The sequence below is a fragment of the Mustela nigripes genome, chromosome 4 (assembly GCF_022355385.1).
Source record: "Mustela nigripes isolate SB6536 chromosome 4, MUSNIG.SB6536, whole genome shotgun sequence".
In the NCBI taxonomy this organism is placed as follows: Eukaryota; Metazoa; Chordata; class Mammalia; order Carnivora; family Mustelidae; genus Mustela; species Mustela nigripes.
In genome coordinates, this window is record NC_081560.1 from 90,369,900 (window position 1) to 90,430,847 (window position 60,948).

The 60,948-nt window shown below is 38.0% G+C and overlaps 1 protein-coding gene across 2 annotated transcripts; it reads right to left on the reverse strand.

Annotated features, from left to right (window-relative positions):
* Positions 1 to 19,508: 19,508 nt before the first annotated feature.
* PNPLA8 (patatin like phospholipase domain containing 8) lies at positions 19,509 to 59,407 on the reverse strand. Of its 2 annotated transcripts, none has more exons than XM_059397072.1 (10): positions 59,143 to 59,407; positions 50,770 to 51,909; positions 50,469 to 50,618; positions 44,323 to 44,474; positions 40,814 to 40,908; positions 39,111 to 39,282; positions 37,599 to 37,656; positions 35,318 to 35,512; positions 28,710 to 28,905; positions 19,509 to 21,322 (listed from the first exon to the last, which is right to left on the reverse strand). In XM_059397072.1, exons 2-10 carry the CDS (start codon positions 51,817 to 51,819, stop codon positions 21,048 to 21,050), a joined length of 2,343 nt encoding a protein of 780 aa, XP_059253055.1. In that variant the 5' UTR covers positions 51,820 to 51,909; positions 59,143 to 59,407; the 3' UTR covers positions 19,509 to 21,047. The 2 variants fall into 2 exon arrangements, with proteins under 2 accessions (XP_059253055.1, XP_059253056.1); XM_059397073.1 differs by having other exon boundaries at positions 50,770 to 51,772; positions 59,143 to 59,361.
* Between the last annotated feature and the right edge of the window lie 1,541 nt (positions 59,408 to 60,948).

Below are 60,948 nucleotides of genomic sequence, written 5' to 3' on the forward strand. Positions count from 1 at the left end.
TGCGTCACCGCTGGAAAGTAATAGAATTTTCCATTTGCCTGAAACTACTGTAAGCACTTTACATGTATTAACTCACTTAATCCCATGGCCATCCCATGCAGTGAGATTTTAGAAGATGAAGCAGGGGGTCAGTAACCTGCAGAGGGCACATGGCTAGGGGCAGAGCTGGGACATGAGCCGGGGCACCCTGGACCCGGAGTCCAGGTCTTAGCCCCTGCTGTCTGCGGCCTCTCAGGGACAACACAGGAAAAGTTTGTGTTGATGGATGCTTCCAAATTTCACTGCACGGAAGCAGGGACATCAGAAAGTCACAGAGCCCCCCAGTGGTACCAGCAGTGAACATGCATCCTTTTCACCCTCCGCAGTCCTGCTTCTCTTCCTCAGAATTCTCCCACTCTTTTCCTCTTGCCCTTTTTCTTTCTCTCCTTTTATTTGCCATCCTAATTTTCCTTCCAGGCTTCAGGCCTGCCCGGGGAGGCTGCGCCATGGGCCTGCCCTAACCCTCAAACTCTGCTCCCTCGAACCCAACAGGGGCCAGCTCTGCCAGGACAGAATTTTGTGCATCTGGGAGGGATTTTCCCCCCGGTTTGTTTTCACACTGAGCAGTGAAGGAGTCAGGCTGAGAGAGAATGAGTGCTCATTTTTACCCATGTCATTTTATGAGTCTAGGGACAACCAAGACCACTTCTCTGACTCCTGGAGCAGAACTCAAGAGGACAGCTGGCCACACTCTAGGGAAGAAAGCATGGAACACTAGCGGTAGGATAACCAGGTTGTTGGCTACAAGAGTGTCTGGCACCAGTGTCATCTTTGTCTTCATATTCTGTGGCTGTGCAACACACATTGGGGTTCTAACCGGGATATAGTAAATTGGGCAATTTATAAAGCCCTTCTATTTGAAAGTGTACTATAATCCAATATGGTCAGAAAGCACAGTTGCAAGGGTGGGCAGCTTCTAAGATGGCGCCTGGGGATCCTCTCTTCCTTGTATGGAAGTCTTGTGTTGTCCCCTCCCTTGAGTGCAGTTGACAACTAGAGACTCACCTCTAATGAACATAATATGGCAAAAGCAGCAGGATGTCACTCCTGATATTAGGTCACAAAAACACCGAGGCTCCTTCTCTCCTGCGATCTTGCTCTCTGGGAGAGAAACTGGAGCCGGCTTCTGTGTTGTGAGCTGCCCTGAGAGAGGCCACAGACAGGGAACCGAGGGAGGCTTCTGGCCAACAGCTTATGACAAGCTGAGCTGTGCCACACCAGTGTGAGTGCACGTGGAAGCCAGGTGCCCCCCATCGAGCTGTGGGGTAACTCCAGTCCAGGCCTAGTGAGATGTCCTGAGCCAGAGGACCCAACTCATCCACCCCTGGGAGACGATAAGTGTTTCTAGTTAATAAGCTATGGATTCATCACTGATACAGTTGTTATCAAGTGCATTTCAGAACTCTGAATTCACCTCTGACCACATAAATCATGACTATTTTCTGGACGGGAGAGGGCCCAACGAACAAATGGTACTTGGCATAAGTTGCAGATGTGGTCTGGGTAAAGAAGAGGCTGTGGAAGACACATGAGATGGCAGGATGACTTGTCCAAGGTTAACCCTGATGGTCCCACACCCCAGAGCCTCACTTAGCTCCTTAGACCCCAAGCCCAGGGTCTGCCATCCACTGTGCCCACCTAGAGCTGCGCCTTTTTCCTCCTGGATGCCAGCCACAGCCTCTGCTGGGCCACACCTCTTGCAGCCTCGTAGCAGGTGACTCTTACCCACCGTGGATAATAATAGAATGTGTGGTTATGGATGAAACACAATGAAGAAGACATTGTGCAGTTTCATGCATCGCCGACCCAGTGAGCAGTAGATGGTCTCCACAGGTGCAAGATACCAATGGCTGTCATGCCATCCCTCACCATCTGCCACATCACCACAGAATTCTGTGTGAGTGCCTAGTACCACTTGGGCATGTGTGAAAGAGATGTGCCACCCAGCCTTTGCCTGGTGCTTAGCAACACAGTCCCCCATACCTATCTAAAGAATGTAATGCTCCAGCAGTTGGAGGAAAATGTGACCTTCGTGGCTGCCATATGTGGATTTCTTCTCTGGAAGCTTGTGAGTCACTAGGACCTTCTGCTTGGCTCAACCCACCCCCGTGGTTAGGGAACCAACTTGGAAAAAGGAGGAACATTTTTAGTTATAATAAGTGTGTTCCTTGGAGCCAACTTCTCCATCTGTCAGTTTCTATCTATAAGAACGTACACAGGTTCTGGGGAATGGATGTCAGACTACCAGCCAAGGTCAATGTGCAACAGCCATTGTACATGGGGTCATTAGGGACAGCAAACTGTTGCTCTGGAAAACGGAGATACTGAGAAACACTCTAGGTATGTGCCCTTCATTGCTGGCTCAAGAGGTAAGAGGGGACATGTACAATCAAGATAAATTCACAGCAGAGAAATGAAAACTCTTCAGAAATGATCCTCTGGGGTCTAAATGAATGGTTGGTCCAAAGGCTTTCTTATTTGGTGTTTCAGTTGAAATTTTTCAGGAAGAAAAAAAGGTGTAAGGTAATAGACACATTGTGTGTGTCCACTTATATTTTCTTTTAGGCCTTGATTTAAATTTTACTTTAAGGTCTTCTAATGTTTTTAAACACCAGATATCCACAGGACGTAAGCTCATTCGATAGCATCCTGCTCTGGGCCTTCTGCTTTAGAAGGCCTTGCTCTGGCCGAGCCGTACCCAGGTCATCCCATCCTTCCCCGGACCGCATCTGGGGATCCAGGATCCCTGAATCTCATCAGGGCCTGCGAGGATCTCCTCTTCATGCTCCTAACGGAGGACTGCTCTGCTGTTGGGCAAAATTGCATGGCTGAAGAGTATACATCTCAAAAGTTGTCATCACAAGGAAAAAACAAATTGTAACTATGTGTCTTGATGGATGTTAACTAGACTTACTGTGGTGACCATTTCACAATATGCAAATATTGAATCATTATATCATACAGCTAAACTAGTATGTTACATGTCATAACATGTCATAACATACTAGTAACATAACTAGTATGTTACTAGTATGTTACATCTCAATGAAAAAAAGTAACCGTATGGAGTGATGGATATGGACCGTGATCACGTCACAACAGATGGCATGTAGCAAAACATCTCATTGTACACCTTAAACAGACATGATGTTATATGCCAAAAATATCTTCATAAAGCTGGAAAACAGTAACAAAAACGAAAAAAAGAACCCTGCAAGTCTGATAAGTGGCTGATGCCGTGGTGTGGACAGAACATGGCCACAAGGATTGGATGTTCACCTAAGTCTGCTTGAGGCCCTTGAAGGTTTATGACTAAGCTAGAGATGGGTGGGGTCTGGGGCCGTTCTCGCCACCACATTCTGACACAGAATTACAAGGACTCTAAATTCAAATGTGGATGTCAAGATCTTTATGACAGCATCTTTGTCAAGATAGGAAGACAGAACATATCTTATTTACATGTATGTGCGTACCTGCAATTATATTCTTTCCCCAAACACCACTCCCCCATTCACTGGGGAAAAGCCTAAAAGAATCGATTTCTACTGTATTGGATATAGTGGTGTATTAAAACATATTGTCAGGGGCACCTGGGTGGCTCGGTGGGTTAAGCCTCTGTCTTCAGCTCAGGTCATGATCTCAGGGTCGTGGGATGGAGCCCCGTATTGGGGGGAGTGGCGGGGAGGTTCTGCTCAGCAGGGAGCCTCCTTCCCCCTCTCTGCCTGCTGCTCTGCCTACTTGTGATCTCTCCCTCTCTCTCTCTCTCAAATAAATAAATAAAATCTTTAAACAAAGAAAAAATGGCTAATTTTTTTTTAAACCATATTGTTAGAATAATAAGATTACTTCTGGATTTAAGTGATTTTGGTTTAGTAATCGTTCATGCTTAAGTGGATCTAATCTTATTTTTTTTTTTTTCATGGTTGGGGAGAGGAGAAGAGGCAGAATTATTGGTACAATAAAATTTTCTTGATTTGACTAATTTTTTAAAAGATTTTATTTATTGACTTGACAGAGAGAAACCACAAATAGGCAGAGACAGGCGGGGGTGGGGGGAGCAGGCATCATGCTGAGCAGAGAGCCCTATGTGGGGCTCACTGCGGGGCTTAATCCCAAGACCCTGAGATCACGACCCGAGCCGAAGGCAGACATTCAACCATCTGAGCCACCTAGGCACCCCTTGAATTGACTAATTTGATATAGGTCCAGAAAGTGCTTTCCTACTGTTCTTCCCTAGCTTGAAAAACTTGCTGGGTTTTCAGCCAAAACCTGCACTTAATGATAAATGTGTTTGTGCCCCTCAATGTTTTGATTATTCAGTTGGTTCCTTGTCTGGGACTGTTGGTTTCTTGTTGTTGTTTTTTGTTGTTTTATTTGAGCTGTTTTCATTTACTAAGAGTTTCTTGAAGATAGGAAGAGGTGGTTAAAATCAAATCCCTTCACTCTCTGCTTCATTCTACTTTGCTAAAATTAGAGGACCTTTATATTATACCTTATGGGTATAACACAACACGAAACTATCATGTTAGAGTTTAAAATATAATGAGACCGAGGAATGAGGAACATATTTATAAGCAGTACTCTAAATGAAAATAGTGCAGCACAAAATGATATGTGCACTATTACAGCAACTCTAAAAAGCATGCAAGAGAAAGATCATATGCACTATGCTAAGTTATGTTAAGGTGTCAGAATTATGGGGGATTTTTAAAATTAGGTTTAATAAGGTTTGACCAGACTTATCTTTCCAATAAATATTTTTATTTGAAATCTCGGTCTCTTCTCCAAAGCAGTAAGGAAGAAGTAAAATTTTCACTATTTGCAGATGACACGATACTATATATAGAAACCCTCAGGACCCCACCCAAAACCTACCAGAACTGATAAGTGAATTCAGTAAGGTTGCAGGATACGAAATCAATATATAGACATCTATTGCATTTCTATACACTAATATTGAAGCAGCAGAAAGAGAAATTTAAAAAACCAATCCCATTTACTATTGCACCCAAAACAATAAAATACCTAGGAATAAACTTGACCAACATGGTGAGAGATCTATACCATGAAAGATATAAAACATTGATGAAAGAATTTGAAGAGGACACAAAGAAATGGAAAGGCATTCCACGCTCATGTATTGGAAAAACAAATATTGTTAAAATGTCTATATTACCCGAAGCAGTCTACACATTTAATGTAATCTGTCAAAATATGACCAGCATTTTTCATAGAACTAGAACAAACAATCCTAGAACAAACTTGTATGGAACCACAAAAGATCCTGAATTGCCAAGACGATCTTGAAAAAGAAAAACGAAACAGCAGATATCACAGTTTTAGACTTTGAGTTATATTATAACCGCAGTAAGTTATATTGTAAGCTGTAGTAATCAAAACAGTATGGTACTGGCACAAAAGTAGACACATAGATCAACATAGCAGAATAGAAAACCCAGAAATAAACCCACAATGATATGGCCAATTAATCTTTGACAAAGGATGAAAGAATATGCAATGGAAAAAGGTCTCTTCACAACTGTGTTGGGAAAACTGGACAGCTACATGTAAATAAATGAAACTGGACCACTTTATTTCATACAAAAATAAACTCAACATGGATTAAGGACCTGAAACCATAAAAATACCACAAAGAGAGCACAGGCTGTGATTTCTCTGACATTGGTCGTAGCAACGTCTTTCTAGATATGTCTCCTGAGGCAAGGAAAACAAAAGCAAAAATAAACTCTTGGGACTAAAACAAAATAAAAGGCTTCTATACAGTGAAGTAAACAATCAACAAAATGAGAAAGTAACCTATGGAATGAGAGAAAATATTTGCAAATGACATGTCTGCTAAAGAATTTATACCCCAAATATGTAAAGAACTTACATGACTCAACACCCAAAACCAAAAAATCCAATTAAAAAACAGGCAGAAGGGGCACCTGGGTGGCTCAGTGGGTTAAGCCTCTGCCTTCGGCTCAGGTCATGACCTCAGGGTCCTGGACTCGGCCCCACATCAGGCTCTCTGCTCAGTAGAGAGCCTGCTTCCTCCTCTCTCTGCTTGCCTCTCTGCCTACATGTAATGTCTGTCTGTCAAATAAATAAACAAAATCTTTAAAACAACAACAAACAAACAAACAAACAAACAAAAACAGGCAGAAGACATGAACAGACATTTCTCCAAAGAAGATATCCAGATGGACAACAGACACATAAAAAGATGTTCTTTACCACTTAACCATCAGGGAAATGCAAATCAAAACAATGATGAGATATCACTTCACACCTGTCAGAATGGCTAAAATCAAGAATACAAGAAACATCAGGTGTTGGTGAGGATGTGGAGAAAGGGGAACACTCTTGCACTGTTGGCAGGAATGCAAACTGGTGCAACCATTATGGAAAACAGTATGGAGGTCCCTCAAGAAGTTAAAAATAGAACTATCCAGGAGCGCCTGGGTGGCTCAGTGGGTTAAAGCCTCTGTCTTTGGCTCAGGTCATGATCCCAGGGTCCTGGAATCGAGCCCCACGTCAGGCTCTTTACTCAGAGGGGAGCTGCTTCCTCCTCTCTCTCTCTGCCTGCCTCTCTGCCTACTTGTGATTTCTGTCTGTCAAATAAATAAATAAAATCTTTTAAAAAAATAAAAAAATAAAAATAGAACTATCCAGTAATCCCATTATTGGGTATTTACCCAAAGAATACAAAAACACTAATTCAAAGGGACACATGTACACTTATGTTTATAGCAGCCTTATTTACAATACCTAAGATATGAAATCAGCCCCAGTGTCCACTGATTGAAGAATGGATAAGGAAGATGAGAGATAGATGTGTGTGTGTGTGTGTGTTGGAATATTATTCAACCATGAAAAAGAATGAACTCTTGCCACTTGCAACAAGTTGGAGCTAGAGAGTATAATACTAAGCAAAATAAGTGAGAGAAAGACAAATATCATATGATTTCACTCACATGTAGAATTTAAGAAATGAAACAAGAAAGCAAAGGGAAAAAACAAGAAACTAACTCTTAACTATAGATGACAAACACATGGTTACCAGAGGGGAGTTGTGTGGGACAATTGGTGAAATAGGTGAAGGGGATTAATTAAACTTAGAATTAATTTAACTGAATTATTAAATTTATCTTAATGAGCACTGGGTAATACATGGAACTGTGACTCACTATATCGTACATCTGAAACTAATATAATACTGTGTGTTAACTATCGTGGAACTAAATATTTTTAAAATGTCAATCAATGAAAAAAAAAAACCACCTTGGTCTCTTTTCTCATTTTTCTTTTCCTTCCCTTCTTTCCTGTCATGCCCTAGACCAAACAATGGCTCCTGGGCATTGCTTGTCCTTGGCACTGAAACTCGGAGCCAAGGCAGCTCATGTTCTTACTCTGAAGCCCGGGGACAATGTGTCCCATGAATGTGTGCCCTGAGGTGAGAGGGGCCTCTGCATTCTGATGATCTTTGAAAGATTATCCCAAAAGAGAACTCACCACAATCATCTGACCCTATACTTCGGGAGGCACACATTGGTGAGGCAAAGACTAGGTGCTTGCCTAAAGAACTCGGCCCTCTAATGATTGTCTTTGGAAATGCGTGGTATTTTGAAATGGAAAAACCTAAAGGCAGAAACAAGAAACCACACATGCTGAATACTTTGATATACTTTTGTTCATCACTGGATGCTTCTGTGTAACCACATACAAATTCTATGTGATAGAGAATGTGTATCTGATTAAAAAGCAGATGAATGGATAAGGAAGATGTGGTATATATATATATTTTTTCCCAATGGAATATTATGCAGCCATCAAAAAACAAAATCTTGCCATTTGCAAAGACATGAATAGAACCAGAGAGTATTATGGTAAGCTAAATAAGTCAGAGAAAGACAATTGTCATATGATCTCACTGATATGAGGAATTTGAGAAACTAGATAGAGGATTATAGGGGAAGGGAGAGAAAAATGAAACAAGATGAAACCAGAGAGGGAGACAAACTGTAAGAGACTGTCAATCTCAGGAAACAAACTGAGGGTTGCTGGAGGGGAGGGGGGTGGGACGGATGGGGCGGCTGGGTGACGAACACTGAGGAGGGTATGTGCTGCTGTGGTGAGTGCTGTGAATTGTGAAGACTGATGAATCACAGACATGTACCCCTGAAACAAAAATAATACATTATATATTAATTTAAAAAAGAGAGGCTCTCTGCTCATCAGGGAGTCTGCTTCTCCCTCTGCCCTTCCTCGCCTGGCCTGAGCTCTCTCTCTTGCTCTCATATAAATAAATAAAATCTTAAAAAAAATTAAGTACAAAGGAAGGACAAAAACAAACAAACAAACAAAAAAAAAAACAAGAAACGAAACAAAACATCTTTCCTCAGGTACAGAGGAAAAAACCTCCAGGCCTGGAACAACAAAAATCAATGTAGTCTCTAGAAACTGTTCCTTCCCCGCCTGCCCCAATTCCTGCCCTGTAAGCTGGCCTAAACTCCTGCTACATGTCTTGAATGAATAGTCTCTGCGTGAAGGGAATAGATTCCCTGGTCAGGATCTGAGATGGGAACACCAGGAAGGCCCATGCTGCATTTCTTCAAGGCTACGTGGTTTCATTTGCACGGTCACTAATTACTGCAACCGAATGGAACTCTAACATGCTGAATATCTTAAAGTATATTTTTTGGTAAAATAAGACAAGTAGGGTCTACAGTTTTCAAGCTTGTTATTTTATTTTGTTATTTTACTTTGTTTTTCTTCTTTAAAGTTTATTGACTTATTTGTGAGAGAGAGAGCAGGGGAGGGGCAGAGGGAGAGGGAAAATCTGAAGCAGACTCCCTGCTGAGCATGGAGCCTGACCGGGGACTCGATCTCATGATCATGAGATCACAACCTGAGCCGAAACCAAGAGTTTAAAATCATTTGGCAGCAAATCACAGGCAATGTGATAATTCATGAGCAACAAGAGCATTTATATCCTCCATTTTTATCCCCAAAGTATGATACTAAGTATAATAGTATTAATGTGTTTAGCAAGGCAACATATGATACAATTTAGCAGAATAATAAAAGATAGTGCAGAAAAATAAAGAAAGGTCCTATCAAGGGATTCCAACATCCTTACAAGGATTGGAGGGGAAGAGTGTTGTACAACTTCTACCTATGACATTGTGTTCGAGAAACACACACTTTGATGTTAGAACTACGTATTTCAGAAAAAAACATGCAATTTAATGTATTTTCCCTCAGTACCTTAATTTCCCAGAACACAAAAATAATAGCGGTTACCCACTAAGCACCTGCTCTATTCAGGCACTTTGACTTACATTGTTCTTAGTGCTCACAACACTCTGCATTTTTCAGGGGAGGAAATTGAAATGGAGGTTAAGGAACTTGGCTAAGGCCTCATGAGGAACCCAATTAAGTTTCAGTGAAGACCTTCATCTTGGGGTGCCCAATGGGATGATGGGGTGGCTCCATCGCTTAGGGATCTGACTCTTGGATCTCAGCTCAGGTCTTGATCTCAGTGTTGTGAGTTCAAGCCCTGCATGGGGCTCCACACTGGGCATGGAGCCCATGTACATACATACATATGAACATAAAACAAATACCTTCATCTTAACGCAAAACCTATGAACCTCCCCTGGGCTAGGGCCAGGGACTTCAGAGAAACTAGATGGAAGTCTGGACATTGTACCAATCTTATTCCAGTGGTATACTTCCAAAGTGTGTAGGATATCACTCACCGTATTTTTTTTTCTGACATCCAGATCTTCCTAGAATCTTCTAGAACAAATTCCTTAATATACTGAAATCTCATTAAGAGTTAAAAGGGGGGGGCGCCTGGGTGGCTCAGTGGGTTAAGCCTTTGCCTTCGGCTCAGGTCATGATCTCAGGGTCCTGGGATTGAGTCCCGCATCCGGCTCTCTGCTCAGCAGGGAGCCTGCTCCCCCCCCCCCCCCCCCTCCCCCTCCACTTTCTTTGGATTTCCCTTTTTCAAAAAAAAAAAAAAAAAAAGAGTTAAAAGGGGGTGCCTGGGTGGCTCAGTCAGTTAAGTGTCCAACTCCTGATTTCAGCTCAGGTCATGATCTCAGGGTGGTGAAATTGAGCCCTGCATCCGGCTCCCTCTCAGCAGGGAGTCTGCTTGAGGATTCTCTCTCCCTCCCCCCAACCCCCCCCCCCCCCCCCCCCCCGTGCTCTCACTCTTTCTCTAAAATAAATAAATAAATCTTTTAAAGATATAAGAGAGTTAATGATGCAAAAGGACACTTAACAAATGTCATTTAGATGATGAAGTGTTCCCATTTCAGAAAAATCAAAGCAAATCTCACAGAAATACAACTCTTAGATGCACGATACTGGGAAAAGATACAAGTCACCGCCACAACTAAAACCTATTAATTGCATCTAATCTCCCCACCCCCAGCCATTATTTTCAAAGCAGTGGAAAACATTTTGGGCTGGGAATCCACTGCCTCACACCAGCATATTTAACAGGGTGAGGTCATACAAGCCTTTGGATTTGTTGGTCGTGTGCCTTTCATATATTCCTTGTGGGGTGACAATGCTGGCCTTGCCAAACCCACAGGACAGTGGGTTTGAACTCTATTTGAAGGTGTTTGGGGGAAGTATATAAATGTATATGCTATATGCTATATATATACATGTATATATGCTGTATGCAACTATAAATAAATGTTTACAAATGTGTTACTGTAGTTACTAATTCATTGAAGGTACAGAGCTCCTTACCCATAAATTTGCTAAAGTGAGAGGTATCTTAAGCAGGTAGGCGGCCTTCTTTCCGGGGTAGGGGACAGTGATGAGGTAGAGAGAGATGGTTTTAGAATGAGCAGATACGGATCAGAAGGGTGTAGATAAAAGCTCACATTTTAAACAAACAAACAAAAAACCCCTCTTTCCATTTATGCCCAGAAGGGTTTTCTTTGAGCCCCTGTAAAGAGACAAGACTCTAGACAGCAGAAGCAATGTTTACCTCAGCGTGTAGGTGAGAGGAAATGACAGGCCTGGTAATCTGTGCGATTTCTGGAAAGGGTCCCGCTCAGCCTGAGGAAAATGATGCCAGTCACGAATCTACCTACCAGCACAGGGAACAGCCCCATTTTCAGATTTTAAAAGTAAACTATCTCAGAAAGTACTTTCAAAAGCATTTTCATGGGGTGCCTGGGTGGCTCAGTGGGTTAAAGCCTCTGCCTTCAGCTCAGGTCATGATCTCAGGGTCCTGGGATTGATCCCTGCATCAGGCTCTCTTCTCAGCAGGGAGCCTGCTTCCTCCTCTCTCTCAGCCTGCTTCCTGCCTACTTGTGATTTCTCTGTCAAATAAATAAATAAAATCGTAAAAAAAAAAAAGCATTTTCATTTCCCCCAACTCCCCATAATGATTTAAGGCAGATAATTTGGTTAAGTCTAACTTAAGAAAAATATTAAGGCCCTTGTAAGAGAACCACATTGGTAAGTTGAATCAGCAATACATAATATAATTAGTTGAGAAAAGAGAGAGCTACGTTATTTCAATTATGTTACCCATGAGAATATTTCTTCCTTTTTCTTTCATGCACGTCAGAGCTTTATTTACATGTTTTAAGATGTGATCAGATTTCTGCAGATATTATCAGATGATTGCAGGGCATACATGATCCTTGTTTTTAAAAAATATAACTCTGGCTGTGAAAATTATTCTACAGAGAGCTGGAGTTGAGCTGATGATCCTGTTCGTGATGAGCTGGGGTGGAGCGCAGTTTTCCGCACACGACTGCCAACATACGGGACACCAAGTCTGAAGTTCAGGACATTGCTGTTTACCCGGCTCACAAAATAAGAATGATAAGCCTGGATTACAAAATTCTATACTATCTAAGCTTCATCAAAACCTCTGAGGCATGAATTTCCTTCTTCTGTATGCATACATAAGCAATTATTTGCATTAACATGGCCAATATTTCTACAGTTTTTGAGAATCAGCAAGGGGCACTTTTCACATAATTCAAAACAGGAATTGGATGCCTAAGGGCATGTTTAGATATGTATGGATTATTTGTAGCCTGATACCAAAGGTGCATTCAAAATTAGCAGAATAACAGCACCTGTGATTTACAAGAATGTGGCTTTAATGATTGAGACAGAAAAAATAATGATTTTTAAATGGTTCTTAATTCCAGTATTATTTTTGAAACTTGTGCTTTTAAGAACAAATTCAAAAGGCAAGGAGAGGTGTAGAGTTACACTTGTTTTACCTACCATTTTCAACTCGAGTCTTTTAAGAATTCCTTAGATTGTTCATGCATGTTCAAACAGAAAAGCACAACAGCTGTTACCCTAGAACCTTTGTTTTTAAACATGTGGTCCAATTGTACAAAGCATAAGAATGATAAGACACTTTCTTTGGCAAGATTCATTCCTATATGAAACCCAAGGATTGTGTATCTTGGCATAGAACATTTGGTGATTTTTGTTTTTTTTCTTTTTAGTACTCTGTTCTGTTTGGTCAAGGTGTGGGTTATTTTTAATTGCATTCACAGTTCTTCCTAAATTATTTTTCAAAAGCAATTTAATTAAAATGCTGCATTAAATACGATTTTGGAGCAAGGTGTGTTGGGAATACAATGTGATGTAATTAATATAAACTAAGATGACATAGCCTTCCTTTCTTCTCAGATAATTGGATGGACTTTGGGATCGCTGTTAATCATGCTGTCTTTTACAAACTGTCAGTAGTTGTATATGATAAAAGAAAGAGCGCTACCAAGTAGTAAATGTCATACTACTTTATTCTTCTATAAGATAGTACATTTATCTTGGTTTGATCCTTGAAAATTGCTTAAATAATACAAAGCAGGCATTTCAATGTGATGTGCCTTTGATTAGAATATGTGAAAGGATATTACAGCATTTCAGACATAACTTTTAAAAGACTATCACCCACGTTCACACTATGATCTTTAATTTCCCGTTGGTAATGAGAAGGTTACTTGCTTTTCTTTGGGGAAGGATACAGAGTCTGAACTTAGCAGCAGTCAAGAAATGGAAGACTTTTTTCACCATCACATCATCTCATGCTAGTCTAAACAGCACTGACCTCACAAGCTCATGATGTTGATCTTTGGATGGCCATAAATGTCAGCTACAATTATTACTGGAACTCTCAACCATTTTGGACCATTAACCTGTTCACAGTAATCTGACTGAAATCTTTAAAATATATCTCAACTCTGTATTGTCCAGAGGTGGGAAATTAATCTGAATTAAGTTAATGATTTTTATCATGAAGTCAACATTACAGTTAGTGCTTTATTTTCAACAAATTACCCAAACTAATAATACCTCTCTGTGGGGTATGATGAATTCCAACCCACTTGCTCAGCTGAATAAAGGTTGTAATGAACAAGGCAATCAGTGTGACTTCTAAGAGACACATTTATCAAACCCTTGGACCAGCACATGCAAACCGTTTAGTCCAGGGACATCTGTACTCTGTGAATCTTTTTGGGTGGTGGAAAGTTCCTGCCAGGAACAGAACAAACTGTGCTTTAATGTGACCTCCCTCCTTCCTATTTCCTAGTTCTGAAATGAGCAACTGCCACAGTTTTGGTCCAAAAAAGTGAAGATTAAGTAAACAGTTCAGTTGTAATTAAACTTGGCCAAAAAAAAAAAAAAAAAAAAAAAAGGAACAGGGAGCAATGAACACAACAAAAATTCCTGTTGGGATAAACTGAAAATGGCATTTTGCAAATGGTGTAGGCATCTTAACTCTGGTCCAAGTAGATCTTCAATTTCTTGTGGAAGAAATTCCTTATTTGTGTTTTGTGGATAAGCAGCTCATGGTTTCTGAAAGGAGCAATGTTAGTATTTTGGGTGGGAGTTCATTATGGGGGGCTTTCCTGTGTGCTGGATCTACCGGATAACATTCACCATCTCTGACTCCTGGGGTACCAAATGCTGATGGTCCTCCAGACAATCTCTCCTTACTCCCTTCATTTTCAGGGGTATGGGTAATCCCACTCCTAGCAGAGAATCACTGTGGTAATAAACAAGGATACAAGAACTGTGCACATGATTTGATGTTGGGATCACACATCTTCACTGACTAAACCCAAGAGGTTAGATTCTGTTTAGTAAATGGGAGTGTGAAGTCACTCTGCAACATTTCAGGAAAGGACATTCTAGGAAAGAGGGATGGAGAGTTGTGGTTAAAAAAAAATGGAGACATCTTAGGTCTCCTACTTCCTAGCTGTGATGTGTTGCCAACTTTAGGGAGGGATAATGATGATCTTCACCTCACACGCTCACTGGAAGGGTACAGCGTGCTGACACGCGGACTTGCTCAGCTCGGTTCCTGGTCAGCAAGCCCTCAAATGTTCCAGCCGTGAGGCATAAAGTTAGAAAAGTGGGAGTCTATGCATTTAACGGAGGTCATTCACAAGGACCAAGAATCTGTCAGAACAATATCCATTGGAAGAAACAAAGGTAAATTAGGGCAGTCTCAGAAAAAAAACTAAAAAAATAAAGCAAATGGCAATTTTCCATCACCAGAAACATGTCTTATTTGTTGTCCTGTAAACTGGTAGAGAAAAAATTAGAGTGTATTTTCATAAACTCACAGGGCATGACATTAGCATTCATGTTTATTATTTTGTGCCATATTCTATTTACTTTTTAGACAGCACAGAGCCCAACGTGGGTTTGATCTCATGACCCTGAGATCACAACATGAGCCAAAATCAAGAATCAGATGCTTAACTGACTTAACTGAGCACCCCAATTTTAGGCCATATCTAAATATGTGATGGACTCCTGTTTAAATTTGTACAATTCAGGAACTCTATACTTGATGGTTCACAACTGCTTAGCCTATGTCATAATGTTTTGTTCCATTAACTATGAATTCAGTTCAGGAATCCACAATGAATACATATGGAAACACGGAAAGTGTGCGCTCTTATTTCTGAATTTTTTATCTAAAAAACAAATGTATTGCATATCTAACATGCTTTTCTTCTCTAAAATAGCTTATAATTAATGTATTTACTGATTGAGATTGAACTCTAAGCCAATTAACACATTTAATCAGATGTAAATTCAAAATGCTTTCGGTAAAAATAACATAAAATAAAATGCTGAAATGTCACTCAGTAACTGCTAAGTTACTCAGTGCCTGCCAACAATAAAATATCATCTGATCCAGAATCCAGGGTCTGACATTTTCTAAATCAACAAAATTCCTAGAGCTCTAAATACATTTATGCCAAAAATAATACAGTAATAATGTGTGATATTTAATCCATATACATGTTGTTGCACAATTAATATTAGACATTTTAAAATAGGTGCTCACTGAAGATAATAACCCAGAACTATCACAATCAAGCATTACCAGTAAGACCATTAATATTGCAATTATTTTTCACAATTTACCACACCCTGTCCATATTTCATGGGCAAGGTCATTGTGACATTACTAGTTTGATAATTCAAAACTGGAAAATCATGTTATCAGAATTGCAATCACTCTATGTATTTATTTCTATATACTAGGACCAATTAGAAAGTGAAGTTAAAAAGGAAAATCAGTTCCATTCACAATTGCATCAAAATGAATAAAATACTTAGAAATAAATTTAACAAAAGGAGTGCAAGATTTGTATACTGAAAACTGTAAAACATTGCTGAGAACAAGTGTTTTGAATATCCAAATAAACGGAGAGTCCATGTTCATCATATGCCTTAAAGGACCGATACCACTCAGACTCCATAGTAAAATGTCAGTTCTCTCAACTTTATATAGTCAATGTAGTCCCTATCACATTCTTGTGTGTGTGTGTGTGTGTGTGTGTATAAACAAGCTGACTGTAAAATTTATAAGGAAATGCAAAGGAACCAAAAATGCCAAAATAATTTTCAAAAAGAACAAATTGTTAGAGTTATACTCTGCCTTCAAACTTATTATATGTCCATGGTAATAAGAACTGTGAGGTACTGGTACAGGAACAGCACACAGATTAATGGAACAGCGTGGAGTCCAGAGGCAGACTCACGAATGTAAGACAATGGATTTCTGACAAAAGTACAGATGCAATTCAGTGGTGAGGGGATTTTTTTTTTTTTTCCAAAAAATGATGTTGGGACAACTGGATGTCCCTACACACACACACACACACACACACACACAGAGTATTCTTACAATTCCCTAAGAGGCGACAAACCAATCAAACCAAAAATGGGCAAAAGATTTGAACATTTTAACCAAAGATCTTCAAATAGCTTGTAGGCACCTGTAAGATGATCACCATCCACAGTCATTAGAAGACTGCACATTAAAACCACCGTGGAATAGCACCACCAATCCCCTAGGATGGTGGTCATCAGACAGACAGACAACACCCAGGTCTGGTAAACGTGTAGAAAAACTGAACTCTCCTGCAGCACTGATGGCGGATGTAAAGTGGTCCAGACACTCTGGAGAACTGCTTGGCTGTTTCCTGAGAAGTTAAACACACTTACCATGCAGCAGCAGCAATTACACCAACTACTGACACGTGCCACAACCTGGACAAATCTCAAAAACATGAGAAGTGAGAGAAGCCAGAGTCAAAAGATTACTGGGGCTCGATTCCAGGTGTATGTAATACGTAGAAATGGTAACTCTCGACTGGCAGATCAGTGGTTGTCTGGGGCTGGGGACGGAAGCAGGGAATGCCTATAAACAAGCATGAGGAAACTTTCGGTGGGGGGAGGGGATGATGGAACTGCCCTAGAATTGGATTATGGTGATGGTTACATAATTAGTATAAACCTACTAAAAATTATTGGGTTGTACAGTTACAATGGGTGACTTCTGGTATGAAATTTATACTTCAGCACACTGTAAGAAATAAAGGGAAAAGAGACAATCAAGTAAAATAAGAATTGGATCTTCAAATGTGGGTGATGTAAAGGGCAAAGTCCATTGTGGAATAAAGATGGCCGTCAATATATGTCTGTATAATGAGTAACTTATGTCCCTGGATAACTGGGAGAGTAGAAAGAGGAACTTAAAAATATTTATAATTTTTTTATTTTGTTATTATTTAACTTTCTAACTGCCTTGATTTTCTTAGGTGGAAAACAGTAATACTAGTAGTACAAGGATAGTATAAGGATTCACAGGCATAGAATGAAGCCTACTGAGATGATGAACATAGAGCTTTCATTGTAATGGTTGCCATGTAACTCCTAGATATTAGCTATTAGCAATCATAGAATATTCAGTATTTAAGTTTCCTCTATAGGTGTGAAAATACTGAACAAAAACACATCTAGGTTTCTCTAATTCCAGAGCTTTGAAATTTCCCTAAATGTAAAAACAGAACCACAATTAAATCAACTTTGTCAAAGTTAGTTGTAATAAAATTATTGATACTAGATAAATGTTGGTGCTTCAGTTGGATTTTAAAAAATAAATCCAGGGGCGCCTGGGTGGCTCAGTGGGTTAAGCCTCTGCCTTCTGCTCATGTCATGATCTCAGGGTCCTGGGATCGAGCCCCACATCGGGCTCTCTGCTCAGTGGGGAGCCTGCTTCCCCCTCTCTGCCTGTCTCTCTGCTTACTTGTGATCTCTCGCTCTGTGTTAAAGAAATTAAAAAAAAAAAACTTAAAAAAAAATCCATTTTCAAGGCACATATTAACATATTTTAAATAAATAAAATGGTTACAAAGGAAAAAATATCTATTGGCATGAATGAAAACTAGCTGTTTTAAATATAAAAGTTTATCAAGAAGCATAAACCGGGGATGCCTGGGTGGCTCAGTTGGTTAAGCAGCTGCCTTCGGCTCAGGTCATGATCCCAGCGTCCTGGGATCGAGTCCCACATTGGGCTCCTTGCTCAGCCGGGAGCCTGCTTCTCCCTCTGCCTCTGCCTGCCATTCTATCTGCCTGTGCTCACTCTCTCCCCCCCCCCCCCCCTGATAAATAAAAAAAATCTTTAAAAAAAAAAAAAAGCATAAACCGTTTGCTAAAGACATCAGTTAAATCTTATACAATGAACAAAGAAGAAAAAATACCCTAACTTCTTGTTTCGTTTATCTTATTTGACCAGTTTATTTTTATAAACTACCACAGAATTATAGGGTTTGAAGGAATCTGAAGAGGCCATTTATCTATCTTCAAGAATTTTCTCTCATAAAAGAACTTACCCTACTTTAAAAAGAATGCAATGAAGAATCCATAACCTACTTCGTATCAAGCACTCGTCTTTCAGAAGTGTTCTTTGCTTCTGTTCTGGAAAGAAATCCACTTTGCTCTGGGAGCGTGGAAAGTATGGGTTTCATTATAAAATGAGGATTATTCCAGATGAATTACACAGTTCTTCAGATAATGAGGTTCAAGTACAAATGGGGACAAGAATAACTGAACACTGGTACACCACTGAGCTGGGTGCTCTGGGTTCCCCTTCTGTTGGACAGTGGAGCGAGCTGATGCAACAGGGACGGGGACATGGGGCCATACTCAAGCGCCATGCCATGTGCTTTCGGAGAGCAGCAGTGGCCAGAGTATACTTGTCAATTCTGCACTGTTCAGAACAGAAGGAAATGATCAGCCAAGCGAGAACAAGGACAGAGAGTTAACTTCGCGGTAGAACGTTAGGGAAGACTGACCTTATGATAGGTGCCGATATGTGAAATACACACTACTTTTATTGTGCTTGAAATAGTTTATCACAAGCAAAATACTTCTGGGTACTCATTCTGACCGCCAATTATTTGTACTTTTCTTACAGGCGGTTCTAGTTGCATATATACAGTATTTGTGGACTATTTGACAGTGTCTTTAGAAACCACTGGTATTTTCATATTTACTTCCATTATGTCAAAACCATGTCATTTGAAGTTTACAGACCTGTATTTTTAGTCACATTACTTTTAGTTACCTTATTAGCACTGACACTTGTGAAATATTCAACACTGTGCCTAGAATTATTTCTAGAGCACAGCAGGTTTAGTAAAAACTTTGAGCTTCCAACGAACTCTCGAACTTTTGGGATCCTGGCTGCTTCAGTAATCAGCCGCTCCCTAGAAGGGGAAAGCGGAGGCAACTGTTGGTAGCAGCCGACAGGGAAGCTCCGAGGGAACCCATCTACCCCATCACTGATGTCCCTTCCTCCCCTCACGACTGCATGCTTTTTGTGACTTTCTTTCCTCTCAGAAGATTCCTCTGACATCTCCTTTCTCTTGGGTAAAACGTGTGTGGGAGGAGAAAAGGCTCATAGGGTAATTTTAGCCCAGGCCGTGTTTTCTCCCTGCTCCAGGGGAAATCCCATGTAGCCCATATGCCTCTAGGGACAACTCTATTGGAGGTACTATTTTTAATAAAGAATACTATCTGCAGCGAGAAGAGAACTGAAACATGGCCAGCATACCCTTTATCACAGAAATAAGAATTTTCAGACACTCCGCAAGGCCTGAGCATCAAAACAATTTTTATTCCATTTTTTTATGTTAACTGATGAGTTGGGAGAATTTACTACATTTCTGAAACAGACGATTTTTCCTCTTTGCTTCTTTGAAAAGAGCAGATATTCTACTATTCTACCAGTTTAACACTGGTAGACTGAACACTCATTTTCACATCTCTTCCCATCTTGTGCTTGTACATCGGCAGAACTTGGATTGCCATAAAAAGGTAAATAAAATTTTCAAGCTAGCTTTTCTCATTTTATAAACGAAATACCCAAAGCCCAGAGATGCTGTCGCTCTCCTCTTGGTCACATAGAGGACTTTGCATCAGAGGTCAGATTAGCATCCAGACTCTCAGCTCCCCCCAGCGCTCTGAACCATGCCTCACAGCCTCTATGAATTCACATTCTGAAGAAGCAATGGAATCATTCAGCAGTGGGGTTTAGCTTTAGCTGGTATGTACAAAACAAAAGGCATTCATCTTTTCTCATTTTCCTTGACAAATCTATACGTGATGTTAAGGACTTACATAGCAGATAAGTAACAAAGCAAGACGGATGTGGTTGGCATAAACAATGATTTGGGTTGGCATATATACAACCTCCATGAAATCCAAACTGGTTAAAGAAGTTAATCAGATGAAACAAACTTATTTTTCTAAGCACACTGTTGGCAGGTATATTCAAATGCTTATGAGATAGGAAGCTATATTTTGTATGAAGAGTAAAAAAATTTTTAAAAACGACATTAGCCTTTTAACAGTGTATTATTTCAATAGTTTATTTTTGTTAATGATAGAGATATCTTTTCAGTAAATTCAAATAATTAATTTTTTAACAGTGAATGATACACTAGAGCTAGAAAAGTTAACACCCAGCATTATCTTGAAACTTCAGAGGGAAAAGTGGTTGACTGAACCACTTTTTGGTTCACCTATCTTTGTGAACCAAATGATGTTGACTGAAATAAATGTATTTTGAACAGAACTTCATCTGATTCTTTCGTATTTCAAATGTAAAAGCCCTCTGACACAGAAAATTTATTTTTATGTATCTGTTTATATGATAATCCAGTAAAAGTCAACATTTGGATCCTAGACTATACCTTGTGAAAATTTAAGTGATGGAAATTTAAGAAGAAATTAGATTTTCCCCATGACAGTAAATCAGTATCAAATATATTCCACATGATTATGGTGACTGAAGCAAAAATACCAAGTATAGGACGATGATAGTTCTTGTTTGGCACATATATTAATAAATTCTCAAATATCAAACAATAGAACAGCAGTATTTACTAAAACCAACTAGCACAATAATAAAGACTCCTAGAGCACTGTTATTCACATCATAAAAACCTAATTCCCGTATGAATTCTGAAACCCAGCATGCCCTCTGTACCATGCAAGCTGGTCCAAGCACATACTTTGCCAGGATTCGCTAGTATTTCTAAGTAAACTCAAGCTGAATCCCACCAATTCCTTACGGAACTCACTGATCTTCCGATCAGGCCCTCGCTTATGAAAATATATACATACCCTCATCACAATTTTGAAAAGAACGGAAGGCCTTCATACATGTCAGTTTTTAGTTTTATCCAATCATTAATTTTCTGCAGAGTTGTTTTTTCTTGAGTTAGTATTTTTGCAAGTTTTTTCATTTTTTCTTCATTTCTTTCTATGTACTTCAACCCTTCCAGCTGCAGCTGATTGAGCTTTTCATTTCGGCTTTCATCCAGAGGTATGTTTTCACACATTACAGGATTAAATCTAAAATAAGTGTCAGGAGGTAACAGACCATCAAGCATTACATGAACTTCTGTTGAAACAAAGAGAGAACAGGGTAGATAAGAAAATTGATTTATTCTGCAATGATCTAATTTTATCCTTATTTAAAACTATCTTCTTTGAGGGCAAATTACAAAGCTTTATTTCATCATGCCAGCCAATTCACAGTCGGTCCAAAGATTCCATACTAATGACTATAAAATGAAATTCATCTCCCAAGATCATTCATATAACTCTGCTAATTAGATTACTAGCTCCTCTGTTCTCTTTTCTGTTTTTGGTCATACTGTTAGCCACTGCAGAAATGCCTTTACAAGTTTCCTTTTACTGTTTTATGATTTTTTGGTATCATCTTTACTGAGGTATAATTTGCATACAAAATTCATCAATCTTAAGTGTATGATTTGAGAAGTTCTGAGAAACGTGTATCTTTGTGTAATCACACCAGTTATGACAGAACATTTCTATCACCCCAAAAAAGTTCCTTCATGCCTTTTGTACTTCTTCCTCTTCTTACTCTTTGCCTTTTCTAGAATTTCATGTAAAAGAATCAGAAGTATATAGCTAGCTCTTCTGGGACTAGCTTCTTTTACTTAGCAATATTCTTTTGAAATTCACCCCTGTCACAGTATGTATCAACAGCTCCTTCCCTTTTAATTGGTGGGTAGAATTCCACTGCACAGATACATCACAATTTGTTCTTTCCTGTTCTGGTTCTCTTCAGTTTTTAGCTCGTAGGAATAATTCTGCTGTAAGCATTTACATGAAGTCTTCCTGTGGATAACACATTCCACTTCTCTTGAGGGAATACTTTGCAATGAGACTGCTGGGTCATATGGTAAAAGCATGTTTATCTTTTTTCTTTTTTAACTGAAGTATAGCTGGCACACAGTGTTATATGTTAATCTTCTGAAGAACTGCAACATTATTTTCCAGATGGCCATACCATTCTGCATTCCAACCGTTAATACATCAGAGTCCCACTGTTCTACATCTTTGTCAAAACTTGGTATTGTCAGCCTTAATTTTAGCCATTCTAGAGGATGTGTAGTTTTACTTTTTACCTTGTAGTTTTACTTTTCATGTCTAACGATTAATGGTGTGAAGTCTTTTATGTACCTTTTAGTCATCTGCATATCTTCTTCAATGAAGTGTATGTTCAAATTATTTTGTCCATTTTTTTAGTGAATTTATTTATTTATTTAAAGATTTTATTTATTTGACAGAGATCACAAGAAGGCAGAGAGGCAGGCAGAGAGAGGGAGGGGGAAGCAGGCTCCCTGCGGAGCACAAAGCCTGATGCAGGGCTCGACCCCAGGACCCCAGGATCATGACCTGAGCCGAAGGCAAAGGCCTTAACCCACTGAGCCACCCAGGCGCCCCTGAATTTATGTAATTCTTATATAAATATTGTGGGCATTCTCTATGTGGTTTGAATCTGCTTATATACTTGGTTCTGGTAATAGATCAGATACGTTTTGCTAGTATTTTATTTCGGCCTATAGCTTTTCATTTCAATGTCTTTTTTTTTTTTTAAATTAAATTTATTTATTTTTTTAAATAAACATATAATGTATTTTTATCCCCAGGGGTACAGTCTGTGAATCACCAGGTTTACACATTTCATAGCACTCACCATAGCACATACCCTTCCCAATGTCCATATCCCCCCAGCCACCCTCAGTCTGTTTTTTGAGATTGAGTCTTTTATGGTTTGTCTCCCTCCCAATCCCACCTTCTTTCATTTATTCTTCTCCTACCCCCTAACCCCCCTAGGTTGCATCTCCAGTTCCTCATATCAGGGAGATCATGATAGTTGTCTTTCTCTGATTTGACTTATTTCGCTAAGCATAATACCCTCTAGTTCCATGTCATTGCAAATGGCAAATTTCATTTCTTTTGATGGATGCATAGTATTCCATTGTGTATATATACCACATCCATCTTCTTTATCCATTCATCTGTTGATGGACTAAGACTGTCTTCTGAAGAGCAAAATCTGTACCCTGGTAAAGTCTAATTTATCTATTTTTTTCTTTTTTGGTTCATGCTTTTTGTATTCTATCTAAAAAATCTTTACCTAACCCAAGTCATTAAGATTTTCTCAGGGTACTCTTCTGGAAGTTTAACAGTTTCAACTCTTTTATTTAAGTCTATGATCCATTTCAGATTAATTTTTGTATATGGTGTGAAGAGTCAAGGCTCACTTTCTGAATATGGTTACCTCATTGTCCCTGTACTATTGGTTGGAAAGACTATCCCTTCCCACTCAGTTACCTTGTCAAAAATCTTTTGAGCTTACATGTATGGATCAATTTCTGTACTATTATGCAGCACTGATCTATATGTCTATCTTTATGCAAATACCACAGTCCTTCGCTTACTGCAGTTTTATAGTCTCGAGATTAGAAAGTGTAAAACCTCCAATATTGTTCTTTTTCAAAATTGTTTTGGTTCTTACAGGTCCTTTGCATATCCATATAAACTTTACAGTCATCTTGTTAAATCTCTACCCCAGAAAAAGGCTATCTGGATTTTTACAGCAACTGCATGGTGTCTACAGGTCAACTCGCCATATGCCTCTAAAACACCACTAGATTTCCAATTCATGAGCATGGTGTATCTACTGATTTATTCAGAACTTCTTTAATTTCTTCCAGGAATGTTTTGCAGTTTTTACTGTTTGGATCTTGCATATAGTTTAAAACAAGTAATTCCTAATTCCTTCAAGTGTTTGACATTCTTGTGCTATTGTAAATGATATTTATCTCTGTATATATTTAATTTTAATTTCCAGCTGCTAGTATTCAGAAATACAATTGAGTTTTCTGACTCTATATTCTCCAACTTTGCTGAACTCACTTGTTAGTTCTAGGAGCCTTTTAACAGATTGTCAACATAGACATTGGTGTTATCTATAAATATTTACTTCCTTTCTAATCTAGCTTCCTTTTATTTCCTTTCAGTGCCTTGCTATACTGAATATACTGGAAACAATCTCCAGTAAACTGCTGACTGGAAATGATGAGACATATATTACTCTGCTTCTGATCTTAACACAGAAAGTTTTCGGTCTTTCATCATCAAATATGATGCCAGCTCTAGGGGTTTTGTTTGTTTGAACAGACGCCCTCTGTTGGGCTAAGGAAGTTCCCTTCTGTTCCTAACTTACTATGAGTTTCCATCTGTCAGGTGTCTTTTCTTCGTCTATTATGTCACAAAATTTTCATTTTTTGTCTTAAATTAACACGTAAATTTCATTAATTTTTAGTACGTTAAACCAATCCTTTATTCTTGGGATGAATCCTACTTGGTTATACTCTGTTCTCCTTTTAGATTGCTCAATTCAATTTATTAATATATTTTAAGGATTTCAGCATGGGGAGACTAATAGGGAATTGGTATTTTTATGCATTTTATAATTTTTTTTTCTCCTCTGGTTCTGGTGTCAGGGTAATATTGGTCTGATAGAATGACCTGGGATGTATTTACCCTTCTTCTATTTTCTGCAAGTTTTTATGCAGAACTGCTGTTAATCTTAGCAGCTGTATTTTTCATTTCAAACAGTGTATTTTTCACCTCTAGAAGTTTGATTTGGGCCTCTTTGTATCATTCATTTCTCTCCTTATCATATTCCAGTCTTCCTCCAGCCCAGTAAACATGCAAAGTATGTTTTTAATAGTTACCGTAATGTCTTTGCTAATTGCCTATCATCTGTTTCATAGCTAGGTCTGTTCCCACTGACTGGGTTTTCTCCTGGTGAAGGATGTCTTTTCTTGCTTCTTTGTATGCCTGGTAATTTTGTACTGGACACCAAACATTGTGAATTTTTGTTATTTTTCTGTGCTGATTGTTGTATCCCTTTTAATCTTGACTTTATTCTAACAATGGATTCAATTCCATCTATTTGAGGGCTGCTTTTAAGCAGTGTGAGAGTGGATCCTAAGCAGCCCTCACTCTGGAACTAATCTGATGCTACCACTGAGACAATACTCTTTTTGAGAACTCCTCTGCACATCTCGTGTATTGCCAGGTCCTTGTAACCTACTTGATAAAAACCTGAGCTACTTTGGCTCCTGGGTGAGCTCCAAGAGGAGTTGTGCCTAATTCTTCCTGGTGGTTCTTGGCCCTGCGTTGGGGAGCTTCCTCACACGCATGTACATATCAGTACTCCAGGGGACTCCCCTGCATATCTTTGGAGCACTCTCTCTGTGAAGCTGCCTCCTCTGCAGTATTTTGCCCACAAATTCCAGTTTCCTGGGCCTCCATGAACTCCAACTCTGTATCCTATCCGCTTTTTTGGGTCCACCCCTTCTTTGCTACCACCTAGAAACCTTTTATTCAGGTAGCAAGCAGGGCAACTGCAGGGATTACTTCATTTATTTTCCTTCTCACAAAGATCATGAACCCATGGCACCTCATCTAATGGCTGAAAGCCACTGTTCTGTTGTTTGCTAATGGTTTCAGGTGGGAGAGATATATGGCTTCTATTATTTATTTTTAATTTATTTTTTATTTATTTTCAGGATAACAGTATTCATTATTTTTGCACCACACCCTGTGCTCCATGCAATCCATGCCCTCTGTAATACCCACCACCTGGTACCCCAACCTCCCAACCCCCGCCCCTTCAAAACCCTCAGATTGTTTCAGAGTCCATAGTCTCTCATGGTTCACCTCCCCTTCCAATTTCCCTCAACTCCCTTCTCCTCTCTAACTCCCCATGTCCTCCATGCTATTTGTTATGCTCCTATTATTTTATCATGGTCAGAAGTGGCAGTCTTAACCCTCTTTTAAAATCTCTAAACCCTATTATCCTTTAAGACCTATATCAAGTCTACTTTGGTGTTTCGTTTTGAAAATTTTTGTACACTTGACAGAGAAAAAGAGGGGGAAAGCACAAGCAAGGGGAGCAGCAGGCAGAGGGAGAAGGAGAAGGCTCCCTGCTCAGCAGGGAGCCCAACCCAGGGCTTGATCCTAGGACCCCGGGATCATGACCTGAGCTGAAGGCAGATGCTTAACCTACTGAGTCACCCAGGCGCCCCTAGTCTGTTTACAATAACCTAGTTTCATTTTCTTATTCCTCCTCTTAATTCATAATCTTAATCATCTGCAAACTCTTCACCATTTATTTAGCAACCAATAATGCATTAGATTGAGCTAAATAAAATTACAGTTTTTATGGGTCAACAACCATCAAGTATCAGCAATTGCATGTATTTCACTCAAGTTCTTCATTAAGAAGGGTGTTAAGTTATGGAAACAGCATTACTTGTTTCTTGAAAAATTTTAAATTAGCCTATCAGATGATGTGCAGCAGATAGACAAACAAGCATTTTGATACTGGCTGATTAAAGCTTTCTTTTTCTCAGCAGATTGTTTAAAATAAGAATACTGTACAGAGGGGTGCCTGGGTGGTTCAGTGGGTTAAGACCTCTGCCTTCAGCTCGGGTCATGATCCCAGGGTCCTGGGATAGAGCCCTGCATCGGGCTCTCTGCTCAGCAGGGAGCCTGCTTCCTCCTCTCCCTCCCTCTCTGCCTGCCTCTCTGCCTACTTGTGATCTCTACCTGTCAAATAAATAAATAAAATCTTAAAAAAAAGAATATTATACAGATCTAGAAATATGCTTTTCAAAAAAACTTTTGAGATTTTATTTATTTACTTGAGAGAGAGAAAGCATGAGCAGGGTGAGGGGCAGAAGAAGCAGCAGACTCCCTGGCTGAGCAGGGAGCCTGATGCAGCGCTCGATCCTAGGGCTCCAGAATTGATTGGGAGCCACCCAGCTGCCCCTAGAAATATGCTTCCTGGTAACAATGGTGTTAATTCCACAGTTTAATGAAAAACAGTAAGAAATTTTCTTTTACAATTTTTTTTTGAGAGAGCGAGCGAGCATGCACAATTGGGGAAGAGGCAGATGGAGAGAGAATCTTAAAGCAGGCTCCATGTTTGGTGGGCTCGATATCACAACCCTGAGATCATGACCTGAGCTGAAATCAGGAGTCAAATGATTAACTGACTGAACCACCCAGGTGGCCCTCTTTTCCTCTTTTTGAATCACAGATGAAGCACTACTCAATTTTAACTATTCACTTGCATGTACATAAAAATATGCCACTTGTATCAAGGAATCAATGTCACATCATCTTTAAGAAAACTGTTTTATAATGTCACAGGCATTTACTTTACTGCAGACATTCAGAAGTTTAGTATTCTAGGCTTAAATCAAATGTATTTGTGTTGTGATCTAGTAAAATAAAAATGTGATGGAAAAATAAGAAAGAAAAAAGAGAGTATTTTGTTGATCTTGACAACAAAATTTCAGATAGTGAAAAATCCAGTATACAAGCTTCTTTTGGGTTGTCACTTACTAGATTAAAAGTCCTCAGTGGGGAGTTTAAGACTATCATGTGGACTAAAGACTAGGCTAGTAACACAAGGATATGAAAAGAATGAGATTCAGAAGCAAGGGGTTGGTAAGTGGTAACAATTCTTTTTAAGAACTGAGTAACAGATTTCACATAAGACTTAAAAATAAAGTAACAAAATAAGGAGTTCTAGACTTCAAGGCCAAAACTAGAAATTGGATAAATACTCAATGACTGCGTACTACGTGCAGGCATCACAGTCAACACAGCCTGGACAGCTTCCCACCTTACATTCTTGTGGGATAGAGAGATAATAAGAAATGAAACAAGCAAATGTGTGATACACAGCCACGTGATGAGAGAAATGCTCTAAGTCAAAAAGAAAAAAAAAAAAAAAGAGGAAGAAGCAGGGTAAGAGGGTAGAATGACATAGTGAGGGGGACAGAAAGGAATCAGGAAAGGTCTTCCTGAGAAAGTGACATCTGAGCAGAGGCCTGAATGAAAAAGCAGTGAATCAAGTATGAATCTGAGGGAAGAATACCTCACATGGAGTGGGCACAGCAACTGCAGAGCGCCCAAGGCAAGAGACTTCTGAACAGACTGAGGGCCACCTGGTAGCGGGGACACATATGAGGAATGGGGGAGGAGATGTATTCAAAGGCTAGGGGCCTACTAAATTTCAGTGAATGAGGCTTTTGGATTTTGTTCTGCATGTGATGGGAAGCCTAGAGGCTCTGAGCAGGGTAAAGACAAGATCTGATGTATATTTTAAGTCTCCAACTGAACCTTCATGCTAATCAGCTGTAGAAACTTCTCCAACTGTACACTGAGGCACGGGAGTACTAGCACATAGAAGGAAGTGAAGTCTCTGTTCTTGGGTCCCTTAGAAGAAATGAGTGAGGAGACATGAAAACAAAAGATTTGCTCCCTTCTGCCTCCTGAGCCCCCTAGACAGACCTAACATATTTTTTGGTAGGTAGCATCAACATAAGCTACCAAACACTGAACTGTGGAAGTTAAAGTGCTTTAAGGTGGCAAATAGACGGACTGACCTTCTGTATCTGTGGCACTGTTGATAACATTAGACAGTTTGGTCTTCAAGCTCGTGTATGTCACAGAGTTCCTCACATCACTCTCATAACGTCCAGTGCCCAGGGACACTATGCACTCCAACGGGACGTCGGGCCAAAGACACTTACACTCATGCATTGCTAGTGCCGAAGGGTTATTCAGAAGCAAACCTCCATCCTGCAAAATATAAGTCAAGAAAATATAGTGCAGAACTCTTAAAGTAAAATTCTATTTTGTAAATATGAAAGCAAAAATTGTATTTTAAACAGGCTGAAATGTACTCGTAAGGAGAGCTTAACAATGTAGTAAATTGAAAAAATGATTTGAAGACAAGAAGTTCCTTTAAAGTGAATTTCTTTTATATACTATAGCTTAAAAAAAGTGTACTGTGAAAAAAAAAAGTGTACTGTGAAAGATCACTGACCTCATTAAGATCTCTTTTCCTATTATGGAAATTATTTTAACTTCTTTGATTGGATATTCTTCTCAAAACTACTAAAATGAACAAAGTTATTTTAAAAAGATATTATCCTTGCTTAGTGGTTACTATAGATTCTATATAAAATCTAACAGAACAACTGTGGTTCTACCGAACAATTAAAACTAGCTCTTCATTCACAAGTCAAATATAACCAGATAATTCAACAAATTTAACTGCAACTTTATCAACAATACAATTTCAAAGTATCGCATTCATTATAATGCAGATATAACCTAAAGGAAGTTCATCCATTAAAAACTTAAATGGCCATCTACTCAATGGCTGGCCGAAGAGCAGGCAGTGACTACGGCTTTAGAGACTGCTATCCTTGTGCGCTGAGCTTGAAGCAGACGGACTGAGACTATATCTGCTGGAAATGATCACAGTGGAGCATGGGCTGTTTTTTAGTGTTTTCAGAGGTACCAGGCCCACTCTCCTCAGAAAACCAATAGAGGCTAAACCCATGTCATTCAAAATTCCACTGTCTTTCTGTTCCATTCAATAATACCATTCAAATCTCTGAGCTTCCTTGCCACCGACAAGTCATCTTCAAAAACCATTCTTCTATCTACTCCCCAAGGTCACACATTAGCTCTTGTTATCAAGATACATGGAATCATACAGTATGTATTCTGAATTTGGTTTCTTTCCCCTAGAATAATGCTTCTGAGATTCATCCAGGTCATTGGACAGCCCAGTAATTCACTACTTTTTATTGCTGAGTAATATTTAATTACTTGGATGTATCAGTTTATCATTTACCAGTTGAAAGGAACTATTTTTAAATTCTGTTATCTTTAGGTATCTGTTTAAAGTCTTACATGGGCTATTTGTACTATTTAACTATGTAAAACCCTTCTAGGATTCCTTGAATGTAGGTAGTAATAATTATTTTCTAAAGGCTTCTAATTTAATTTTAATTTAATCCTTCCAACTTTATCTTTTGTTTTCAATTAACAGGACATTAGAATGATACCCATCACATAATAGAGGTATCATTTAATTTCTAATTCAGCAAGAGAGTTGCCACTTTTAAAGCTTTCATCTTAAATTTTTTTTAACATTTCACTTTTAAGTAATCTCTGCATCCAATGCAGGGCTCAAACCCAGAATCCCATGTTCCACTAACTGAGCCAGCCATGCACCCAAAACTCCTTGTTATCTTAAATTCCATACTTGTACTCTATATAGTAACATTCAGACATCCTGCTATTTTAGATGGAACACTGCTACACTATTTTATAGAAAAGCCTATCAAGAAGTATCAGCAAAGTCAAACAGGGAAGAAAAAATAAGGGCAAAAGAAGTTTACCACGAATTGAGAATAGTAAAATCACTCCCAAGTTAAGAAGCTGTCAGGATTCCAATGGTTTTAATAGCCATGGCAGTAAATTCCTGTTCCTTAAACCCAATTGTTTTCCATCAAGTATGGAAGTTAAGATTTTTGGTGCTCACTCTGGTGTGTGGAGAGGCACACTGTCCCTGGAGCTCCCTTCCACTTAGTCCACTCCTGTCCAGGCCTCTCCTATCAGTAAGTCATCAGTGTAATGGTACAGCCATGGTGTTCCCTTCATACAGGCATTCATATTCCTATCTACTTAGTGTGTATTCGGTTTTGCCAGGCCCACTGCTAGACACTATAGTAAAACAGACTTAAAAAATGAACTGATTGAATAATTTGCTATTTACCTCTCAGAGTTATACACAGAATTCTGTTTTAATAGCAGTATATTACACGTGTACTTAATAGCCTAAAATTTGGATACTTTTGGTTGCTTTTAATGTTTATTTAATCATTTCAAATCATAGAGTACCTACCAGAGAAAATATCTCTTGCACAGCATGAACTTCTCCTAATCCTCTCATCCCAGTTATGACTTCTTAAAAAAATTTTTTTTAATAATGGTAAAATATACAAAACATAAAATCGGTCCTTTAAAGCATTTTTAAGGTCACAATTCAGTGGCATTAATTACATTCAAAATGTTTTACAACCATAGCCTTTATTGCCAAAATGTTTTTATCATCCTAATCCTGTTTCCGTCCTACCAAACTGTTCATTCTTTAGATCTCAACTGGTGTGAAATGTCTTTGTAAAGCCAATCCTGACAGAGTAAGCCACATCTTCTGTACTACTTCTTAATCCTATGCATATTTTCATTACTGAATTTATTTTTTCAAGATTTTATTTAAATTCAAGTTAGTTCACATATTGTATAGTATTAAGTTCAGGGGCACAATTAAGTGATTCATCAGTTCATACAACACTCAGCACCAATCACCAATGCCCTCCTTAACACCCATCACCCAGTTAGCCCATTCCCTGCCCATCTCCCCTTAATCAACCCTCAGTTTGTTCTCTATAGTTAGGAATCTCTTATGTTTTGTCTTTATCTTATTTTATTTTTCCTTCCTTCCCGCTATGTTCATCTGTTTTGTTTCTTAAATTCCATATCGAGTGAAATTATATGGTCTCTGTCTTTCTCCGATTTGTTTGACTTAGCATAATATCCTCTAATTCTATCCATGTTGTTGCAAATGGCAAGATGTCATTCTTTCTGGGGTGCCTGGGTGGCTCAGTGGATTAGGCCTCTACTCTCAGCTCAGGTCATGATCCCAGGGTCCTGGGATCCAGGCCCACATCAGGCTCTCTGCTCAGTGGGGAGTCTGCTTCCCCTCTCTGCCTGCCTCTCTGCCCAGTTGTGATTTCTTTCTCTCTCTCAAATAAAGAAATAAAATCTTTAAAAAGAAAGAAGTCATTCTTTTTGATGGCTGAGTAATATTCCATCCTGTGTCTGTGTGTGTGTGTGTGTGTGTGTGTGTGTGCACATAAACACAATACATTTTCTTTATCCATTCACCTGTTGATGGACTTCTGGGCTCTTTCTGTATTTTGGACACTGATGGTACAAATATTGGGATGAATGTGCCACTTTGGATCATTGTTTGTATCCTTTAGATAAATACCTAGTAGTGCAACTGCTGGGTCAAAGAGTTGTTTTATTTTTAACTCCTTAAAGGAGCCTCCATATTATTGAATTCATCATCTTACTATATAACTCTATATATTCTTCTAGTTTTAGCTATTTGAGGATAGGACCCAGGAAACACAAAAAATAAGCTGGCACTTATTAAAACCTTTATATTCCTCCCAGTTAACACTGCCTGGTACTGAGCAAGCAGTCACTACATTTTTGACCAGCTATACTAAAAATTAATAGTTGTGGCCTGGCAAAGGCATCATTTTCCAGGTGCTAGTCAGGTTCTTTCTACTGAAAACACTATTTACCTGGAACGTTTATATGAATTATAATTCCTCTTAAGTTAATGTTTTCTGATTTCTGGATATAACCTTTCAAAATGTAAATAAGGCCTAGGAAAAATAATAGATGAGAATCTGTCATAATAAAACCTTTAGTGCAAATTAATCTATCAGGCCCTTTCTCCAAAGGCAGAGAATGAATGATTTACTTTTGGAGGTGGAGATGAAAAAATACCAGAGAGAAGGGACATGCATATGTCCAAACTCATCAGATATGCCCAGTTTTTGGTATATCAATTATATATCAATGAAACTATTAAAAAGAGAAAGAAGGATTAATTTTGTGTAAAACATACTATTTCAAGATAAACATGATGCTACTTGGGCAGGGGGGGAAGAAATAATACTTGGAAAGCTACTCAAAAAGAATTCTTCTCACTTTACAATTTTCTAGGACATGTAATAAACCTGGTAAATACTGTAATAACGTTCTTCTCTTTATAGGCAAAAGCAAATGAGATCTACACGTCTACCTTCTCACACCTCTTAATTATGGCACTGCTTTCAATAACTGCTCAGAGTATTAGTCTAAATTTATGCTCTACATGGTTCCAAAAGAATGTGAAGTAACTCACGTTAAAACATATGTCAGACATGACAGTTAAAAAGAGATTTTAAAAATCAGTCTCAAAATAACTCAATATAATTATTCAAAGAGCTTAAGAGGATTATAATAAGTAAGTACCATATTTTAGTTTTAAACTTAACAATTTCTGAAGGGCTGGAAAGGAATTTCACTCGAATATTGTTTTGTTTAAGCAATCAAGATCATTCACATGTTAGAATATCCTAATCAATCTTTCACAGTGTCTTGTGAGTAGAAAAATATCCTATTTCTTCTTCATGTTTGTAAGAGAACATGCAGTAAGAAAAATATTCTTAAAAATAAGGTTTGCTTAGAATCTAGATGTCATGTGAGTATTAATTAGATGCACAAATCTTCCCGAAGTCCCTGATTTACATAAAAGTATGTTCTTTTACATAAACTTTATATAGTAAATTATTTTAATCTGTAGCTCAAACCTAAACTCAGAGATTATGGTCATCAATACAAAAATGGCTAAGCATGAAAAAAAATTATCACTAGTATAAATTAAATGGAAAAAACCCCCACAGAATTACTTTGGTTTGTTATTATGTATTGAATGAAACTTTAGAACTATTTCTACTTAGAGAAAGAATAGAAAGCAAATGAAATTACTAACTTCTTTTGAAGTCTGGGAGCATATGGTCTTAAAATACAGTAACTTATCATTTGAGACTTTCATTAATACTTGGCATAACTGCAATTCTGTAGCACAACAACCACCTCAAAAATGTGTTATAAATCTTTAACTATTTTGAATACACTGTCTAAATTATTTCTCCATTTACATCCTGGTAATAAGAGTAAGAATATGCAGAAATTTTTGTTAAAAACAGCAAGGTACATTTTAAAATAAAAATTTTAATTTGACCAGTAAGTCTTGAGATCTAGGTCAGAAAAACTCTACAGCTAGCACTTTCTGTCTTGAGTAGGTGGAAGAAAGAAGAGAAAGGCGAGAAGGGGAAGTGCCTTACATAATTGAACAATGACTGATCTGACAAAGTAAGAAATGGTCTGAACTAACTCCAAAGACAAAAGGAAACCTAGGTTAATCTCATGATTAAAAAGATTATGATATTACTTCTAGAAATATAGAAAAAATGGGAGAGCTGCCCATAATATGTAAAAATAAGTCTAACATACTTGTAAATATAGGAGAAAATAAAAGTAATAGAAGTGTTTTAGCTATTACAATACTGACACATGTAAAGTATATAATTGATATGTAGTTCATATAGATCTATGTATGAGCTTTTGAATGACATCTGAAAATCCTTGCCAAAATAGTTTTCTTCTCAACATATATTTAAATACCAAACAGAGCACAAATACCTCACTGACTAGAGAGGACAGTTAAGGTTAATAGCTATACTGAATGAGACTGATTTTAAGTGGGATAGCATTATAAAAATTAAGCATCTATAAAAATGTACACTCTGGAATATCAGGTCAAAAGCTTCAATGACTTTTTTATCATTTACTGTAAAGTTATGAGTTAACATTTCATAATGGGAAGAACTTGACCGACAAAAACTTTGTGATAAATAAGTAAGTGTACATAACAAAAAAAGGAATAAACTGCCAGAAATAATATTCAACTTTATATATCATTTAGTCATAAACTTAGAAGCAGTATAATTATAGGTAGCATCCCAAGCCTGTCACTTAGCAGCCATGATCCTATTCTAGTTATTTAACCTTTCTCAAGACTCCAATACCTCATTTGTAAAAGTGGGAATAACTCTATCCGATTTGTAAGCAGTGATGATTAAATGAGACAATGCATTACAAAGGACTATGTAAGTGCCCAGAACAGAGCTAACTTAATGAGTGTTTACTGTGATTATTTTCTTATATCATCTCCTTCAAAATATGTCTACCCCAACTGTCAAAGGGATTGCATTCTGTGTTTTCAAGGGCCGTGTTTTAATTTTTATTGCATTTGGACAGCCAATCCTACTTACTATGTTTTCCATCAATAAAATCATAGTTAGATATGAATCACATTATATAAAATACAAAAATAATCTTTGCAGAGGGCTTGTTAATTTAAGAAAAACTACAAATAAAAACATTTTCTATGGGACATCTTTTGCCACATGTAAACAAGAAGAAAGTCTCGGTTGATCCCTCTGTGACATATAATGATTGCTGATTCTTTAATCACAAACTTTCAAAAGGTAGGTCATAGTCATCTTACCTGGTGAAGATCATTTCCCAATGCATACTCTGCAAAGTAGCCTGGAGCAGCAGATGAGGCTCTAATGGCCTGCCACATTTTATACTGACAGCCTCCCAAGTAGTGCGAGTTGATTCCAGGAAAATGACCATAGTTTCTGAACACAAAAGCTTTTGGCGTTATCCCTCTGTTTACTATGGTACTTACTGCAGCTACCTAGTAAAGTAAAAAGCGAACAATACCCATTGCAGTATTTGGGATCTATAAAAAATTAAATATTGTTTAGTAGTGTGAGTGAACTATCTACAGCTACCCATCAGGATAAATGTAACATAAATAGGATGTTAAGTAAAGGGAATGAGATTTAACTAGGTATTTCTTTACAGGACAGTAGATATAAGGACTGAGACAATTCTGAGAAACAGACAGTAAGACAACAACAATAATAGAAGACATTACTGACTACATGATTTGAGTAGCCATTTAAAAAGACATTAGGAAGACATACATTTGCAAATCTTTATGTAATAATCAATACAAGAGTAGTAGCAATGAATACAAACTACTCAGAGAAGAATAAATATATATTTTCCTAGTATCATTTACAAATTAGTCTTTGCTTCTGTTCTCTTTGAAAACATTATGCCTTTAGTAACTGAATCTAACAACAAACAAACTCCAAGGCTTTCTTACCATAGTTTATAACTGGCTGCTGGGTAATTTTTTATTAAAATAACTAATATTGACCACATTGGGTCTCAGACTTTATCGATGTCAGCTGAATTAATGTAAAATGTGCTATACTGGTTAATGACCTGCAACATAAACTTAAAGAAGCTGAAAGGTATGGAGGAGGCCAAAGTTACTGGGGTTCTGTGTTGAGCCCTGCCAGGGGCTTGTCAGCTTTGCTGTTTAATAAACCAAAGGAGATATCCCCAGATCCTGTGAGTGATCAGAGTGTCAACAGGCCACCATGGTAAGAGCTGGTCATACACCAAAATCCAGGGAGTCTCTCTATAAACTGGACTATAGACAGGCAGAATTAAGAACTATGTGGAAAACATGATAAACCCACTCATAACGAGTGAATTACTCTTTGAGGGGGCTAAAGTTCCCTTACACCTAATTTATCTAGTCTTTTATTTAAAGCTGGCCACTCCCACAACTGAGAAACATACAAGATACAGGGGAACAAACAAGCACCACAGAGTACATCCTGGGATCTTTTCTCAAGTGTGCATCTCATTAACATGGCCTCCAAGGCCCTGCTGGTCTGATTCACCTGCCACCTCAGTCCCATTTTGCACGCCGCCCTCGCCCTCGAATGCTCAGGCTCTGGTCTCCTGGGGCTCTCAGTTCCTGTGCCTCTCCCTGCCTCCTCCCGCACAGTCCTTCCCTCTGCCAGTACTGCTCCTACTTTTTGGCCTGCACACTGAGATCTCAAACCTCCTTTCCTCAGAATAGCCTTCCCTCCTGTCCCTATAAATACATGCTTTCAGAGAACTGTTTTTATACTCCATAGTATTTATTTCAGCGAAACTGTATCTCGTTTGTGTGATTACCTGATAGATGCCTACTTTGCCCTACTGTACTCTAAACTCCATGTCTGCATTTACTAAGGTCTCCAGAGTGCCTGGCACAGTGCTGACACATGGGGCTCAGAATTAATATCTAACGAATTAATTAAATTTGAATAAGCAAGAGTGAAAGAGAAGTAAAAGGAGCCGTATTTGATCTTTCAAGGTTACAGCTTATCATCCAAGAATAAATACAAGGTACTGGGGATTCTGAAGTCTGTAAATGTTATTCCTTAATCAAGTAACAAGTATTAATTAAGGAACACAGAACTCAAGCAGTACTCTTGATTACTGTGTTTCAAACAAAATATATAAAAAGAGAAGCCATATAAGACAAATTCTAGTGGCATTAACATTTTTAAAATTGGGATTCCTTTTATGTTAATCTAATATATTCACAGGCACATAAAATTTCTTTTAAAAATGTCTGGGGGAAGAAAAGCTGTAGTTTTTCTTGTGTCACTGGATTTGATTAACCTTATGATAAAATAATTCTTCCTTAGTTTTAGTCCTAGTCTTCCATGTTCTTAAACTTTAGTTATACTTTTACTGGATTTAGGAAGAGGTCAAATGACCACATCTTACATCTTCATAAAATAGGCCAAAAAGTAAGGAATCAATAGATTCTATTAAAAGAGGTTCCTAAGAAGTGTATTTCCTAGAGTAAGTGCTTTCACCTGACCTTCAATTCCAAGTTAGGATTATATTTAAGACTCCAAACTTACCTTAGGACACGTAGGATTTCTTGCTGTTTCAATCATTAATGAGGATCCCATTCTATCCCTTTATTAAAGGAGGAAAATTAAAGTACATCAAAATGACGGTCTCCTAACATTGGGGAACATACAATATTCAAATACTGTTTGCTCAAAATTTTGTTCAAAGTACTATGAATGACAAAAAAGAAATATAAAAATCTCCTCCAGGTGCCTGATAGTAAAATTAATGCACATAAAGCAATAGAGAGTTGAGGTGCAGCTTGAGAAGGACACCAAAAGATGACAAGGCAACACATTCAACCCTATCTGAGGAGTAAAGAAAGGCACTGAGGCAGAATACACCACTGTTTTCAGGGTCCTCCCGAGGGATAAAGGAGCTGTGTTGAGATAAAACTACAGAAGTATGTAGACTAGTAACAGAGTAATAAAAAAAACCACATCAGGACATTTAGACTTTAAACTTGCTCTAACAACACAGAGCCAATTGTCACTCCTACAAAATGCTTTTTAAATCATTGCGCTGGGCTCTGAATTAACTGCAACATTACAGATCTCGTCCTTGGGCAGCAATTTCCACAATTCCATTATAAGGGAGTTTTGTTCCAGAGCAGATTTTTTTCCTGACTTAAAAGTATGTGTCTTTGGGTGCCTGCGTGGCTCAGTGGGTTAAGCCTCTACCTTCGGCTCAGGTCATGATCTCAGGGTCCTGGGATCAAGTCCCACATCAGGCTCTCTGCTAGGAGGGGAGCCTGCTTTCTCCTCTCTCTCTCTGTCTGCTTCTCTGCCTACTTGTGATCTCTGTCAAATAAATAAATAAAATCTTTAAAAAAATGTGTATTTTCCCCTGTACTGGATATAAGGACTATGTTTTTTTTACCAACTTGCCTCAATAAGAAATAACCATGTTTCCAGTGACTTTCTGTCAAACAATATTCATGATTCTCAAATAGAGTATTAGTGAATTTCACATACCAGTAGTATGTACAAATTAGGCAATGATCTACCCTTTATTGTATTTCATAAATATCAATGTAAAATACTTTCAAAATCTTTAAAGAAGGTATGTATGAAAATGTCTAGAAAAAGACTAGAAGAATATACGATTGCAAAGTCCACAGCTCTGAATAAGACTGTGGGTAATTTTAAAGATTTCGATATGTATTTTTGGAAAGCGAGTATTCACAGTATTCTGGAAACAATGTTTAAAAATCATTAATGTTTTAGAAGAATATCTGTTAATGACCTGAAAGAGACTAATACATTAAGTAAAAACAGGTACCTATGTATAATATGGTCTCAATTTTTTAAAAAGGCAATTGCAATTTCTACATGCAAATCTCACACATGAACTTAAAAAAAAAATAATGACTGTAATTATATACCAAAATATTAACAATGGTCAACTCTAATTACTGGGATCAATAATTTAATATTATTTCTAATTTTTTGTCATTTTTCAAATAATATGCATATATTATTTATAGAATCAAACATTAAAAAAAATAACTAGTAACTTACTTAAGAATATTTTCCCATGTTTGACTGTCATAAAAAGCATGGCTCCAGCTCATTTTGACTGTTCCAACAATGACATTTTGTGAAAACACATCAGATCCTAATTTTCGGTAAAGTTCCTCACATTCATCCAAAGGCATATGAAACAATCCCAACATGAATGCTAATATAGCACCTGAAAGAAGGAATGCTTGGTTTTTACCAGTGTCGACATTAGAGTACTTATAAGACTTTCTGAGTCACAGACCTGGTTAAAATTCTAGCTCTTGATCTGTGCCACCTGGGGGCCAACTATGTAACCTCTAAAAGCCCAATTTTTTCATCTCTAAAATAAAGATAATAACTAAAATTTATAATGTTCTTATAAAGGGAACACACGTAAAGGGCTTTAACTGGCCTCAATAAGAACTAAATAAATGTTAACCAATGATGATCAGGATTAATTTTTAAGATACAGGATTTTTTTTTTTACATCAAACTAAGTAACACATAGTTTAGATACCATGGTCAGAGACGTTATTTCTAATATTAATAAATTCCTTAGTTTTAGTCACAGAATACAGTATATTTGACAACTTACCAATTCACTAAAATAACTACTCGTTTGAGTTAGTCTGCGGAACTAAAATAATTAAAGAAATTTGGTCTCTGGGACAGCCTTTTAAACAGCTGATTTCATGTCCTGGCTACACTTGGTAGAACACACTGCCACCTAGTGTACCTTAATGGTCTAACCCTGAACTAAGGAGAAATGTAGGGGAGAAAGCTTTGCCGATGGGGGGAGTGGGGCAAAGATCTATACAGCATCAGGGCTGACTCTGAGATTTCCCACAAAGGAAAAACAGGAACCCATTACCGTAATGTATTTTAAATATTGTATGTATTTTATTATACTTAGTCTTATTCTAGTAAAAGAAAACAGCTTAGGTTTTAAGATAAATTGAACGGCATTACTAATTTATAATAGAAATTATTTTTTCAATTTGCAGAAAATCCCTAATTAACACAAGAAATAGCTTGCCAAAAAACTAACTGCCTTTTAAGTAGAGCTACTATAAAGATAAGCAGATGGGGTGCCTGGGTGGTACAGTTATTAAGTGTCTGCCTTTGCCTTGGGTCATGATCCCACCATCCTGGGATCGAGTTCCGCAGCGGGCTCCCTGCTCAATGGGAAGCCTGCTTCTCTTTCTCCCATTCCCACTGCTTGTGTTCTCTGTCAAATAAATAAATAAAATCTTCAAAAAAATTATGTTAAACACCCAGATTCTCACATTTACCGATTTAAATTATGGCTTTAAAAAATTAAGTAAGAAATAATATAAGAAGCAATTTCCTGGGCACCTGGGTGGCTCAGAATATTAAGCGTCCAATTCCTGGCGAGGTTCAGGTCCTGAACTCAGGGTCAAAAGGGTGAAGCCTTGCCTCAGGCTCCACGTTGAGCAGGAAGCCTGCTTAAGATTGTCTCTCTGTCCCTAACCCCTACTTGCACAAGTCCTGAGCTCTCTCACAAAAACAAAACAAAACAGAACAACAAACACACACCACCTCTGAATGGTAACTTATTACTACAAACATTTTATAAAATTCATTAGGCCAATCAAAGGATTATTCTTCAACAAAACATAAAATACCCATTACTCCAGAGAATGACCATCATTTTAAATGTACACGGCAGGGACAAAGGGCTTCTGTTTAACAATAATTACCTGTGCTCACACCACAGATGTAATCAAAGAGCTGATGAACTGGCTTCTGAGTAAGTTCAACCAATTTTCGCAGTGTCTGAAGGGCAACCACACCCCTACAGAAAAAAAGGAAAAATGAAAATTCCCGTTTCAAGGAAATTAAGTCTTGAATAAAACACACCCACAAGTTGCTTTTCTAGCTTATATGCTAACAGGGAAACTGATAATATAAATTAATGTCAGTAAAAATGGCCTGTTTTTAAGATCACTTTCAAAACGCCAGAAGCTAAATAATGGAATAAAACCTGTGTCACAACAGCAAATTTTAATTTATACTAGTATCTCTCTGAACATGACTGTAAAGATGAGAACATAAGATATTCTTTTAAACACCCCAGACTGTGGAAAATGCTTAAAACCTGCACTCACCAGTTCTGGAACACTGTGTATTAGTTTCTTCTCTCTGCAGTGTAAGTTGGCTGCCTATGCTTCTAAACATTTTTGTTTTCTGCATTTCACTAGTCATACTTTCAACTTTCAAGCTTTTAATTATTCATCTTTTAAAACTTTCAACAACTTCAAGACAATGCCCCACCATTAGTATTACTTTATGCAGCTGACTTTGCTCACTTTTGGATCCTAGCCAAAGGCAGAAAAGAGCTTAATGATGAATGTGGAAAATGAAGAGAGGCCAGGAGGTATATGCCAATTCAGGATGTGTGTGACGTGTGGACAATTCTTAATGCTAGGAGAATATACAGAAACAATGAAATGGTCTAAACCCAATACAAGATGTGGGGCAGAAGGGTCCTGGCTATAGTTAGGCATCACCAAATACAACCTAGAGTGTCAAAGTGTGCTTTGATACTGCTAAAAGGAAATCACCAGAAAATACTCTAATATTAAAGTAGGAAATCAAAAACACTGATTTTTTTTTAAATTTTAAGAAGTAATGTGGCTTTGAAGAGAGGTAGTAAAAGATGATGAGATGGACTATCAAAGAGATACACTATGAAATCAAAGTGAGACATGAAGAATTAGAGATAATGCCAGATAAATATACTTAACAATGTGACCTCCATTATCTTATAAGAAAGAAATAAAACATGCACATACATACTCATGCAAGAAAAAAAAAATCTGAAGAATTAAGTCAAAATATTAAAAATCTGGTAAATGTGAGCTATAATTTTTTGGTTTGCTTTTCTTTATATTTCTTTTTTTTTCTCCTCCAAGTTTTACTTGTATAATCAGGTAGAAAACTATTTTAAAATGCTGTATTTACAAATCAATTCACATCATATTTAGAAATAAATACACTTGCCAGATTGATTCTCTCTGCCTAACACTGTACGGGGCTTTCATACACAAAAGCAATAGAAGTGGGGCGCCTGGGTGGCTCAGTGGGGGTACAACATGCTAACATAGTTAATAATACTGTACTGCATACTTGAAAGTTACTAAAAGAGTTAATCTCAAATGTTCTCAACTCCAGAAAAAAAGTGATTAACTCTGTGTGGTGATGGATGTTAACTAGACTTATTGTGATCATTCTACAAAATAAACAGGTATCAAATCATTGTGTTGTATACCTGAAACTAATACACCAAGTTGGGATCTCAGTATTTTTTTAAAATGAAAAAAAAAGTCATAATCATGATCATGCTCTAAAATAATCATGATCATTCTCTAAAATAGCACTTACTCTTTGCCACTTTGCTATTTTTCTTCACAGCACCCCTTACTATTCAATAATACATTTTTGCTTTTCTATTTGTTCTCTTTCCTCCTCTGGAATGCTAGTACCATGAAGACTTAGATTTTGTCTGTTTTGCTTACTGATTCCTGGATCCAAATCAGTGTTAAGAACAGTTGACTCAATGAATGATACCAACTTTTCCATCTGTCCCCATCTTAATGGCAGAGAGGACTGGCTTCTTCCTGCTCCTCAGTGAAATTCCTTACTCACTGAACTTCCACTCTCTTTACTTCCCATCACTTTTAACCAGTTCTATCAACGAGAATGATTCTAATTCATTACCACTTCATCTATCGTATGAATGATGTTCACCTTCTTCAGTTATTTCACTTCTGTAAGAAACATCCAAAAATTATTCTGAAACTTAACTTTTCTCAATCAACTCAATCTTCATTTGCCGAATTAGCACTTCTATACTGCTATGTGAAGCCTTCTATTCAGCATGTTCAAAAACAGAACTGTCTTTCTCAATACCAATCACCTCCTCCCATTTCCCTGCAGTTCTGCCTCAGGCATCCATGGGGTCTCCAGTTAGGAGTGCTCTCGATCTCCTCCTATATTCAAATTCCCCTTTTCTTCAAAGTTTTCTTGCATATTTTTCCTCCCTCCTGCTTCCCACTGCTACCATCTGAAGGTATTTTTTTTTTAATTGTCCTCCACCTAGATGGTTAAATAGCTTTTCCCCTCATCACTCACACTGCTACTGACACTGGTGTCAAAATGAAAAGAATCTGGCTGACATACAGGAGCTCAGAATTTAACAAAACAATAAGCATAGTACTTGGACATACAAGATAGTAACTGGAAAAGCAGGTGTATCAGAGAATGTAATCAGAGAGATAAAGTAATCAAAGAACAACAGGCAGGGCATGTACTATCAATTTCAGAGATGAGAGCAGAGATGGCAGGAAACCTGAATCCAAGCTAGAATATCTGGTGTTGGGGGTGGGGAGGCTAACACCAAAGGATCTAACCAACAAGCAGTAAGAGGAACTCAACAAACTAATCAGAAGAAGCACGGATGAACTGCCAGCAGCAAGAATGGAGTCCGATGGTGAAATTCCCTCCTTCTGAGCTAAGAATGCACTAAATATCTCTAGTGTGGCACCAGACTGGCATTTGCAGCTGAGGACGTGGGGACTCACTGATGGTGAGTGGGGGACATGGGGACTTATTGATATAGACTCCTTTTTTAGCAATCTCTTTATTAAGTGACCAGCTGACTGATAAATACAGTTAAGATAAATAATTAAAGAAAGCTAATGTTATAAAACATTGTCAAGATTTTCTAAGTCATGGTTGATATACTGTCCTAAACTAACAAGAAGGTCTGAAGAGACCAAACTGAAATAAATACTAGGTCAAATTAAAATAAAAGCAAATTCAGGTATATGCTGAAGAAGCCCTTGGGGCACCCGTGTGGCTCAGCTGGTTAAGCAGCTGACTCTATTTTGCCTCAGGTCATGATCTCAGGGTCCTGGGAACAAGCCCCCATATCTGGCTCCATACCAAGCATGGCTTCTGCTTGAGATTCTCTCCCTCCTCTTCCCTCAGTGCCCCTCCCCCCACTCATGCTCACTCTAAATGAAATAAAAAAAAAAGAAGCTCTCAAATGGATAAAGTAATAAATTAAGAAGAACTATTTCATGTTTTATTTCAAACATCTGGTTTTACAATGATATAGCTACTATACTTACACAGAATCAGTTATAAAAAAATTTCTGGCTGAACTGGATCTATAGGATTTAAAAAATCATTTTTCTAGCTTTACCTTGTTCCTCCACCATCAATTGTAAGAATTCGGATTCCTCTTCCTTTCACAGGATCCACATAGCCAATTAAGGCCAAAATTTCTCTAACTGCAGCCTGAAGAGTTTCATCCTTAATTTGTCTCAATCTTAATAAATATGGAATAATTTTTTCCTGTATTGAGAAAAAAGTATTTTATTGCTTTTGTCAAATAAAGAGTGAAACTGTATGATTTTTAACCAACATATGTACACCACAAATAATCACAGTGCCAGGGTTTATTACTTTCTTAATAATCTTAAATGACATTACTTTTTAACATATTAATGTCAATTAATATTTAAAATATATTTCTTCTAATATCTAGGTTAATAATTAACCTCAGTACAAATATTTTCTTTAGAAGATACAATGCTTAAGAATTAGAAAATATATAGTCTGTTTAACAGAAATTTATGAAGTATTAACTGTTACAACAAAAGATTAACATTATAAATTGTATAAACTATTTTCTCCAAATCCTAGAGATAAACTTCTTCATAGTAATTACTGGAAATTAAACTTGTTATTAAAAAAAAATAAACCATCTTGTGAATATAGGATGTAAGGGTAGTGACTCATAGTGAAATATAAACAAATGTCAATACCTATAACTAAGGCAGAAGGCAAAAGCTGACCATTACAATAAATAATCCAAATTCATTACATTTAAGTAATTTGTTTAAACAAAACTAGGACTCTGATATTCTATGTGTTTAATTTCATATTGGTGACCAGAGGCAAGAGCTTAACTTCTAGGGTTCTACACTGAGTTTATCAGAGATTCTCTAGGTTCTGTGCACAAAAGCACCTTATCCAGTCAGAAGGCCAGGCTTAAGGGAATCTGAGACTAGCAACTAAACTTGTGCTATGTAATCTTCCTTCAATAAATTAAATAAATAATCCAAATGTATCACTCATTTTGTTTCTTTTTTATGATAAATCAATGTGAAGTAGTATTGTTCTAAATTCTTTTTCAGTTGCTTTTTTGCCCTGGCTAATGTTGAGCTTCAAGGTCCTACAAGAAGAGTCTGAACAATGGTGGGCATGGGAATATAAATTTCCACTTCTGGTTAGAACAGTCTCTTTCCAAGAACTAGAAAACTTTGATAAAAGACAAAAGAAGTTCCATCTGTTCAAAAGCATCAGAGGGCTCCTGAAGCAATGAGAACAGGAGGGGTAAGAATCTGGAGAGAGAAGTGCTAAGAAGTAAGCTCAGGTCGCCTGGGTGGCTCAGTCAGTTAGGTGTCTGCCTTTGGCACAGGTCAAGACCCCACGGTCCTGGGATCAAGCCCCATCTCAGGCCCCCTACACAGTAGAGAGTCTGCTTCTCCCTCCTGCTGGTGGGCACATGCGCGTGCAGAACTCTCTTTTTCCAATAAATAAATAAAAGATGAATTCTTTTAAAAAAGAAGTGATCTCATAAACTATAGCTTGTCTTCCCTTGAAGCTTTTGCTTATTTGGGGAAGAAACAGAAGACTGAAAAACTGGGACTGGTTCAGACAGAGGGCCAGCAGAGTTAAAAGGTAACTCCAAGAGTGGGAAAATACATTTACAAAAAAATACACAGTTATTGTATATTACTATCATATATAATATGTAATATATGCCAGATATAAAAAACTTTTATTATATAAAGAAATTCTTCAAGTCAGTAAGAAAAAGCTGGTCAACCCCAAAGGAAAAATGAGTAAGACGTGGAAAAGGGACTTCACACAAGGTAAGCACAAAAATGGCCAATAAGCACTGGAAAAGATGCTAAACTTCACAGTTACCAGAGAAATGCAAACTAAAGCCACAATTCAGTATCACTAAACATCCAACACAATGGCTAAAATAAAAACAATAAAGTGTTGGAGAAGAAGTAGAACCACTAGAAGATCGATACAATTTTGGCAGAAGTATAAATTGGTATAAACACTTTGCAAAACTATTTGGCAGAATCTACTAGAGATGAAAATAGGCATACTTCATAACCAAGACCACTACTCTTGGATATACACTCCCAAAAAAATAAAGACCTGTGTTTCCCAAAAGATACATCCCGGAAGCACTATTCCAGACTCCCAGACTGGAAGCTATCCCAATGTCCATCAGCAGTAAAATGGATACATGGTCCTATATTTATACCACAGAATCCATCACAATGTGAATGTTTCATAAACATACTCCACCTTGAAGGTTCTCACAAATAATGTCAAGTGAAAAAAACAGATATAAAAGAGCACAAGCTGTACCACTCTATTTATAGAACGTGCAGAGAAAGGCACAACTGACCTAGAGTGCTAAAAATCAGGTAATGGTCAATCTTTTTGGAGACAGTGATTGGAATGGGGCATAAAGAGATGAGGTTATACAGATGTTTTCAATTTTTGAAAATTCATGGAGCTGTATGCTTACATACACTTTTCTGCCCATGGCACTTTTGTAAGAAGTTAAAGTTATATGAATGAACTTGGGGCCCCTACCAAGCAAGGCTGAGATGAATTCAGCTTTCAACAAAGGAGAGAAGGGAGGAAAAAAATGATCAAAATACGTTTTGTGAAAACCTAGGGAGTCCATAATGATAGTTTTAAGAAATGCCAAAAATTTCCTGTCACCAATGGGGCAGCTTTAAAGCATCTCTTTACTTTGAAAATTGGTGACTAAGTAGAAGGAAACTAAGCATTTTTCTTGCTTATCCTTTAAAACTGCTCTTTGAGAGTAACCAAATAGCTCTAGCTAGTAAAGGAAAGCTCTACTTTTACAGATGAATGTCAATTACAATGCAGAGGAGTGGCAGAATTAGAAATTTATCATTTTGCAACCCTAATGAAATGACTAGTTCTGGATTAGGTTAATGGCTGATGGGATTATGATTCTAGCCTAAATGTCCAATGAGAAGATCAGATTGTCATCTCCCTAATCCAGTGGTCAAAACTGGTTCTTCAACCAGTTATATGTGTTCTGGTATGATGGAAGATGAGACACATGGCAACATATACAATGTGCTCTAACAAAAAGTTTAACTTAACCAAGTCTTTATGTTTATATTCCAGTATTCAGCAAATACAAAGAAACAAGGAATACATCAAATAACACCAATGAGGAGGAAGCCCCATAAAAATTCACAAAGTAATCCTTGAGGAGAACACAAGCAGCAACCTCTTCAACCTCAGGAGCAGCAACATCTTCCTAGGAACATCGCCAAAGGCAAGGGAAGCAAGGGCAAAAATGAATTATTGGGATTTCGTCAAGATCAAAAGCTTTTGCACAGCAAAGGAAACAGTTAACAAAACCAAAAGACAACTGACAGAATGGGAGAAGATATTTGCAAACGACATATCAGATAAAGGGCTAGTGTCCAAAATCTATAAAGAATTTAGCAAACTCAACACCACCGAAAGAACAAATAATCCAATCAAGAAATGGGCAGAGGACATGAACAGACATTTTTGCAAAGAGGACATCCAGATGGCCAACAGACACAGGCACACGAAGGCAGTACTTGGGCAGGATAAATAACTCATGAGTAGAAAAAACCTGTGGCATTTTCTGCTGAAATACTCTCACTCCGCTAGAGTGAGATCATGGAGGACACGTATGGAAACATACAAGAACAAGATCAAAGTAGCCACCTCAGAGAGGGTCACTGTCCTGAAGAGTCACCCAATGCCCAGGTGACTTTGCACAGGGGACAAATAAGCCTCTGTCGTGTTAAGTCACTGAGGTTTTGATATTGTTTATTAGAGTTTAACTCGGGGGCGCCTGGGTGGCTCAGTGGGTTGGGCCGCTGCCTTCGGCTCAGGTCGTGATCTCACGGTGCTGGGATGGAGTCCCACGTCGGGCTCTCTGCTCAGCGGGGAGCCTGCTTCCCTTCCTCTCTCTCTGCCTGCCTCTCTGCCTACTTGTGATCTCTGTCAAATAAATAAATAAAATCTTAAAAAAAAAAAAAAGAGTTTAACTTGGCTTAATCTAATACAAACAGACACTAATACATTTACAGTGATAATCTCTGGGTAACAGAAATAAATGTTATTCTTATTTTCTTATTTTTGTTTTTATTAAAAAAAATTTTTTACAAAGTTTATGCTGCCCCTTTTTAAAATAATAATAAGTTACCTTTTTATTAAAAAAATAATGAAAGGAGAATAATAATAAATAATAAAATAATAAATAAAAAGTTAAATAATAATAAAAATAAATAATAAATAATTTAAATAATAAAGTTACTTTTTTATTAAAAAAATAATGAAAGGAGAATGCCTTCACCAACAATGAAGAAACCAAAAAGGGCAACTTCCTAGATGTGGCGGCCATGAATGCAGCACATCAAATACACACACACACACACACACACACACACATATATACACGGAAACTAATCTACCAAAGACAATTCGCTCTCATTTGGCCACCATAAATATGATATACAAAAAAGCAAAATTAATATAAATGTTTTAAAACAAACAATTCTAGCATTTTTCAAAAGCTCAGTTCTTTTGAATAATTAAAACTTCATTGGGAAAGTTCACATGAGACTGTGCATGTGAAAATGTCTTAATTTATCCAGTTCATTCTTTTTGAGATGCTTCTTATTTAGGGAAGTGGTTAAGAACTTTTTACAGACTATCCAGATTTTCAATCATACTTGATCAGAATACACATTCCTACAACACACTACTCCTTGGTATTGAAGGGTCCTTAGATGTGAGATCAGTAATGCAAAATAAAAGAGCCCTCAAAGTTTCTAACAGCATGACTATTCATGATAGACTAAAACTGAAAAGTACCGAACAATTCATCAGTAGTACAATAAATAAGTTGTGATACATTCACACCATGGAATATGAAAGCAACAAGAATGAATGTTCTACAACCTCTCACAACAATGAGAACGATTACTACCAACATGATGAATGAAAAAACCCAATCACAATAGTTTATATAAGGTACCAAAAAACCCCTAAACTAATCTAAAGTAATTTGGGGAAACTGTGATTGAAGGGGGCACAGAAGGCTTGTGAAGTCCTGGTAAATTCTGTTCCTTATCTGAGTGCCAGTTACATGGATGCCTTTAGTTTGTGAAAAATTCACTGAACTTGATTCCAATAACTGCAGGTTGTACTGTACTTCAATAAAACACTTTTTTTTAAAGTTCTTTAAAGTATGCAAGTCTATTTTAGATCTTTGCTTCAGTATATCCCTGAAATAGTAAATGGACTTAAAAGCTATCTACCTTTGGAAAATCTGTCTTTTATATAAGAGATTAAATAGCCATGAAAGATAATCCCCAGTTCCATGAAAATGAAATTCTGAAGTTTAGCTTTATAACATATGAATTATATAATATGAAACTATAGGAGGCTACCTTATATAAGGACTGAGGTAACTCTTCAGCAAAATGGTTGTCAAAAAATGGAATATGAACTAAGTTAACTTAGACTTTTTTGAGTGGCGAGTTAAAAACAAGCATTAACAGATCTCTAAACAAATGTTAACAATGTCTGTTCATTATATATTTGTAAACTGGTGATTAAATATTACAAATAATCAGCAGTGCAATGGAAAGAGACTCAAGCACATCATTCATATTTTATAGTATTTCTCCGAAAATAGTCTGTTTAAATGGGTCTAAATTACCTTCACTATTTTATATGTGAAAAAATCGAGGTGAAGAAAAGCTAATCATTTTATTAATGTAATTATTAATCCAATTATCATTAAGATCATTAAAATGTTGACTTGCAAATACAAAAAGATCAAAAAATAAAAATTACCTATGGTTTTACTTATGAATTACATCTCCCATCTTAAAAAAGTAGCTATATAGTATAAACAAATTTAAGAAAAATTTGGCAACTATTTTGCAATTCAGTGAACACACTATTTATTTTCTATTTTAAAACATTTAATCTCAATAAACAGTAGGACCAACAGCATAATTTATCATCACAGAGTAAGAGAATATTTAAGCATAATATATATTATAGAATAAGTGGGCCAATTACTGACTCTATGACACATCACATACATAATAAAAACCTAAAAATAGTTAAATTTTAAAAATGAAAGGTACTGCCTTCTCCATTTCAGAAAGTGCGTTAGTATTTTCCAAGACAAAACCAGATTAAATAAATTAGAATTACCTTGACAGCCACTCCTTTTCCTTCAGGAAATTCTAGAAGATGAAAAGTCAGTTCTTCAACCCTGTTAATGCAGAGCTTTGGGTCAGTTGTTCTTCTCAACGCCTGAACTAACGCCCGGGTTCTGTTATCAATACTCACTCTTGCAATAATCTACAAAAACATATTAAAATATATATGATTAGGATGCGAAACTTCTCTAGTAATACCAACCCGTGATTAAGGTTTCTTTGGTCCCATAGGGAAATGGAATTTACGCATTTGACAAAAGTTAAAACGTCAAGCAACACTGATAACGACTTGCCTTTTCTCGCTGAAGAGATAACCGCTTTTTCTCCTCTCCATTTTTGTCTTTGCTGACAGGCTGCTCAGCTTTAACAGCCTCTTCCTGCTCTTCTGGCTGACTCTTTGAATCATACTTTAATTTAGGGACAAGTCCACCAATATAACCACCTACTAAAGCCTGGACACCTTCGGTGGGACGAGAAAGAAAGTTAGCAATACTCTGTTTAGTAGAAACTGGAAGAGCCTCAGGAGTCCCACTGGCACTTGCAGACTTGTCCACAGAATATAAAGAAGATTCTGAATCTCGCTTATCAGTCAGGATGCCAGGATCTGGAGAGCTCGATTTCTCTTCTTCGACCTTTTTATCTTCAAGTTTGTCCTGGAAATGTTTCTTTTCCTTTTTTTGAGACATTCTTTCCTCACGTTTGAAGTATGAATTAATATGATTTGATAAAAAGTAGAATGACTCTCCAAATCTTGTGGTTAAACTACTTGTGTAACGAAAAAGACTTTGTTTACCTATATCTTCATCTTTACCTACACTATGACTTTCAGAGAAAGAACTCTTTTCTACTGATTTGTCGCTGTATTTTTTCAGAGATTTGATGGCTTGTTTAATGCCTGTCTGTTTTAACCAACCACTATCTGATACTTTTCTTAATATTCGAGAACTTGGCTTAAATTGAGCTAAACGTGAGATCATTTCATTCTGAGTGCCAAAAACAACCTTTGAAACAGAGTTCAAAGTACTTTTAATACGGGACATACGAATGCTCACTTTTGTAAGTCCCTTGGGAGTAGAAGTGCTAAGTTTCAAAATTCCAATATGTAAACCATGGTGGTTTGGAGAGTAACAGTGCTTTCTCCAAGAATGGGCATCACTTTTGGTCAATTTACATCTTATTTTGCTTGTATGAAAACCTCTTTGTAGACTGGCGTGGTTTATCCTCCAGTAATGTTTAGGTGAGTGTAAGAAATGCAGCTGCTTGCTTCTCTGCTTCCCACAAAGACTTCTTGCATTACTAAGGAGGTAAATATAATATATATCTATAGTCAAATTAATAGACATAACTTAAAAATCATTTATTTTCTATATGTTAGGATTTTCACTTCATTCCTGAATGCTTCATTTAAGAAATGCCATAATTCATGGTCTTACCTGAAATAGCAAGAAAAAAAAATTAGGATACAAGGTAAAATTGAAACTGGGTTTAAGATAAAAATACTTTTCTACTTGAAATAAACTCAGCAGCTTGTCTCAAAAGAAGACAGAATAATGTATTTCCATTACAGATACTGCATATCTCCCTTTTAAGCTCCAGAAGACAATTCATTCTCCAGTACAGAATTTAATGAAAAAAGAGAGCGAGTGGTAGGATGTTTCATGAGATGTAATTTAGGAAAGCTACCAAATACATAAGTTTTCCTACAACACATAACTGAATATGCAATTTAGATACTATGCTGTTTTTCTTCTTTGTCAAAGTCTGGACTAGTTTATGTGACACCAGACTTTGAAGTCTTTGTAGAGTCAAGTCTTACACCATCTTGTTCATTGCAAACCATTTATAGAATATTTAACCTACATGGACATGGTACTAGATGCTGAAACCACAAAGACAAACACGATATGAAGAACTTTCAGTCTAAGGCTACAGATAGCCATGCAAAAAAACATTTCACTATCTAGTTATGTTTATTAAATTAAAGGTCTGACTACAAGAAGCTATGTGCCACATCTAACAGACAAGGGGTTCATAACCACAATGTAAGATGAATGCAATTAAAAAAAGAAAGATTCAGCTGACAGAAAAATAGACAAAGGACATTAACAGGCCAGTTAATGCAGAAGAAGAAGAAATACAGACAGTAAAATTATGAAAATACCCTTCACCACATCAAAGAAAAGTACTAATTAAAACATGTTTTGTTTTGGGGCAACTGTGTGGCTCAGTGGGTTAAAGCCTTTGCCTTTGGCTCAGGTCATGATCCCAGAGCCTTGGGATCGAGCCCCACATGCGGCTCTCTGCTCAGCAGTGAGCCTGCTTCCTTCCCTTCCTCTCTCTCTGCCTACCTCTCTGCCTAATTGTGATCTCTGTCTGTGGAATAAATAAATAAAATCTTAAAAAAAAACCCAACATGTTTTGTTTTTACAATAGGTGGTAATGTAAATGGTTGATAATATTCAGTATTAATAATAGGCTGAAGAAATGGGACACATAGGGCTATCTGACAATATCCAATGAAATCTTAAATACTATCTATCACAATCTTAAAGGCACATATTTTTTGATCAGCAATTTCACTATTAAAACTCTATTAAGAATCCTACAGAAATACTTTATGAGTGCAGAAGTATATATACACAAGAAGTATATATACATATATATATATATATATATATACACAATCCCTAATGCATTGACTGAAATAATAAAGAAAAACAACTCTAAAGGTCTTCTAGAAAGGAATGGCTCAATAAACTATGGCATATATAAACTGCAGAATGGGTTACCATATAGTATTCTGCAGCAGTTAAAGAAACTAGATGATCTGCCCATCCTTCATATACACTACAGTAAAAAAGGCCAGCGGCTATACTACACACACTATACACATGTGGAGATACAAAGACATTAGGTAATGAAAGACAGAAAAACCTACACATGCAGTTTAAATGTGAGGCTGTCCACATGTGGCACATGTACGCGCACGCATACAGATTCCGAAAGGGTAAGCACTAGTTTGTTTATTCTTGTGAACCAAGGAGTGGGATCAAAAGAGAACAAGAAGATGGACTTTTTCTTTTTCCTTTTGTATTATATGTATTTTTTACAATGAGAAAATATTACCTTTGTAATTAGAAAAAGCAGACAGAAAAAAAGAAAAAAAGCAAATGGTTTAGAACACTTTCACGGATAGTGCCATGAGAATGGTCAGAGCAGATATCCAAGTAAGTTCAAAAAATAATAAAAAGACACTAAAAACTGGACAAAGTTAAAAAGGAACTCATTAAGTAGAAAGCTGAGAACAGGAGAGAATTTTAAATAGGAACAAATACAAAGACAAAAAAAGCATTTAAGAAAGCATAAACAATATGAACAAAAATTGCAAGCAGTCCAGTTTCGCTCCAGGACCTAGAAAGAGTAATGAGAATAATGAGGGACAGGTAGATGATATTGCAAAGATGGTTTTGGGGGTCAGATTATGAAGGCTCTTACAAATCTTGCCAAGGAAATTAAAGATCAGACTGTCAATGAAGTATTTTAAGCAAAGGAGTGACACTACAAAGAGGATTCAGCAGATCTCTGACAGAATGAACAGACAAGACTGAGAAAGATAGAAACCGAGAACCTACTGTGAATGTTCAGATTATAGTCTGAACTAAAAGCTTTGTAAATCGCATGTATACATATGATTTCAAAATTCCAATTTTACAAAGAGAAAGAGAGAAAAGAAACCAACATATCTACTTTCCCAGCTTTTCTGATATCCAGGATTTATGGCCAATGAGTAAGTTGAATTAACATAAAAGCCCCACAATCCCCAAACCAGAAATACTTAATAAAATACAATTAAAGTACCTGTGAATAAAAAGCCATGCTCAAAACTAGTAATGGACTCCTACAAGTCAACAACAAAAAAATCAAATTGCCCGATTAAAAGCAAACTGGCAAAGAACTTGAGTAGAAATTTCTCCAGAGAGGATATACAAATGGCCAACAAGCATATGAAAAGATGCTCAACATCACTGAATCATCAGAAAAATGCAAATCAAAACCAAATGAGATATCACTCCAGACTCATTAGGAAGGCTGTGATTAAAAACAAACAGAAAATAACAAGTGTTTGCAGAGATATGGAGAAGTTAGAACCCTTGTGCACCGTTGTTGGGACTGTAAAATGGAGCAGCTGCTGCAGAAAATAGTATTGTGGTTCCTCAAAAATATTAAAAATAGAAATACCATAGGATCTAGCAACCCTACTTCTGGGTATATATCCAAAGGAATTGAAAGCAGGGTCTCAAAGAGGCATCTGCACATTTGTGTTCATAGCAGCACACAATACCAGTGGTGGAAACAACTCAAATGTTGGGGTTTTTTTGTTTGTTTGTTTTGTTTTTTTCTGTGGGTCGAGAGTTCTATATTTTCTATATGGGGAAGACAATTAAAACAGAAGTGATCTCTAAAAAACCCAGGATAGTAGCTTTGATCCTAGGAGAGGAAACTGACAATGAAAAGAGTTCAGTTGTCTCAAGTAAGTTGTAGTCCATAGGGAAGGGTGAAAGGTTGAAAGGAAGAAACTCTTTGAAGAAACTAAGGAAAGGTAAATGATTTACCCATAACTGATGCCATTGGTGGTAATTTTCTTATTTCAAGTGATGACATTTTTTTTTTTTTTTTTTGGTAGGAGGTTTGAATTGGTTTTCTTTTTGATTCTCATTCATGTATTCTGTCAATGCAATACTGATTATCTCCATTTTAGTGTGTTTAGTCTTTAACTCTAGTAGCCTTTTATTTATTTCACAACTATTTTTTGAAGGCCTTTTTTATGCTAGGTTCTGTGCTAGCCATAGGTGATAAAATGGCAAGACACTGTCAAGCAAACATAGCCCTTAGGACTAACCATCACAGATAGACCATTTTTCATTAACAGTTTGAGATTATGAAATGATCCAATCATTTTAACTCAGATAAACAAAATGTATTTACCTACAAAGGAATATTATTCAGCCTTTAAAAGGATGGAAAACCTGTCACATGTTAGAACAGGGATGAACTCTTGAGGATATTATTTTAAGTAAAATAAGCCAGTCACAAAAGAACGAATACTGTGTGATTCCACTTACACAAAGTATCTAGAGTACTCAAAGTCACTGCTATAGAAAGCAGAATGATGATTTCTAGAAACTGGGGAATGGGGCAAAAGGGGTGTTTCATGGGCACAGCTTCAGTTCCCCAAGATGAAAAAGTACTGGAGATGTTTTAGAACAATGTGAATGCACTTAATGCCACTGAACCACATACTTAAACATGGTAAAGATGGTAAATGTTATAATACTTGGTTTTTATTACAGTTAAAAAAAACCCAATAGTGGTAAATCCATAGTTGAGAAATCACAAGCCTGAGATCTTTTTCAGTCACATTGCTTGAATGGTGCACAGACCCCAAGCAAATGAAAACTAGTCAGAGCTGGTGAACCCCAAGGAGTTTCAGTAGAATGAACTGAAAGTACCATTAAAGGGGGCACTTGGGTGGCTCAGTCCATCAAGCTTCTGACTGCTGGTTTCAGCTCTCAAGTCCTGATGTCAGGGTGTGCGACAGAGTCCCATCTCTGGCTGCGCAGTGAGCTGGGAGTCTACTTGAGATTCTCTCTCCTCCTTTCTCTCACGCCTGCTCTGACGCCTGTGTGCTCAAGCTTGTGCTCTCTCTCTCACAAATAAGTAAGTCTTTAAACAACAACAAACTACCTTGAAAGGATATTTCCAAAACTCAGGGCAAATGGGGTATTGTATTTGACATGATCAAGAGAAGAACTGAGTTGACATTTTACTGGAGATCTCAAATAAGTAACGAAGCAAATCATTAAAATCAGGGAAAAAAGCATTCAAGGCAAAGGAAAAAGCAATGAAAGTGTTGGAGACAGTAATGGGCTCTGTCTACTCAAGACTAAAAGAACTACCAGGTGGTTGAAGGTAAGTAAACAGGGAAAATGCTGGAAAAATGGGCCCAACAGTCAAGCAGAAGACAGAGCTATACAAGTAATGGGTCTGTATTGTTTCTTTCCAATGACATAATTCTCATAACCAATTATGAATACACCTAACAAGACACTGAGATACAGTATATAAAGCAAAAAAAAAAAAAAAAAGAGGAATTATGGAAAGACTAGACAATTTCATGACAATATTTTAATACCCCTCTTACAAACTACAATTACCAAGCAAAAATCAATAAACACAGAACTACCAACAAAATCAGAAAGCTTAGTTTAGCTGTTTCCAAATCACAACACTGGTAAATGCAGATAAAAATTTTGAGAGTAAATTCTGCTGGAGTAGGTTAGACTGCAAAAAGATAAAGAGGAGTATGTCAAGTGGCAGGTGCCATCACCTACTGAGAAAAGAGCAGTGAAGACTAGGGTACCAACTTATAGGGTAGTGTAAGTACACTGGAAAAATAAATAGAATAGGGAGGTATAGATCAACTTCTAGGGAAAAGAACTGTGTTTTAACTGGAGGAAAATAAGGGAACTGCTAGCTGGAGGCTCAGCTGAGGATAAAAGAATCTACACAGGACTTCCCTAAGTTATTCCAATAATGCAGGCATAAAGTGACAAGGGTTTGAATTAAGACACTGGTACTGTACTAGAGAAAGGATTACTTTGAGCCCCACTTTGAAAGTGGGGAAACAGCGACAAAGGACTTGGTCACAGGGAAGAATGGGGTGAGGAGAAGATGTCAAAACAACTCAAGTGTTTTTACTCAGAGGTACATAGAGAATACCACTTGTGAAAATGAGATGACTGGAAGGGGACCAATTTAATATGAAAGAAAAATCTCTTGGATGAGGTAACATGGGACATTCAAATGGAAATGTACTATAGAAACACAGGCTGTGGTTTAAGTCTGGAGGTACCAGCACAGTGACAACTGAAAATAGAAGACTGGATTTACCAGGGGAAAAAAAAAAGTTTATAGTAATCATTCCTGAGAACTGGGGGACCACAGATCCTCTTCCTTGAGAAATGATTATTTGCACACACACACACACACACACACTATACTTTCTGTAACATTTCAAGAGTCATGGACCTACTAAAGTATTTAGATTTGAATTTTGAAACTCTGCTTTCTTTAGAAAGAAGAACAAGGGCAGACCCCTGACTGACATCAAGAGTTAGGAAGAAGTCTTTCCAGAAACAAAAAAGCACAGGTGAAAAGATATCCTGAAAAAATCAGGGTCATGGAAACCAATACAACAGCAAGTTCTAAAAAGAACTCGATAATGAACAAAGTTAAGATATATAACATGGGAGAGAAAGATTATAACTAAGACATGAAACGACAGAAAGGTGTCCAAGGTTAAGAGTTCTATGACAGAAAGTTGTCCAAGGCTAGGAGTTCTAACTCTGACCTTTTCACAAATGTGTTCCACAAGTGAGGCAATATGTACCCTTAGGTGCAATTCCTTTGTCATTACTGAGCAAAAGAACAACTCAGTACAAGCTGTACTTTTATCTGCTTAGCAAGTGATGCAAATAAATACACCAGTCAACTGATCTTCTCCCTCAACTTCACTCATAAAAAGACATTCTCTCTAGACTTTAACATAGATCTAAGAAATAGGAAAGTAAGATCAACATTGAGAAAAAGTTTGGTAACAAATTATGAAGAACATATTCTTATAATTAAAGTACAAGTAAATGGCGCAATTTAACAAATTAACTACAAGGGGCTTCAAACAACTGCCTCCGTGAGAGGCATCAATTCTCGGCTCACAGTTTAATACACTTTTTTTTTTTTTTTTAACTCTCGGATTTAAAAATGCTTCCTATTTCACTGTTTTAACAGCAGTCCCTCAACACGATGAAGCATACTTTTGTCAGTTGAAATCTCAGCAACAAGGACTATATGCAAGAACCAGATGCAGATGTTACTGGAGATAAAACCCCATTATAAAGAAGACAGTCCCGTATGGACACTTTGGTTTCCCCAAGAAGTCAGCACTTTCAAGTTACTGTATTAGGCGTAGGCAGCAGGTTCCTCCCAGCACAATGACAGAAATGACAATGACGGGGAGCACGGCCACACAACGATTCGCACCGCTTCATCGCTGAAAAAGCACACACCTGAACCTGCAACAGCAGCGCAGGGAGGGAGGGAGCCAGACGCGCGCGGGGTTAAAAAGAAACCGCTGGCCACGCGAACACGCGGCGGAACGCGCCCGTGCGCCGACGGCGGAGGACCGCGCAGAAGAGGGAAGCGTTCTGACAGTCAGCAGGGAACTGCGGGAGAACCCTCCAGGGCGGGCGCAGCCAAAACGATCGGGGCAACCCGGCTGGGAGCTGCGGGGGTGGGCCAGAAAGCGCAGGGCGGGACGAGGGAAACCAAAACACGCTGAGCCGGACCAGGCCAGCAGAACCCGAGGCGGCGGACGGCGGGGGCGGACACCGCGCACCAATCAGCCCCAGGTCCGCGGCTCCTTCCGGTGCCCGGATGCCTCTTGGAACCTTGGTCCCGGGACCTCCTCGAAGCCCGGCGGCTCCCCGCCCTGTTCCTCTGCAAGTGCCCTTCGAGGAAAGAGAAGGGCCACACAAGTGCCCGGGGAGGCCAGGCTGCCCTCTTCCCTAACCTATCGTCCCGCCTCTGTCCCCCCAGCCGCCACTCACCGGGATGCAGGCCGCAACTCTATGGGCGGCAGCGGCGACGCGCCTCCGGACCGCACTGACGTCCACTCTGGCCGGCCCGCATCAGCTGAGCTACCAACACAAACAGAAGAGCCGCGGTCGAGGCACCACCCCCACGGCTCCGTCCCGCCCCAGCGGAAGTGACGCACGCGCGGGCCGTGTCTACCCGCCCGGCCCGTGTCTACCCGCCCGGCCCGGGGGAGGCCCTCTGCCCGGCTCCGGCCAGGGCCTCCCGGTCAATCGCCGCTCCCTTTCCCAGACATGCGCAATAGAGTCCGAGGGAGCGAGGGGCGGGAGACGTGCGTGCGTGCACGCGCCGTTTACGTCGGGGGAGGTGCGGCGGGGTGGAGCCGGGAGGGGGTTGCTTTCCTCCGTGTGTTTGCCCGCGGGCTGCCACCTCCGCGTCTGGGAGGATCCTGTCTGCGTGCGGTCCAATCCGTGGAGCTGGGCGTGCGTTACCCGTGGCCGCGAGGGTGGCGAGCTGCGTGGGGGCGGCGCTCGTACCACTCTGCTCAGCCCGCTTGCTTTCTCCATTTCTGGGCATGGCCACCTTGGCTACCGCTTGTGTCATCGTATTGGAAGGTGGCCTGTAACATTACATTACCACGAATGTCCTGCAAAAGGTCCCACACTTCACACTTAACATTTTTCGAATTCTGACGTTGTGTACATACCAGATGACCATCTGCAGCCTTACGGCAAATACGGCCTGTCGGCTGTTTCCGTACGTCTGTGGGCTAAGAATGCCTTTTACATTTTTCAGTGGTTAAGAAAATAAAGTATGCATTGGAACACGTGCAATAACATGAAATTCAAATTTCGAAGTCCATAAAAAAAATAAAGTTTTATTAGAACAGAGCCATGCCCATTCCTCTATATGTCAAGCAACTTTCAGGCTACAGCAGCGAATGCAAGTAGTTAAAACAGCTTCCTTTATTCTCTTGAACTAAGCTTGCAATTAAATCGAGGTTAGGAAACACAAAAGTAGCCTGTGCTAGACTGCAACTCAAAATATTACCAAGACTTGGACTCTTTTTCTTTAAAGCTCACCAGGCTTTAGCACCCTGTAAGATTATTGTAAAATCTTTAAGGAAATAATTGCATGAACTTTCAAACAGTGGGTATTAAACTGTTTATCTAGCTCTCTTTTTTTATAGAGAGGATTTCGTATTTATATTTCATATTTTATATGCAAATTTATGTAAATATGCGTGTATATGTAAATATATGTATATATAATTTTTTAAATTATGGCAAGGAAGCCATCTTGTTATCTTGCTAGGCTCTTGGGGCACACATGGCTGGATTGTGTACATCACAATGGTTGAAGCACATAGTTCAGTCATGTTATTTATTTATACGATAGTTAAAAAATGTATGCAACAAATTAAGCTTTAGAGATGTTTGGAAGTAACTTTAGTTCTGGAGTGATGCTTCTCCCCATTGTTAAAAAAATTATTCTTACACTTGTTAAAACTATAAGGAAGGCCTTACTGAGGGCGATTGCTGCAGGTGTCAAGACTATTGCAGTAGAGGAGAGAGATTAGACTCAGCTACAAATACAACAAAGACAGCTGGAGATGTAAGCTGAAAAGCAGAGTGAGAGGGGTCAGTGGATAGAAAATTATTAAGAGGGGACATCAAGGGTGGGAATGATGCTTGCTAAACTAATTTCACAGGATTCTTGCAGAGGAGGTCAGTGTGGTCGTACATCCAAGGAGGGGGATGAGGAATTTGATTAGATATCAAGGGTGGTCAGATAGAAAGGGTGGGAGGGCCTCTCCAAAC

Excerpts from the sequence above, each read along its gene's own strand:
- PNPLA8 (XM_059397072.1), bottom strand. The coding sequence starts at position 51,819 with ATGTCTATTAATTTGACTATAGATATATATTATATTTACCTCCTTAGT. Across the intron at positions 40,909-44,322 it reads ATTGATGGTGGAGGAACAAG|GGGTGTGGTTGCCCTTCAGA; the intron begins GTAAAGCTAGAA and ends TTTTTTCTGTAG. Across the intron at positions 35,513-37,598 it reads GAAATCCTACGTGTCCTAAG|GTAGCTGCAGTAAGTACCAT; the intron begins GTAAGTTTGGAG and ends TTACTTTACTAG.